General features: G+C 38.9%; 2 protein-coding genes, 1 long non-coding RNA gene and 1 other non-coding gene across 8 annotated transcripts; 1 reads left to right on the top strand and 3 right to left on the bottom strand.

The window, feature by feature from the left end:
• Window positions 1-8,405: 8,405 nt before the first annotated feature.
• LOC131318244 (small nucleolar RNA snoR100) lies at window positions 8,406-8,514 on the bottom strand. Its single transcript, XR_009197575.1, has one exon. It is a non-coding gene; the product is annotated as a small nucleolar RNA snoR100 (small nucleolar RNA).
• Window positions 8,515-22,610: 14,096 nt separating this feature from the next.
• LOC131315898 (uncharacterized) lies at window positions 22,611-32,943 on the bottom strand. 4 transcript variants are annotated; one of them, XR_009196935.1, is made up of 5 exons: window positions 32,777-32,943; window positions 31,326-31,531; window positions 30,328-30,459; window positions 22,757-22,995; window positions 22,611-22,655 (listed from the first exon to the last, which is right to left on the bottom strand). It is a non-coding gene; the product is annotated as an uncharacterized LOC131315898 (long non-coding RNA). The 4 variants fall into 4 exon arrangements; XR_009196932.1 differs by lacking the exon at window positions 22,611-22,655 and having other exon boundaries at window positions 22,688-22,995; window positions 31,326-31,469; XR_009196933.1 differs by lacking the exon at window positions 22,611-22,655 and having other exon boundaries at window positions 22,688-22,995.
• Window positions 32,944-36,045: 3,102 nt separating this feature from the next.
• On the top strand, window positions 36,046-39,513 carry LOC131315896 (uncharacterized protein At4g28440-like). Its single transcript, XM_058345126.1, has 2 exons — window positions 36,046-36,531; window positions 39,059-39,513. Exons 1-2 carry the CDS (start codon window positions 36,267-36,269, stop codon window positions 39,247-39,249), a joined length of 456 nt encoding a protein of 151 aa, XP_058201109.1. The 5' UTR covers window positions 36,046-36,266; the 3' UTR covers window positions 39,250-39,513.
• A 2,292-nt stretch (window positions 39,514-41,805) lies between these two features.
• LOC131316602 (protein NUCLEAR FUSION DEFECTIVE 6, mitochondrial-like) lies at window positions 41,806-47,562 on the bottom strand. Of its 2 annotated transcripts, none has more exons than XM_058346026.1 (3): window positions 47,316-47,562; window positions 47,103-47,227; window positions 41,806-42,231 (listed from the first exon to the last, which is right to left on the bottom strand). In XM_058346026.1, exons 1-3 carry the CDS (start codon window positions 47,465-47,467, stop codon window positions 42,224-42,226), a joined length of 285 nt encoding a protein of 94 aa, XP_058202009.1. In that variant the 5' UTR covers window positions 47,468-47,562; the 3' UTR covers window positions 41,806-42,223. The 2 variants fall into 2 exon arrangements, with proteins under 2 accessions (XP_058202009.1, XP_058202008.1); XM_058346025.1 differs by lacking the exon at window positions 41,806-42,231 and adding an exon at window positions 42,248-42,459.
• Window positions 47,563-72,089: the final 24,527 nt, after the last annotated feature.

A 72,089-nucleotide genomic window follows, 5' to 3' on the forward strand; every position in this document is an offset into this window, starting at 1 on the left:
AAGTCCTTTGGGCATGCGTCGTTGAGGTTGGAGTAATCGACGCATACCCGCCATTTGCCATTCGTTTTCTTGACTACGACGGTGTTGGCCAGCCACTTGGGATATTGGACCTCTCTGATTGCTCCTGCGTTTAGGAGTCGGTTGACTTCTTCAATAACGGCCTCGGAATGAACAGGAGAGGATCGTCGTGCCTTCTGTATGACCGGGCGTTTGGCTCGGTCTATGTTTAGCTCGTGGCAAATGAAGGAGGGATCGACCCCGGGCATCTCATATGGGGTCCAAGCGAACACTTCGATGTTCTTGTGAAGAAAATCTACCATGTCGTTCCGATCAGTCTCAGTAAGTGAGGAACTGACAAGGAAGAAACGGGAACCGTCCTCGGTTATTGGAATGGTGGACACGTCTTTTATGGTTTTGTCGTCGGGGGATCTACCGACGTCTTCCAAAACTGGGGCCTCGGGGGCTTCAATGAGATTCACCCGGGAGGTCTGTTTGTTACTTCGAACAGCGTTGACGTAGCACTGCTTGGCCGCAGTCTGGTCTCCGTACAAGTCTTCCTGGTGTCTGTGAGTGCCAATGAAACAGACCACTTGGTGATAGGTGGAGGCAATCGCTTTAAGCTTATGCAGCCAGGTTTGCCCGACAATTGCGTTGTAAGGGCCAGGGACGTCAACAACCACAAATTCCATTTCAAGAGTTACCGAGCCGGTGCGGACAGGAAGAGTGATCATACCGATGGGCCAGACAGGAGCTCCGTTGAAGCCGATAAGGGGAACTTCGGAGGGACGGAGGTCGGTGTCGGGAATCTTCAGATCCTTGAACAGACAGTAGTACATGACTTCGGCCGAGCTGCCCTGGTCTACGAGGACGCGACGGACGTTGAAAGTTTTGATGCGTAGCGTGACCACGAGGGCGTCGTTGTGGGGAAGCTGGATGCGGTCAAGATCCTTCTCGGTAAATGTTATCTTCCATTTGGTACCGTCATCGGTTCTGGGGCGTTTTGGTTCGGGACCGACTAACATGACCTGCTTGGAGGAGGAGGCTTCGTTCAACTCGGCCCGGATGATGCGAGCAGCCTCAGGGTTTAGGGGACTGTGTATGACGTGGATCGTCTGGATTTCTTCCTCGGTGTTTGTTTCGGTCCGTTGTCCCCGAGTCGTCGTCTTCTCGTGATCAATGAAGTTGCCGAGGTGGCCACCCGCAACAAGCTGTTCCAAGTAGGCCTTGAAGGGCTTGCATGCCGTGGTGAAGTGACCCTGCTCATTGTGATAACTGCATCGGACGATGGGATTCTTGATTTTCCCATTTTCGGTTCCTAGCTTTTGATTTGGGAAGGAGAAAAAGGGCTGGTCCTTTACTTGATCGATGATCCAGTAGATGGGAATGGTGAAGACGGTTTTCTCGGTGTTGAAATCGCTTGGCTTCGGTCCCCTCCTCGGCGACTGCTTGATGGTGTTGACCTGTTTCTTCGGTGTTGGGACAGGTGCGGGAGCTGGTGTGGATATCGAGGTGTTTAACGTCTTTGAACTCGTAGGCTTCCCGATGCCTCTCTCTGCCTTTGATTCGATGAGCTGACACCAACCCTCAATTCGAGTCATAAGGTCCTTCATAGAGTTTGGCTTATGGCAAGCGAGGTCGTCGTAGACTTGCTCGTCCTGGGAGGTGAGACCAAGCTTGAATCCTCGGGCAGAGATGACGCCGTCGCAACCCTCTATCTCATTGAATAGTTCCCAGTAACGTCCGGCATACTGCCGAAGCGTTTCGTCGTTCCTCTTGCAGAGGGCTAAAAGGGAATCGATCTCCTTCTCGTGCTTGTTGCTAGTTACGAATCGGGCCATGAAGGCATCGCAGAGGGAATCGAATGAAGAAATTGACCGAGCCGAGAGTTGATTGAACCAGGTGAGGCCCAGGTTGCCGAGGCTTGCAGGAAACACTTTGCACAAGAAGGCGTCGTCCGAGGGTTCATTCCGAAGAAACAGAGACATGACAGTTTTATACTGAACCAGATGAGTGTACGCCTCGGTCTTGCCGTCGTATTTGGCAAACTTAGGTTGGGTGAATCCCTTGGGGGGGGGGGGGGGGGGTGACCGAGTCGATCTCTCTCGTAAAGGGGGAGGTCGTGAGTCGTGTAAGCCGTGTGTCGCGATGAGGTTGGATCGAACGGTCGAGACCGTCTGGACGCTCGGTCGCTGTACGCTTCTTGGGGATGAGTTTGTCCAATCGTTCATATTCCTTTCTCTTTGGATCAATACTAACCGATTTCCTTGGAAAGCGCCCTTGGCGGTGATGTCGGTAGCTGTCCCGAGCCGAAGGCTCGAGGCGCTCGGTGATCGGGCTCCTATTTTGTGCGCCGCCGGGGTGCGAGACAATGGGACTTCTGGCTCCGGAGCCCTTCAGGCGCTCGCGGTATCCTCTGGTCTGGATCTCTACAAGGCCGTCATCTCCCCTGGCTGCCCTTGTGAGGCTAGGGGTAGATTCCCGGCCTGTCCTGCCCACTAGGACCGAGTGGGTGGAGGAGGCAGAGACGCTCCCGCCATCGAGCCTCTTAAAGGCTGATGGTCTCCTTCGAAGTTGCACAGGGGAGCGGGAGCGGGCTCTGTGCGATGTGTCTTTTGAGGCTCATGTGTCCGCCGCTCTTGGTGACTCGAGACGATCCTTGACTGAGGGGCGGGGTCTGTGCCCTAGCAGGTGACCGCCTTCGTGACTGCGAGGGGAGGTGTGTTGGTCCTTTCTTCCGCCGCGACTCCCAGAGCAATGAGATGGGGAGATTTGGAGGAGGTACTTGATCTCCACCAACTCGTCTCGGACGTGTCTGTCGCGGTCCATCACCGTCGTGAGGTCGTCGATTTTCCGCTCAAGATGGCGGATATAGGAGTGGAGCTCGGAGGATGGGCCTGGGTCTGGAATTGACGCTCCGGCGCCAACTCCGACGGATACATGGGCCTTTCCAAGGGCGGTTGCTCCGCCGGAAGCTAGGCTGTGGTCCACGAGGGAACCGAGCCCATGGGCGGTACCACCGTGATGCATGTCGTCGATCTCGACCATGTTCGAGTCAGGAACGCTGAATGGAGCAGAGAAAGGGGAAGAGGTGAAAGTTGAAAGGGTGGCTAGGTCCCCAGCAGAGTCGCCAATTGTAGGGGTTCGATTTGGAGGGATCTTGACCTGAGTGAATATTTCTCTTCCGCTGCTCCGTTCACCCGCCTCTGAACCTGAAACAAGTCACTAGGGCTAGAATAGCCCAGTGACCCTCCGACGATCAAGTTAGATCTCAAAGGAGGATATAGATCTAGGGTTAGGGAAGGATGGCATACCTCTTTAGGTTAGAATCCCTTTGTATTTATAGACCTAGGTTTGTTTGGCCTCTAAGCTAGCGCGTGAAGGATACGCTCGGGTAACCGTCTCGGATGACATCATAGATGACGCACCAGATAAGGCGGTTACGGAGCACATGGCCAGACCTGGCCTAGATGATCCTATCCGCCACATATCGCTCTTGGTCACCTTCTGCTATGTACATTCTTTCAAGAGACTAACGGAATGCTTGCTTCGGTAATAAACCAAAGAGTTAACAGGAGACTTGATACCGAGCGAGTAAACAGAAGGATATACGCTGACCCGCCTATACAATCCTATAGACCGTGCCGATATGATACCTCGGTTGATGGTGGTCCGGTCAGATTACCGAGGCAATGATCGAAGCCCCCACATGTAGAGTTAGTAATGTTTGCGACAACCTACGCCGGCGACATGCACCATTTTTGAAAATTGGGGTCATAACCTTATTTCAAAAGCACCATTAGTTTCCTTAAACGGGTAATACCCCATCCTTACTGCAAACCAAATTAATGCCAAAACAAACAAAAACACAACTCATCTAACCATAGCCACACATGCCAAAGACACAATCCTCATCGGAAAAACAAGCATTCCGACATTTTCAACAGTGGTTTCTGCCATTTCTAACATCAACACAAACTCCGCTACAGCATTTCACCCCGTGCTCACAGACGTGGCCACAGGATCCATAGTGGAACTGATTGGAGGAAAGGTTCACGCAACTACTATGGAAACGACACGAATCGTGCTTCGAGAATCTCTTGCAAGACTTTTGATTCTACTTGCAGACCATGTAATTTTTCCTAGGCTTCTTTCCGCACTTTTTTTTTTATTTATTCTGGAAGAAGGGCATTGTTGGAAGTGTTTGTGATCACGTTGCTGAGATCAAGGGCATAACCTATAGGAGAGCTTGAAGGTAATTTAAAAAGAGCAAGGAATAGTAGGGAAAGATCAATGAAACCCTAAGAAGCATGGAGACGGAGACGGGACACGCACACAGCACGGATATGCAGACATGTGATTTTTCCAAAATCTAGGATGAAAGGGAAGATAGGGAAATAGGAGTAGTCCTACGTTGGTTGGTCGGACATGGGAGAGCATTGGGAAATGTCATCCAGGTCAAGGAGCAAAGCTGGCTCGAGCTACAGAAACTTTTGCTAAAATAATGAAGGAACCAGCACCCTCTACACTCTCTCTTAGGCTTGTGCAGCTACCTTCGGGTGTTGAAAAAGTCATTGATTCCCGATGCCAAGCTACTATTAAGTGTTCACTTCTTTTTTGCTAGGTTTCATTGATTTGTTGTGGATGATGGAAAGCTGTCGGGCTTACCGACCGGGCTAACTATGAATCAGAAATGATATTGGTACCATTCTATAAAAAAAAAACGAGGGGGCCCGCGCGGGAATCAACGGCATCCGAGGTGTGTAAGGTGCTTGATCCGAGCACCATTTTTTCGTGTATATATGTATATTCGAAAAATGGTGCTCGGATCAAGCACCTTACACACCTCGGATGCCGTTGATTCCCGCGCGGGCCCCCTCGTTTTTTTTTATAGAATTTTTGGACGGCTCGGATCGGCCGTCCGGTGGCCGGAGACGGCCCGGCGCGGCCGTCCCTACGATTTCGGTACCGACCCCGTCGGTACCTGTAGCACTACTCTGTATGGCATAGTTACCAAGCTTCAAGGGAACCTGCTTACTAACAGATAGGCACGAAAAGCCCGTTGACACATCAGGCACTGAAAGACTCTTTTTTTCTTGCTTAAAAAGACGCTCTTTACGCAATCACAAAGAAGAAGCATCATCTATCTCTATCTGGTATCGTCAGTTAGTGATGATTGAGATCACCTTTGTTCAATGACACGGACACGTTTGGGGATACATTAAATACATAAATTAATAATTATTTACGTATGTGTACATATAAAATTCATATAATATGTCAAGATGTTATTTTTTCTACATTAAAGATTAAAATTCAAAAAAAAAAATTGAGAATTGCATATCGTGTTTTCTGCATAACACAGATTATAACTTTTCGTATTTCTTAATTTTATCTAGAATATTTCTTAATTTAACCATAGAATATTGCACTTTCTGTCCTTAAGTTATTTAATATTAGGCCTTAATTAATTCGTTCACATTTCAAACATTACAGTTTTTTTTTACCAAGTTTTAAGTTTTAAAAACTATGGCCCAAATTACAGTGATTGAAAAGCGCGAGGCGAAGGTGAGGTGACAAAGCCCATAAAAGACAAGCCACGAAGCAAAGCGAGTGCCTCATTGAAGCGAGGCAGGCGTTGTAAATACACACACACACACAAATAAATGAGCAATATTCACTACAACCTATTGCAAAATATAATTTTTATGGGGTCAAAATATAATTTTAAATAGGGTTAAAATTGTTATTTTTCATCAGATCTACCTATACCTATTTTTGACTCTCTGACCCACCACTCAGCCCTCAATCTCACTCGAAACCTGGTTTTGGATTTGGACCCAATTGATTTTAACTGAAATCGGAAGGACCTAGACAAGTTCGAGCACAACTGAAGTTCGTCAGTGGTTGGAAATCATTTTCCGGTGGACGGCGAGGGTGGAAAAAGGTCGGCGGTGGATGGGTGTTAAGTTTCGAAGGGTTTTGATCGCCGACGAGGGACAACGGTGACTAGGTGTGAGGTTTCGAGGGTTGAAAGTGGTGGGCGGTGGATGGGTGTTTAGACGCCGACGAGGGCTGTATAGGCGCCGATGAGGGTCGACGAAGGCTGGGTGTACGGTTTCGACGCCTAGTCAAGCTTTTAAGGCGCCTCACGACTAGTTGATACGAGTCACGACTAGTCGTTCGCCTCATGCAACCTCGCCTTGCCTCACACCTCTGAGGCGGTATAGGGTCGCCTCACGCCTTGTCACGACTTTTAAATCACAAGCCCAAAATGTGTCCCTGCATTTATCGGATACGTGAACAAAGCGTGTCCGACTTACGAAAAAATAATTAAATATTCAAACACATTTTCACGTGTCGACACTCGACACCTATTGGGAACGTGTCGAGCGTGTCTGTGTCCAACACGTTTGGGATATGGATATGAAAGGCCCAGAGACCTATCCGTCCTTAGATGAAACCCATTGGATTGGAACAATTGAAGAACTCTCTGATACTTGCTACTAGATCTTTACAGGAGAAAGTCTAAAGGAATGAAGTACATTATTAAATGCAAAAGTCTTTTAGTTCATGTGAAAGAATATAAATAAACAGGGGATGCTTATCCAGTTCAGATACATATGTACTGGCAACACACATGATAGAATTAGCAATGCCAAAAGATTTCAACTTTATCCAAGCAAATGCAGAAAAAAGGCAACAAGTTGGAAGCGAACAGCTAACAAATGCATTAAGTCACCTAATGTGGTAAACATATTAAAGAAACTCTACATGGGAAAAAGTGGTTTTTAAGTTGGTAAACAAAACAAAAACTGTTGATTTTGACATTGGTACTACTGTTGCATTATATTAACGCTATCTTAAGTAAAGTCTACTTAAGCATATAGGACACGTCCAGCAAGACTTTGCGTCTCCAGATCGAGGGCTTTCCAACAGCCATCTCACAACTCTTTCAAACAGGAAAACAATAATGGCTACAATTTGGTTATGCAGAACATTATGGATCCTATGAATCAATTATCAAAGCAAAAGGAGGCCACACAGGCCACTTTGCAGCATCCCCTTGAGCTATGCATATTCAGGATGCACTCCCACTATCGCATACTCTTTAAAGGAAGTGGCAACAGTTATTGCCATAGAATTCTGAATTTAACGGAAAGAAGCACATGTTTATAGGCACAAAGGGTCATGTATTTTTGACGCAGGAGCTTAGCCTTGGTAGCCATGCGGATGACGAAGGCTTATCTTAACAAGTTCAAAGTATCTATTTAGTTTCTAGTCAAAGTGTCTGTCAAGTTTCTAGTTAATGACTTTTAGTTTCTGGTCCAAGTATTTATTATGTGTCTTAATTATCTAGTAAGCGTTGTCTTTGTTTTAATAGTGGTCTAGATATTTGGAAGGTCTTGATTAAAATTGTTGACTTTATTAAGTCTTGGAAGTGTAAAATTTGTAATGCCTACAAATAGTTGATTTAATCAAATGAGGAGGAGTTTGAGTTGATTATTAAATATTGTGCAAGTGCATCTTGCTTGGAGTCTTGGAAGTGTAAAATTTGTAATGCCTACAAATAGTTGATTTAATCAAATGAGGAGGAGTTTGAGTTGATTATTAAATATTGTGCAAGTGCATCTTGCTTGGAGTGAGTAATTCCTCCTACAACCAAGCGAGTGGCTCGGTCGCTTCGAATGGCATCCACGATTAGTAGCATCAAGTGACATCCACTACCCCCGGTTGAGTGGCATCCCGGGACTATCCTAACATCGCAGGTCTCGGCCTACGTCAATTTTGCAACTTCCAGGCCTGGAAGCAAAAGAAAATGATTTCTTGCTTTTATCAGCGGCAAAGAAAATGGTATTGATAGAGTGCCAAGGGGAAGACCCATCTAAAATGAAGCAAAAGCATGTAACCTATGAAGCACCAACATTCGGCCCCCTTGTGCATGAATCATGATGGACACACGGGAGTATGCACATGACAGGCCTGGTGGTGTGCCCATTTAATTTTCTTTTGGTTTGGGTGGACACGTGTGTGACATACTGAGAGAAATCTCACATTTACCAAACGTTTTTGGGGATGAAGCTGTAATACTTAAAAACATTATCATGAAATTTGCATAAAAGAAAATGATCTTTTTATGTTATTCTTGCACTATTGAAACTTCAACTTGTGCCTCCGATTGTATTCTTAATGGAATATAGGTCAATTACAAAGAAACAAGTCTTAGTTTTCATTACAACAACAACAACATAACACAACCCATCTAATCCCCAATAATTGAGGGTATAGGCGGGGGATGATTGGAGACAGACCTAACCTTTGGCAATATATACACAAAGTGGCTGCTCTCAGAATACCACTAAAACAGTGGCCCCCCTAAACCTCCAGGAACCGAGGAGCTACAATGACGTTTTGTTGTAAAACCTTGCCCTCAAATCAAAACCAAATGGCATCAGAGAGGACAGATCTAGAGACCCCAAATCAATTTATGTGCACATTACCATACTTTCTTCATTGATAGTTTTCATTAGTTCTATTTAATTGTGGATAAAGTATTATGTTAAGGAAATGAATCCTACATTGCTTGGGAGTGGAATGCGTGATCACTTAATAACATTTGAGATCTCTCCACTCATTGCCAATTGGTTTTGAGATGGATATAAAGTTTTCACATGATATCAGAGCGGGGCCCGTTCCACCCTACATTTTAAAAATTCACAATCCACACTCGACAACTAGCAAAAAAATGCTGCACGATGATAGGATCCAAAAGTGGCCACACGTGACATACCTCAAATGCGGCTGCATGTGAGGGGGGATGTTAAGGAAATGAATCCCACATTACTTGGGAGTGGAATGAGCGATCACTTAATAACATTTCGAACCTCTCCACTTATTACCAATTGGTTTTGAAATAGATATAAAGTTTCCACAGTATACATGCAACACAAGGAGATATAAAAATATATTTGTCTTAAAATTTGCACGTAAAATCAAATAAGCTAGCCCAGAAAGGGGTCTCTGATGGACTTCTAAAGTTTGGCTTCTGTCTAGCAAAGACCCAAATCCTAACTAACCCATCTAGAGGCACCACCAATTGCACTCAGAAGCGTTTAGAAAATATAACGATTTTAAAGCTGGCACAGAAAGAAACACAAGTCGGAGTCGGAAAAAACTCTGTTATCTTGTCCCATCTCAGAAACTCACCTACTAGTAATCATAGTCATGAATTGTTCATCAATCATTAAGAGGAAGCAAATAAACCAATAACAATAAACAAATTATACAAGACCATTCTCTAACTCTAATGATATGACAAATACATTATACAACACACTTTCCAATTACTGATATGCAAAATCACAGGCAATTGCAACGTATTTTCTTATTCTATGATGTCTATGCAATAAACAAATTCTACAAGACCATTCTCTAACTCTAAGGATAAAACAAATACATTATACAACACACTTTCCAATTACTGATACGCAAAATCACATGCAATTTCAACCTATTTTCTTATTCAATGATGTCTATGCAATTGACTCTACCACTATTTGCTAAATTGCAATGACGGAACAAACAACCAAATGACAAATGAAAATAGATAAACTATTCTAATATATCATAGCAATCGATACCTGACCTAGACGACCGGTGATATGCAGACATTCACACCTGCAGGGAACAACGTGAACCACTTTTTGTCTTCGTTTATGATTGTCATTAACTAAATGCCTCTCATTCTCATTTTTGAAGTTTGTCATGAGCTGATCACATTCTTCAGCTAGTACTCTACCACATAAACGATTACTCATTCTATTCTCGAAACATGTGCTTTAAATTCCTGCTACCAAGAACCTTAGAGTAATTGTATGAGTGTAAATTCAACCTCACTGCAGCGAGCACCACACTCAAGGAATCAGTTGTGTTTCCATCATTAAGAGAGCGAGGAAAAAATAAACAACGAGATAGTGCATAGAGTAGTAGAAAACAAAAAGACTAGAAAGGGCTTACAAGAGAAAGGAAGTAGAAAAGACAGATTCCTCCTCAAAGTGTTTGGACTCAACCTTAAACAGGGAGCAACGAAGGTCTGTAGCAGCTAGTACGGACGTCTCTCCAACAATCCTCTCGTGGTCTGGACGAGCACCTTCTCCCAGTGCAGGGAACTTAACTTGAGACGGAAAAGGATATACTTCGAAAGCGGGTACCTTGTCCTTGCGATTTTCCACAAGGCGGAACACACAAGCAAGAAGCGACGGCTTCCCTCCAGCATACGAATGAGCATGGCAGCCGGATTTCAAAAGACAAAACCATCCGTTTTTCGAGTCAAGCACATGTACGTCCACAGAATAGGAAAGGCTTGGGTGATGATTTAACAGTGTGGTGAGACCTTCGACCCCCTTGCTGACAAATCCTTTTTCTGGTATGAGAGCATGAGAGGTTAAAGGATAACCAACAGTAGACCACATACCGTAGTCAGGTATCGAAATAGGTGCTCCACTCCTGAAGGGAAAATTCTCCCATTTATACGTGGACATATTGAAAGTCTCCCATTCGGAGCGGTCTGTATTAAAAGCATACAAGAAATCTTCGTGAGTGGTATAGTAAAAGATCTTAGAGTGAACCACAGTATAGGAGTTGACCAGTCCGGGGCTACCACGATAAGGATACTCCCCATAGTCGTAAAAAGGAGGGTTTGGCAAAGCAGACCACATTTCAGCATTTGGCTCAAAAGACTCGAATAACAGCGTCTTGTTAGTGAAGTGGGTAGAACGAGTCGGGTGGGCGGAGAGGACATAAAACTTGCCATTGACATGGGAAACAAAAGGGTGACGCTTGCCACCGTTCATGCGACGTGCTGGCATAACAGATAGTGGCGGTGGGGATGCGGTATCACATACATAGACAGAGCGGTCAAGGTGTGTATCTTTCTCACTCCTTGTATGGGGAGAAGCAGTTACTCTTTCACCACCGACCATATAAACCCTAGAGCCCACATTGAAAAATCCCATGGACATCGGATATTTATCGCTGGGCAATTCGATGGCAGGAGTTAAATTTTGTATCTGTTGTTTTGTCCAATCGATATCATCATGGCTCGTGCTGCTACCAGAATTACAACCAATATCCCTAACATCTATTAAGTAAATCTCATAGGCAATAGGTTTTTCCAGGTGAGAGATAATCGAGCAAACCTTCTTCGGATCCGAAGACGAATCAGCAGCAGCTGACCGTGACACCAAGCCCGACTGCTCACCCCCGTCGCCAGATTCCCTCTTACGCTTGAAAGCCATTTCCCAATCACCCAGACCAGACTATTCAACCCGAGCGCAGAGAGAGAGAGAGAGAGAGCGCCAGCGAAGATAAGAGCTCTGCGCTGTCAAGGGAAATTAGGGCTAGATAAATGAAGAGGGGATACACTGTAGCATTTACACCGACAAGTCAACAACTAGCAAAAATAGATAGTTTTAAAACCTGGAAATATAGCTAGACACTTCTCATTTTGAAGGTTCAACGATGCAAGTTATTATAGCTATCCTTCTGCAACATAACACCAACCCGTGTAATATACCCCAACAATGCAAGTTTTACCCCCGCCCCGCGTCGGTCCGTCTCATAAAGTATATCGGGTCTGCAAAACGGAGATTAAATAAATTTTTTTTTTTTAAAGAAAAAATTCAAAAGTCAAACAATACTAGATTTTACATATCCTTAATTATGCCCTTGGTTATTAGTTAAATATCTACGTTTTATTTTACATATCCTTAATTATAAGAGTAGAACAAATACTGAACTCGTGTGTAATATACGGCTCAAACAATTACAACACGTAAACTAATACTGAACTTGCGTATAATATACCAACCCGTGTCCAATAAATCCAACTATGCTATAAACAATAACGTAACATATCCATTGATAAACATCATAATCTTAATGAAAAGGAAATAGGTTGCAAATATACAAAAAAATAATGAAAGAACTCACCTAGGTGGTTTTGGTGAAGTAGATTTAGGTGGTATTGAACTTCCCAAGAGAGAGAGAGGAGGGGAGAGAAGAGAAAGTAAAGAAGAAGAATGTGAAAATCAAATGAACAATGTACAGAAAATTCTATTTTCAGTGATTTCCATGATATACGTTTGATAGCCTAGAAATAGGAAAGGAAGATGCTACGGATACTGACCCAAGCACACAAATTGTACGTACCGACCATTCGTGGGATCCACTCCGGACCCGCATGGATGATCAGAGCCGTTCAATAATTTTAAAATAAAAACTGAGTGGATTTGTAAAAAATCAGCTTCATCCGATATGTATAAATGCTCGATTCAATCTTCTCATTTTTCATCCAATCTTTCCATTTTTTTCCAAATTTTCAAAAATGAGAAAATTTGATCAAGCACTTACATATATCAGATGGAGCTAATTTTTCATGGGCTCACTCGTTGTTGTTTTTTTAAATTATTGAACGGGTTGGATCATCCGTGCAGGGCCCGAAGTAAGCTCTGTGTACCATCAGTGGCCATGGTCAGTGTGGTTAGGTCGCTATCCATAGAGTTTTGAATAGAAAAATGAATGTTGGCTTTGATTTCAATGATCTCAGTGGCTTTGATTTCGGTTTTGTACAAAGGTTATATATGATTTTGATTTTCATTTGAATAATGTCTTAATTGGTGGTTTTGAATACAATGTCTTAATGGGAGTAATTTATGGGAAGAGAGAGAGAGAGAGAGAGAGAGAGAGAAAGAGAGAGAGAGAGAGAGAGAGAGAGAGAGAGAGAGAGATTCATTCTTTTGATAACTTTATCACTAATTACGATCGAACGGCTGTAGATGCATATATATTTGTATGCCTAGACATTTTTACAGAAAATCGCTCTGTTTTATAATATAGATATCTACGTTTTATTTTACATATCCTTAATTATAAGAGTAGAACGTTTCTGTCTCTTCCCTCCTCATGAAACCCTATCTCTATCCCTGGTCGGGCTAGGGTTATTAGTTATAAGGCTCGTCCTACCAACACTCTACTGCTTTTCTCTCTGGAGATTTCTGGACTACTTTTTTGGCAAGCTCGACATTCATTCCCCGAGTGTAGATCGGGTTGTTTTATGCATATGGACGAGGGTACGTTTGAGAGCTTTTCTCCCTCTTTGATGGATAACATGCTTTCCCTCTTGTATCATTCATAAATTTTTGGGCAAATGACCCCCTCTGTAATTTTCCTTCATTGTATTGTTGTAATTGGTTCCTCATCATGTTGTCCAATGGTTCTTCGACAAGTTTCTGACGAAGATCTGACAAAGTTTAGACAACTTGGCGGCTTTGAAGACCAAGTTCCGGCGAAATTCCAACTAGTTTTCTCTCCTTTACTGTTAGTTTTTTTTAGATGTTTTGATTTTTCTCTTTGTTAGGCTTATGGGGCCATGTAAATTGTATCAGTGTTTACATCAAATATAATTTGAATTTTGATTGTCCTAAAAAAAAGTGAGGTATATTACATTGAGGCTTTTTGGTGCCTTAGTTGAGGAAAAAGAAGAAGAGCCCTTATCTGATTAATGCAAAAGAAGATCTAAGTATGTTCTATCTTCTTATTTGAGCTCCAATGGCTTGAGTTTGGGTTTTTTGAGTGGCATAGTCAAGGCATGAGAAAAGAGAATAAAATCTTTACACCGCCGGTGTAAAGGATTTGTTTCCTCCAAATTAATTACATCGCGCCACATTGAAAAACAGTGAATAGAACATGGCGACGTGGCGCAATATAATTGATTTGGAGGAAATAAATATTTACACCGGCAGTGTAAAAAATTTATTTTCATGAGAAAAAGAGCCCTTGTTTGATTCATGTAAAAGACGATCGAAATATGTTTTTTCTTCTATTTGAGCTCTGATGGACTGAGTTTGGCTTTTATGTAAATGGTTTGAATGTCACCATAATTAGATCAAACGATTTAGAACAACTTTAGGGTTTCGTTTATCAAAATATGGTATGACTGTTTTTGAACAATTAACCGTAGGATACATCATCGTATTAAGTGATTTCTAAAAAAAAATAAATACGAATTGAGATATGTTTCTCGTGTCTTTGGTTTTAACAACTATGGCATCAAGCAAATTCTTAAGCCATCTATTTTATAAAATGGAACTGGCTTCCCTCATGTATATGAATGTTCAGTTTTTTCACTTGGGATGCACCCGGGTCCTACATTGACAATCGTTTTATAGAATCTTAATGTTTGTTGTACCCATGAAAAAACAGGTTAATTAAATTGACACTGGGGACCATTTGTTAACAGCTCATGACACTGGGGCTGATGGAATTGACAATGAAATGCATTAAGTCACCGGATTATTACTTACTGATTACTTCACTACATTTTTTTTTTATAACATGCTTCTGTGCCAGCTTGTACTTAATTCGACTAATTCTATGATTCTAAAGTTAGCGGCCAAATAGACCTTCAGTGGTCTTGAAAAAGTTAATAGCATTCGAGAGGTTTCGAACCTAAAACTTTGAGAGAGAAAGAGAGAGAACAAATCCATAAGTCTCAAACCTTTGACCACCATGCATGGCCAACGCTTGGGGTTATTTATTTCACTACTTGGGGGCTTGTGATTGAGTCCATGTGTGGGAAAAATAAAATGAGTCAAAATCTGGACGAAACATATTTTGCCACGTATGTGGTCAAAATAAACGATGACAAAAACCGGTGACATATCGCATCCATCCCAAGCTAAATTAATATACGCATCAAAGGATTCGTATCGTCTGTCTATGAAATCAGAAAATATCCAATAATAAAGATCGCATGAAAAGACCCAATTAAACAGAGGTTTTTCGACCGAAAGGGCTCCAATCCAATTCACCTTCAATTTTGTTAAAGACCCATGGGCTAGTCTTCTAATGGCCCAAACCCAAGATCACGGGTTTACTGTAAAGACCCGATGTTTTTAATAAATAATAATTACCACAAAAAATTTTTTTATTTTGCTCGTTAGTTTATTTAATGAGAAAAATTATTTATGTCGTCACACCAATTTCATTTCCGTAATTGATCGTGTGCGCGCATACCCGATGAGTGATTTTACTAATGTGTGCATGTGTTATTCCGTACCAAACCCTCCGCCCAAATTTGTTTCGGCCGAGAGAGGGAAACCAAATCCCTTAAATTTTTCCCCTTTTTCCTCCCAATGAGACAACACAACAATAACCATAGGCTATTATCCCCCATGCAAAAATTCAAAAACCTAATTTTATATCCCGTTCTCCATTTCATTTTCTTGTTCCCAGGCTATACACACCACTCGGCAGAGAGAGAGAGAGAGAGAGAGAGAGAGAGAGAGAGAGAGAGAGAGAGAGAGAGAGAGAGAGAGAGAGAGAGAGAGAGAGAGAGAGAGAGTGTGTGTGTGTGTGTGAGAAGAGAGAAACCATGGAAATTCCTTAACATCAACTCCGTTTGTTTCCCATTCTGATCATCACCACTCAATCAGCACCAAACCAACCCATTTCAGCTTCTATTTTTCTGGCTCCATTGCACCTCAAACACAACTCTGTTTTCTCTCCAAAAAAAAAACTTGATTTTGCTCCAAAACAGCTCGGTGAATGAGCCCCAAAACCAGTTCCATTCCAGCTCCGAAACAACACACCGCCCCATTTTAGCTCCATAACAACCTACAAAATCAGTCCACACCATAGCAACTGAGTCACTACCAAACCGCCGATTCACTCCGTTTCTTTTCTTCAAACTACTGCTTGCTCTTCGGGAGGAGAGGTAGTTAAAACTTATCTCCCTAAGTATATTTGTCTGTAGTTGGAAAATGTAGAGATTTGATTGTTGGGTGTATGTATATTTTATTGTACGGAACAAACTGTGTAGAATTCGCATGGTAGGCTCCTAGAACTTACATTTGGTTGAACTTTAATCAATGATATTAGTACCTTGTTGGAAAGTTTCTCTTAACTGCCTTATCAAATTAAAATGATACTAATGTATGATTAAAAAAAATATTGGTCAGATTATTCAGGTTCCGAAAAAAATTACGCCTCGTAATGCTAATGCTAGCTAATTCCTTGTTTAAGGGCCTTTGAAATCATGCTCAGTTAGGAAATGTTAACTTGACAAGATTGATGAAATGAAAACACGTCCTCTGTTCCTTTTAGTGTGGCCATTACAAACATTGATATCCTCCCTTTTCAATTGCTTAATGTTTCTCTAAGTATGTTATTAGTTAACAAAGTTTCTCTTGGATGAGCTAATGGATGAACAAAACAGAAAAGAAAAAGAAAGGTTTAATCATATTTTTGTGTTTGTTTTTATTATTGTTGATGATAGTCATTACTGTTATTGCTATTAATTTGTCATGATAAATGTCATTGCCTCCGAGAACTTAGAATGGACATTAGGTTCATAGGGGATTGGTGCACGTGTAGAGAAGATCACATAGACGATTTTAAGTTAAAGGAAATTGAAAAAGATAGAAGATGATGTGATTGGTAGTTAGCCAGAGGAATGAGGTTTTAGTGGGATTCTTGGAGGTTATCCAGTGAATCCAGATCTGTTGGAGGTGATCCACAGAGTCCAGTTTGGGAGAAGAGAAATGAAGCCAGGGTATGGCAGTCGATTGTCAATTCGAAACCTTAGGATATGGCATTGCGTGATTGCTCTTTTTGAATAGGAGATAAAAGGGTGATATGTATTATAGTACCAAGTTATGGTTTATATACTCCCAAGGTTACGATTAGTTCCTTGTGGGCCCAGTGGTTACGGTTAGTTCCCTGGGGGAATTCATCCTTGCGAGGCGGCCGATGACTCCGACTAAGTAAATAACTTAGGCCGTTTCATCGGGGCTCCTGGTTGGGGCAAGCAAGGGGAAGCGGTATCACGAATGGCCATAGTCCTAGTGGTTAGCATGGGAGGATGTTTCTCAAAGGTTGAGATTCTAGATTTCACTAAGTTAAAGGCTAGTAATTAAAATTGATCGTTTGCTACTTTAATAGTATTGTACATACCTTTGTTTGTAAGTTATGGGTTTCGGGTGGGTTTTGGCTACTGAGCGTCATAGCTCACGGTAGTATACTATGTTGCCCTGATAACTCAAACGCCAGGTACCAAAGACAGAACAGAAGTGTAACAACTCGTAATTTTTAACAATAATAATAGTATTTAAAAAGCTTTATTCTTAATAATAAAATTCTCTTTATTATTAAATATATACAATTATAATTAATTTATCCTAATTACCTTGTTTTTATTTTATTTCTTTCGTTACAAATTACGTGCATATATGCATAATTCCGAAATTCCTTCCATCTCTCCCTCTCCTACTCGGTCTCTACTTCCTCCCTAACCCTATTTTCCGTCCATCTCAGGCCCTAGAGTTTGAATCCTTTTCAAACTCAATTTTATCAACTTCTTTAAAAAAAATTCTATATATATACCGAATTAATCCGACCCTAGGGCATACCACAAAATTCCCCACGCCCCACCAGTCCAGAGAGGGAGAGAAATCGGAGAAAAATCGAACTCAAATCCATGGAGTTCTAGAGAGAGAAAGAAAGAGAGAGAAAAGTGGGTTTGCATTCCAAAGCCAACCAAAACCCGAATTGATCATTTCAAACACTTCCCTCAACCCCAAGCACCCCCAAGCATCGTTCAATTCGAGCCCAAGGTCCCCCAATCGCCAAAACCGTAGTCATCTTCCCAAAAATTCAAGTTTCGGTTTTAAATCAATTCGATCCGAACCAAGGTACTATAATCCATTCCAAACACTCCTCTAAGTATATTAAGTGTTTTTAAACCTAACCCTGTGCCCTAAATGGACCCATGCATCAAAACCGTGACGAAAAAGCAAAAAAACGAATTCTGGACCGTACCTTGCGGCCGCAACCTGCGGACCGCAAGAACCAGTCGCGAGTTTGCGGCTGGGCTTCCCACCGCAAGGTCAAACGGTCAGACCTTGCGGTTTTCACTGTTTTGGTTCGAAACGACTTTTCGACATCCCGAACATTATTTTTGACCCCCGAACTATTTTTCCTAGACTTTTCACACCTCAAAGATCATAACTTGTTAAGATCATATTTTTTTTATTTAATTATCTATTTATTAAATTATTTATTCGTTATCTATCAAAGTTTACAAACGAAAAATCTTTGCGACCTTCCAAACAACGTTTTAACACCCAAACTAATTTTTCCTAGACTCCTTGCATCTCAAAGATGATATTTTGTTAAATTAATATTTTTTATTTAATTTACTATTTATTATTATTTCTATAGCGTTTCCAATCAAAAATTCTTTACGACCTTATAACTTTATTATAAATGCCCGAATAATTTTATTTAGACTCTCTATATTCTGAAGATGAAATTTTGTAAACAGTAACATATTTTAAATTTATAAATTATTTATTATCTATTTACTTCACTTTCGGCCACTTTATTTAAACGTCTTTATTTAAATTAATCTCGTGACCTTCCGAACCCAACTTTTGACACTCAACTGGTTGCGTAGGACCTTTAGGACTCTTATTTAGGTCATGATAAATATTTCAATATTTTGATCTAATTAATGTATTTAATTAGTTTTGAATTAATCTATTATCTTAGAATTAATTAATAAGAGCCCAGAAAATTTTCCTTTTAATTTCTTTTAAATATCTTACTTTATTATTGACATTGTGACCATACAAGATTAAGGGCAACGGCCCGTTCATAATAAGTTGCGTGATTACATTGTTTATTAACTGTTTTAATCATTATTGATCTGTTGTATATTGCATCGATATTTGATTTGAATGCTAGATCGAACCCTAGAGACATGGGGTGGTGTTGCGAAATAGAACTCATCTAGACGATGCTAGATAATGGATAAATTGGAAAGTTTTATTTTTAGATTGCCTGCAGGCGGAATTTTGAGATGTGATGAGTTGGATGTGATGGTCGAAACTGGCAAAGTAAGCCCAGTGTTAATTGATTGTCTTCTGAAATCTGGCTGTCATGCTCAACCGTATGCCGGAGGGAAGCCATCGCTTCTTGCTTCTGTGTTCCGCCTTGTGGAAAATCGCAAGGACAAGGTCGCCGCTTTTGAAGTGTATCCTTTTCTGTCTCATGACAAGTTCCCAGCACTGGAAAAAGGTGCTTGTCGTCCAGACCCCAATAGGATTGTTGGAGAGACGTCCGTGCTAGCTGCTGCAGACCTTCGTTGCTCCCTGTTTAAGGTTGAGTCCAAATACTTCGAGGAGGAATCTGGCTTTGCTACTTCCTTCCTCTTGTAAAAGCCCCCTTTTCTAGTCTTTTTGTTTTCTACTACACTGTGTGCTATCTCGTTGTTTATTTTGGCCTCGCTCTCTCAATGATTGATGGAAACACAACTTGCTGCACTGAGGTTGAATTTAACTCATACAGTTACTCTAAGGGTATGTTTGGTTCGATGGAATCAACGTTGGAATTCAAAACACATGTTTTGAGGATAGAAGAAGTAATCGTTTATGTTCTAGAGTACTAGCTTAAGAATGTGATCAGCTCATGACAAACTTTGGAAATGAGAATGAGAAAATAAGTTGCAATTGCCTGTGATTTTGCGTATCAGTAATTGGAAAGTGTGTTTGTATAGTGTATTTGTCATATCATTAGAGTTAGAGAATGATCTTGTATAGTTTGTATATTGTTATCGGTCTATTTGCTTCCCGTTAATGATTGATGAACAATTCATGACTATGATTACTTGTGGGTGAGTTTTATGTGGTGGGACAAGATAACAGAGTTTTTTTTTTCCGACTCCGACTTGTGTTTCTTTTCGGGATTTTAATTTTGGCAATTCAAAATTTAGTGCCGGTGCTCCAAAATTGGAGTGCCAAAATCAATTTCTAATGATTCACTGGATGATGCTATGGTGTCTCCGGTCATTTTGGAAACACCGTAATTTTTGGCATAACTTTACCATTACGAGTATAACTAAAACCCATTACAAGCATAACAAAACCCAAACAAGGCATAACTAAGGAATATTCAAAAAACCAATCAAGGCATAATCAAACCCAACTAAGGCATAACAAACAAGTTATGCCTTGATGTGGTTTTGGTTATGCTTTGTTATAATTCTGTTATGCTTGTAATGAATTTTGGTTATACTCATAATGGTTTTGTTATACCAAAAGTTACGGTGTCCCCAAAATGACCGGAGACGCCGAAGTCATTCCCTTATTGGACTTGTAGGTGAGATTCTGTAGTGGGACAAGATATATAACAGAGATTTCCCCACTCCGACTTGTATTTCTTTCCGGAATTTTGATTTTTGATTTTGGCACTTCAAAATTTATTGCTAGCGCTCCAAAATTGGAGTGCCAAAATCAACATCCTTCTTTCCGAACCGGCTTTAGAATATACATTTTTCGTTATATTTTCTTAATGCTTCTCAGTGTATTTGGTTGTGCCTCTAGATGGGTTAGTTAGGATTTGGGTCTTTGCTAGACAGAAGCCGAACTTTAGAAGTCCATCAGAGATCCCTTTCTGGGCTAGCTTATTTGATTTCTAATCGTTTATGCAAACGGGGCGGTTCCGGAGACCCTTAAAAAAAACCTCCCAAGTTCTCGATCGAATTTTGATGATTCGAGCCGCTCAATGTAATCAGAACGTGATTTTAAGGGTGCCCGTGAGAAATCAGCAAAAAAAATGACCAGAAAGGGCTTCATCCGAACAGTTTTTTATTGAACTTTATTGAACGGTTCAATAAAAAACTGCTCAAATCAAGCCCCCGATTAGTTTTTTTGCCAGTTTCTCCTTGGCACCCTTAAAATCACGTTCTAAACACATTGAGCGGCTCGGATCATTAAAATTTGATCGGAAACTATGAGATTAAGATTTGGAGGGTTTTTTTAAGTATCCCCGGAACCGCCCCGTCTTGCAAAACCCAAAAGTGTATGGGTGAGCTTTCATTAGATGAATTAAATTACATATGTTATCTATGCACTAGCGTAGTGCTCGTTCAATGCATGGAAAAAAAAATTTATATTGGTGTTTTTTTTGGCCCCGTGTATCAGACAGACACAACGTTAGTTGATACAAGATAGTATAGTTTAATTCTTTCAAGTCCCGTGTTTGATGTACGCTAGTATTATTCCCCAATTCTTTGCATTGAAAGACATGAATGTGTGGTGAAGATTGAGCTTGGAGCACTGCTCAACGGTGTCCCAGAAGCATAGAATAATTTTTCTTTTATATTGACACCTCTCCCTCTCTCTCTCAACAAAGAAAATCAAAAATTTTAAAAATTAGGATTGGGGTTTGGGTTTGGATACTTTTGAAGGCAAAACACATTTGCAATGAAAACTTTTCTTATTGTCCCGCACATTAAACGGGCACAACGCTAGTAATAACTAATTTGCAATTATGAAAAAATATATGATCACAAAGAAAACAAACCAAAACTAAAATGTGTGATTTTTATAAAAATACACAATTTCCCACTCCTCAAAAATCCCACCGCCGGTCCTCTCTCTATTTCTCTCTCCCAATTAAAGGAGGCGGGCTTTATGTTTTGATGCTTTTTACAGTACGTTTCTAATCAGTTGTTTACATATATCTGCATAGCATTTAAGGATTCTAATTTCAAATTGTGTATGGCCCTGTGCTCTCTAGCAGATTTATAAGATGGTTTTCATCGTGACTACTTGTTTTCCATAAATGAACAGTGTCGCATTTTTGTAGTTGAGAGCTAAACTTTTGTTGATTCGGAGCAACCATTGGTGGCTGAATATGACTTGAAAATGCACCGGTAAAATATTAGTATAAGAAAAAATAAGAAATCTAGAAAATTAGGAATGGGAATACACAAACACATTTGTATAGTGTGTGTATATGCATATATATTTTGATTGATTGATTGATTGATATCAACTCTTGGACTACTTGTTGCGCAGGAAAAAAAAAAAAAACACTCTATCTTCTGAGAGGAAGAATCCGTCCCCATGATCAACTTATAGATATAAACAAGTAGAAAAGTGAGGAAGCGCAGCTTCCACGCCACTCTTTCTGAAGCCTCCGCGCTCCATCCCATCTTAGTAAATGTTGGAATTAATTTATAATTGATAATAATGTTAGATACATCATCAACATAGATTCATGTGCTTGGTATGTGAAGAGTCTATGTGCGTTCGATATATATATTCAAAGTACATGTATTTTGTATCTTTGTGTGTGCGGAGTTTAAGGGTCGAGTCAATTGTTAGTTCAAGAGTTAATTAGTACTTCATGTACTTAGCCTAAAGGTCATTCATGAATGTATTTATTATCTAGGTTTGTGTACTTGACTAGGTACGTGATAAGAGTGTCATATATATGTTAGAAGTGTTCGAGTTAGTTAGTAATATATAATATCTTGGCTAACTTCAAAAAATATATTAAGAGTATATTGTTGAGTGTTTAGGCACGTGTGCTCTTTGGGGGCTCTGTACAACCCGAAGGTTGTACATCTCCATTTATGTTCTTTGTTGTCTCCTACACACACTTATATTCCAACGTATTCCGTTGTGCTTCCCCAAACATAGCAAATTATCATTTGCTCTCGTTTTTTGTTTTTCTACTTGGTACCAGAGATCTTTGTTTTCTACTGTAAACACACCTTGACTAATCCCTTTCAACATGTGGATTTGATCAAACTGAAAAAGCAATGAACACAAACGTAGATACCTAATATAAGGCAGGTGAACAATTGTACCCCATCGGAACTCTAGTTCTATATATGTCCTGATATACTAACCTTCCTAGGTTTAGAAGCCAGGAAACACACAGGCCAATTCCTCCTTGGACAAGAGTTGTTATCTAAACCCAAACCCATTAAACCTATCGGAAGACGAGTTTGGCCCTTCACTTGATAAATTTCTTTTGGATCCATCAACAATCCGCCCCTGCACCTTCCGTTTTGACTCACCAGCAATCAAATGTTGAGTTGCCCGAGACTCTCTAGACTCGCCTCCCTCGTTTTCTGCTTGGAATAACCTACGACACAAACAATTAATTCATTTTAATAGACAGGCTGTCATTTTATCATCAGAGGGCAATGGACGCAATCAGAAAGTGATGGTCCCGAACCCCCCCCCCCCCCAAAAAAAAAAAAAAAGCTAGAATATTGCACTGTTTAGGCATAAACATTGTGACCAAGTCAAAAATGGCGAACATGCATTTATAGAAGAAACACGGAAAACAAGATCCATAGCTGACAAAAAAAATGGTTAAGGCATTGGAACGAACAAGAGAAAATCCAGCAATTACACATCTGAAACTTACAAGATACAGTAACATATGAAACATATAAGCATGTTGCTGACACTATGTGTGTTCTAATTCTAATATGCCATATGATGGAACAAACTTGTTTCTCTGTCTTAAATCGAAAGGCGCAGGTGGCTCCCCAGATTGTTCCTTCCTGCTGCATAATTCACAGCGCTGGCAGACCACAAGTACGAAAGTTGGCTAAAGAACTGAGCAATATTTACACAAATGATATTCCAACACTTGATTGTTCTACTTACAGTCTTACACTGAAGGTTGTAAATAAAAATCGCGTCCTTTCCACAAGAGCAGCGCATTACTTCATATATATATATATACTGGGACAAATACTGGAGCAACACATACGTCCACTAATTACATGGGAGTATGTATAAACAAATGTGCAGACCAAAAAAGCATAACATGAAGTAGCAAACGCTATCCCTATATGTAAAGGAAACAATCAGCAATGGACTAGAAAACTAGCCCTAGGTACGACAAGTATTACACAGCTAAATACTTTCAAAACTACAACTTATATGGCAATTTTAGCTATTCTTTTCTTACTCTAGATATTTATGACTTTAACCACCCTGTAACTTCGAGTTTTGAGATCACAACCAAACCCTACAATGCAATAATTCACCTCAGTGGATAGTCAAAGTTTGACACGGGGAGAATACTTGCAACAGTTTTTTTTGGTCAGCAATACTTGCAACAGTTGGTAGCTGTTCTATAAGCAATTGATTACAAAGACCATTAGAGGATCTCCATTGTAAGCAAAATATGCAGTCACATGGACCCAAACCTAGATCTGGTTTCCTATTGAACCCGAAATTCAGATTCACAATTGCAACTCATAAAGAATTCGGGAATACGTGAAAAGCCATCATGCCCAATGAACAGAACATAACTGTTACAGTTACAACTGCCAAAAATATAACAATGCCAAAATATGAGACTTGGTCTCATTTGTTAACATCTCCAATGGTCAATAGACTCAACACCTCCTGCCAACATATAAGGTTTGGCATTGCCAAATCTTCTACATCATTCAAGAACAAGTATGGTTTGATAATTGGTGTACACTGTACAGAAAAACAGAGCAATGAAGATTTCAGAATTGTGGCAAATCCAATGGTCAGTTTTAGTTGGGCCAAAATATGACTGTTGAACCATCAGAGAACCTTGTTTAATTGACTCCTATATTGAACCATCGGAGAACCTTGTAGACTTCAGTGGAACTATGAGTTATAGAAGCGCAAATTCTCAAGCAGGTAGAGCTGGTATCGGAGGGGTTTTTTGGGATTCTTATGGGCGTTGGATACTTGGATACAATCAGCACGTGGGCGACACAACCAGCCTTGTCGCCGAACTCAAAGCAATTCGTATGGGTCTCCAAATTGCTTGGAATCAGGGTTTTCATGGATTAGATTTTTAAGCAGGCTCACACACAAAAAAGTTGTGTTAATCCAAATGTCCAAGAAACCAAACCTCATGTGGCTTCACAAAACAGTTGGGCTCAATCCATTACAACGTTAATGACCCAATGCATACAGGTATTAAAATGCAAGCACATCTGCAATCACAACCAAATCAAAATTAAAAGATAAATTACTCATTGCCTGGAGGACAACAAGACTAATTTACTCAAAAAACCAAGTTCCTGTCAAAGGCGCAAATTCCCATTTCTCTACCTGCAAAAGCATTCTATCTAACAACAAAAGCACAATTTACAAAGGAAATCTCGGCTAACCCCACACAACAAATTCAGTTTACGCATAAGCTTCATTTAACAAGAGCAGTACTAGAGTAAATGTACCAAAGTTGTCCAGACTGATTAAATCTAGGATGAAGATAAAGAAAAACCAGGTTCTTTTGTTCCACACAAGCCAAGCTTGTTTCAAACACACGAAAGAGAGGCACACAGTGTGAATCCAAACCACATCCACCATCATAATCTGTTACCATGTTTCATGAAACCATTAAGTCGCCCTCAAGGAGACTGATCACAGTAACCACAGGCAAAGTTGAGATGACTAAGTATAGACGAGACCCCTATTACTCTTTCCAGAAGCGACTTAGCTGTTTTTCGAGAAGACAGCATTGCAATTCAAGCACGACGAATGGAAAGGCTGCCGTCAACATCTTGTCTATGTCCTCCTTCTCGAATAACCATCCCTTTATATTCAACAAAATCAAATTAACATTAAGGGTATGTTTGGTTCGATGGAATCAACGTGGGAATGGAACGGTCATTCCATGGAATGCTTATTCCCATGTTTGATTCACCATGAAATGATGGAATGATCATTCTAAATGGAATCACTTTTCACCTTAGTTAAGGAATTGTCATTCCACTAAAAAAAACTAAGGAATTGTCATTCCATTTCTTTGTCAGACCAAAATTATTAGTGCCACTCCAAGATTCACTATTGCCAATCCAAAAACTACTATTGCCAATCCAAAAACTACTATTGCCACTCCAAAAATTACAATTTCCACCCCAAAAACTACTATTGTCACACTATTCTATTGCGGATGAGAATGACTATTCCTAAGCACAACCAAACTTGGGAATGGAAAGGATATTCCAATCTCATTTCCTCCAATTCCATTCCAACCTCAATTCCATTCCATCAAACCAAACATGCCCTAAGTTTATCTATATCAACTAAAGAGACAAGTCACATTGTAATGCTCATGTCAAAATAATTTTCTGGATACTATTTTTATACAAACTAGTACTACACGCGCATGACCAAAAAAAAAGGGATTCCGTGGTACAATCAGTCTTCTAAAACAAGGAATTAATCATTGGCGGGGGCCTATCCGATTAGGTCCGACTAACGATTAATCACCAATTACAAATTAATAAGCACCAATTAATCACTTGAAGGTGGCTGACCACCTGACAACTTTTAGAACATTGGGTACAGTTCACGTGGAGGTAATTGGGGTGATCTTTGGTGCATTTGTGTAAGAATACGAAAACACAGTAAATGACAAAAGAGTGAGCTAAGGAATTGGATGTGCATGCATGCATGGAATTAAGAGGGGAGTGAGGGCTAAGTGTGAGGTAGTGTGCATTTTGAGTGAGTATTCTCCACGTGGTGGTGATATATATTTTGATGTGTGAAAGAGTTAAAAAGGGAGCGGCGGAAGAAAAAGAAAAGTGGGTCTCCATATTCTTTTGCCATTGAGCATGGTTCATGAGGGTGAGTAGGTAAGAGGGGGGTTGGGATATTGGCCCCACTTTTTGATCTATATATGTATATAGTATTGATTTGCAGTGGGGGTTTTTAGTAGGTGTTCAATTGACTAGGGTCTTATTTTGTTAAATATTACTAGTTGACTCAAGTACTTTTTAATTTGTCATGTTGGGGTGTGTGGTTACACACATACGCATAACCCACAAAATACATTCTTAGTTACGAACTTCAAGTGTGTGTGCACCCCCACCAATGTGATTAAGAAAATAACCATTGGAAGAAGTAAATGGAAAAAAAATGGACTGATTGGGCAAACTAGAATTAAGTTCATAAATGAAAAAAAAAAAAAGGACTAAATATTCGAAACATTTTTTAGCCATGGAAGGAAATATAACTTAAATTGCCCGAACTCTTCGAGAGATGCACCACCGCATTGCCCATAAACCTTAGAAGATGCATGCCCCTATTATCATAGGTGTGAACAAATGTGAGCTCTTCGTATACGGCACCCAACGGAGTGTTAGTGGCAATTCTATCACTCCAATGGGGTTGTCCCCCAAACCATGGAAGGCTCAAGCAACCCACTACTCTGAAGAAGTCGTCTTTTTCGGATGAAGATAAAAAAAATCTATATCATCACGAGCACGTTTTAGAAGGTCATTCCTCTCATTTGGTTCCCAAAGACTTGCATGATCACAAAAAAGATCTTGACGACCACTATCATGTAAAATAACCCTAGTTAGTATAAGATGAACATCAACTTCAACAAAGGCAAGTAACTAATTATGACTTTCAGTACAATGCTATTAATTCCCTAGCAACTATAGCATAAAAAATAAACTATTACCAACTACACCTTTTACTAATCAATTCAAGAATCCAACACTTAAAAAGAAGTATTACCAATTATCATCAAATAAGATTTAATATCTCTTTCCCAATTATAGTTAAAAGAGAACAAAACATCTTTGTCCTCAATGGTAATGCCTACATATTTATAATTAAAAAAAGAATACTATTGCGTTGTTGGATGTTTTCTCAATTTAAAAATCTACATCGCGAAATCTATAGACACCACCATTGGATAACTTATCTCCATCCCAAATCATCCTTGAGGCGGCTTACCTCTGCACGTATATTAAACTAATCGTATATTCTATTGATCCGTTCCAAAACGGATTTGTAGTGTTGATTCTCTGTGTTGCAGTTCAAATTTTGGAGCTCAATACCAATGAACTTTGGATCATCGTCAACCATGACGATATCATCTATGATAAACCCATTCAGAGAATTGCCTGCCTCGTGAAGACTCCTTACATATTTGAGAATTGACATGTTCATGCATAACAAAGAAAATATAAATCAAGCATTGTACAGTAAAAGGAAATCGTCTCATTTAACATAAGTAAAATGCTAACCAAATTAGATTTCGTACGTGGGGATGAACATAAAGGCATTGACCAATATATGGAACCGCTCTTGAATTAAAATCTTTGTTTGCCTTAGACCATCGATTTACTCTTCCAAAGGCATTGAATAGTTCTCGTACATGACAAAATTGCGTCCACCGTCTCCACCAAACAATATCAAGAGGTTGGGATGAGTAAATTGCGTCCACCGTCTCCACCAAACAATATCAAGAGGTTGGGATGAGTGTTCGATAAGGAGGCTTCCATAACAGCATTGAACTATGGAGTATGATCATGCACAGACTTTCAATGCCGTTATGAAAGCCTCCTTATCGAACACGCATCCCAACCTCTTGAGATCGTTTGGTGGAGATGAGTGACGCAATTTCATCATGTACGAGCACTATTCAATGCATTTGGAGGAGTATATCGATGGTCTAAGGCAAACAAGAGATTTTAATTCAAGAACGGTTCCATATAGTGGTCAATGCCTTTATGTTCATCCCCACGTATGAAATCTAATTAGGTTAACGTTTTACTTATGATAAATGAGATGATTTTCTTTTACTATACAATGCTTGATTTATATTTTCTTTTGTTATGCATGATCAGTTCAATTTTCAAGTACGTAAAGAGTCTTCATGAGACACGCAGTTCTCTGAATGAGTTTCTCATAGATGATATCGTCATGGTTAACAATGATCCAAAGTTCATTGGTATTGAGCTCCAGAATTTGAACCGCAACACGTAGAATCAAGACTACAGATCCGTGTTCTGGGATTGATCGATAGAATATATGATCAGTTTAACATACCTGTAGAACTAAGCCACCTCAAGGATAATTTGGGAGATGAAGGTAAGTTCTCTATTCCTGAACTTACTAGAATCTAACTCCTATTTGTTGGATATGCCCACAATGGTGGTGCCTATAGATTTTTTATTGTAGATTCTCAAATTGAGAAAACTTCTAACAACGCAATAATATTCTTTAATTATAAACATGTCAACATTACCATTGAGGACAAAGATATTTTGTTCTCTTTAAATATAACTGAGAAAGAGATATTAATCCTCTTTGAAGATAATTGGTAATACTTCTTTTTAAGTGTTGGATTCCTGAATTAATTGGTGAAAGGTGTAGTTGATAATATTTAATTTTTTATTCTATAGTTGTTGGGGAATTAATATCCAATTGTTAGATTGTGCTAAAAGTCACAATTACTTAGTTAGTTGCTTTCGCTGAAATTGATGTTTATCTTATACTAACTGGGGTTATTTTACGTGACAGTCGACGTCAAGATCATATCCGTGATCATGCAAGTCTTCGGGAACCAAATGAGAGGAATGATCTTCTAAAAAGTGCTCGTGATGATATAGATTTTTTATCTTCAACCAAAAAAGACGACTTCTTCAGAGCAATGGATTGCTTAAGCCTTCCATGGTTTGGGGGACAGTCCCATTGGAGTGATAGAATTGCCACGAATACTCCGTTGCGTGCTGTATACGAAGACCCCACATTTGTTCACACCTATGGTAATCAGCGCATGCATCTTCTAAGGTTTATGGGCAATGCAGTGGTGCATCTCTCGAAGAGTTCAGGCAATGTGAGTTATCTTTCTTTCCATGGCTAAAAAATGTTACGAATATTTAGTCCTTTTTTCCGTTTATGATCTGAATTCTAGTTTGCCCTAATCAGTCCATTTTTTCTATATACTTCTTCTAATGGTTATTTTCTTAATCCATCAGGGGCGCACACACTTGAAGTTCGTGAATTAGAATGTATTTTGTGGATTATGCGTATGTGTGTCACACACCCCCCAACGTGACAAATTAAGAAGTACTTGACACAACTAAGTAATATTTAACAAAATAAGACCTAGTCAATTGAACACCTACTCAAAACCCACTGCAAATCAGTACTATATACATATATAGACCCTAAAATGGATATACATAAATTTGAGAAGTGTACTAAAAGTCGGCCGATTAGTGCTGACTAGTCCTAGCCTAGGTGCTAGTCAGCTGACTAGTCCTAGCCTAGGTGCTAGTCAGCCGACTAGTCGGCTCCTAGACGACTAGTCCTAGCCTAAGTGCTAGTCAGCCGACTAGTCGGCTCCTAGACGCTAGGCACTCCTTTTCCGCCCGACTAGCTCCTAGCGATTTCTAGAACATTGAGAAAATTTGAGCAAGACCCATCATCCAATTATCCATAATCACAACACACCCATCAAGCGATCGTATTTACGTTTAGCCCACACAGAAAATGCAGCAGATTTCAATTCATAAGGAAGACATCAATATTCTGTTGGGAATGGGGTAATACACCGTGCAAATTTCTAGAAGCGTATGATAATTAAATTGGATGTATAGTATTACTTCATAGACATCAACACCAACAGATTCAAAGTCCCAAGGAAGAAGACAATTAGAAGCCGAACCTGAAGGAGAAGTGTGAAGTTATTTTGCACGGTCATTGCCGCTACCGAATAGAGCATGAGGTAAACCTTCTTCCTTTTCTATTGCCATATCTTCCTCTTCAACTCCCAAAAGTACACTTGCTCTATTTCAGCCTATAAAATTACATGCCAACAAAATATGAATGATAATATCTTCCCCAATAGATTTGTAAGGAAGAAGTGAACAATATAATTACTTGGTATCCAACAGATTGATTCTAGGTTTTATCATGTCAAACGATGAGCACAACGGAGAACTTTTGGTTTAAGGTTTTTTCAGGCTAACAGTCCTCGCACAAACAAAAGCCAATATATATTTAAGGCAGCTAACCCAAAAACTCTAGTTTGTGGCGAATTACATCTAGGAGGAGCCCATATCATCCTAGCAATCAAACTGTTTCCATCACTTGTTCAAATGTTCTCGATTCTGAGCATCATTAATTTATTCTGTTTGACAGCCCACTTTCTCCACACCTAGTTAGCGTATACTTCACATCTGAAAATTCCCATAAATCGAAGATGGTGCACCAAAAAATACCACTTTAACCTCAAAATTCAAAAGGGGGGCATTTCAACATTTTCTCTTATCATTTTCTTAACTGCAATTATTACAATTCGTTTATCATCACATTACACTGGATTAGATATGCCTCATGGGGAGCTCTTCTTTTTCCTTACCAACATTTGGGGGGGGGGGGGGTGGGTAAGGGATTTTGTTTCATTTGTTTTGCAAAAAACTGAAGCAATCTACTATTCTTACCTCGAAAGTAACAAACTCAATTCTTTCTTTTTACACAAAAATCAAATCTTTGAAAAGTCTAAAAATTACAACAGAACACACAGTGAACCCTAGATGACCAGCAACAAAAAATCAAACAAATAGAATGATCTTCCTCAGCTAACAAGATCATGAAAAACGACCATAGATACATATATAATCAATAAATACTCTACTCTGGTATGTATATGCAATGAAGTACCTAAAAGTTAGCAACAATCATCTCTTCTAAGGAACAGAAAAGCTCCAATCGACGGCAACATACCGATCCCAATACGCAACTCAACAAGGTAACTCTGTCCATGATCGTTGTTCCTAGCCTCAGCTCCGTCCATGATCGTCATTCCTAGCCGCAACATCAATTGATCAAGTCAGAGCACAACCTTTTACCTTCTTCAAAATGGCTCCCTAAATTCATTAAAATCACTTTTAACTTAACTATGCCAACTCAAGACATAATAAACAACAAAACCAAATATAATAAGTTTAGGATTGGTAAATTCATCAAGTCGTATAGCACTCCCAGTTTATAAAGTAGACAAAAATAAATTACCATCATCAATGTCATTTGACTCATTGTTTTGTGAACCCTTGCTTTATTTAAAGAGAGAGGGAAATCTCCGATCAAATGCAACATAAGTTTTTTCTCAAAGAGAGTCTTGTAAGTACTAAGTAGGAATCATTCACACAATACAAAACAAGGAATTCAGATAACCTAGTGGACCCTAATTACTTTGCATTTGTCTTGATACGTATCCTGGAATGCATATATGCAAACTACTGGTCAAACTAAGAAGTTGGAATTTGAACCAAAGTTCTGAAAGCAATCAAGTTTAAGAACCTGATCCTCTAATTTTTTAGGAATTTGCATAAGGAAAAAGGAAAACAAAGGGGAAAAGGGCAAAAAGAGCTTCCAAAACAATTTTATTTCCTTCCAAAACAATTTTATTTCCTTTCCCGTGAACAGATCCAATATCCAAACGCACAGCCTTAAAGACATCCAATGAAAACCTGATTGATTGCGAAATAAATGAAGCAAAAACCCCTTCCACTCCAGGCATCGTAATTAGGTTTCTCAAATAAAACCCATTAAAAACCCTAAATGCTACAAGTTCAACTAAGAATTTCATAAAGCGAAACCCAAAATTCCTAATCACAGTGGACATGAATCATGGGATAATAATAGTTCATGAAACAGAATCTTGAATACCCATTTGAAGATTAAAATCGAAAAACAGAAAAACAGGGGAAAGCAGATATTTGTGCTGTAAGAATCGTTATCATGTACTAAAGCGTTTCAATCTTGAAGGAATTGATATTTGTCTACTCCAGTAATAAAATCCATGAAAAAAATAAAAACAGGGGCATGAACACCAAGATTCAAGATTATAAATGAAACAAACCCTTTCCAACTCTGCGATGAATGCCCTGTTTGATGGTTTTCTTTCTTCTCAACAAGCATTATGGCAAGAAAAGAAAAGAAAATACGTAACTCTAAAATGAAATATTCGAGAATGTGTTCAAGAATCACTTATTTATCAAACCCACTGGCTAACGAAAGAACCAAACAGGGGTTTGCATCTATGACACTATGACAGTATGTGTCGCGATGTATCTTTATATGATACGTATAGAGAGAGAGAGCATTGTTACTTGGATTGAGGATGCTGCTGTCATCTTCTTCCAATCTCAGATCCACCGCCATCTTCTTCCATGCTTTGGAGACACGGGTGAGATGCGGAGAGTAGAGGTGGGTTTGAGGTTGAGGGCGGTGGGGTGGAAGGGGAGAACGGGGGAGTGGAGATGTGGGTCGATAAGAGGAGTAAGAGGTAAAAACCCATTTTGGATAGACAATCTCCAACGATCAAACCCAAATTTTACCCAAATATATATACATTTTATTCTTAATGGCATAATGGTAAATAAGATAAAACAATCAACTCTAAAACTCGTTCATCATCATCGGAGGCCAGAAGATAACGACGACTCTGAGGGACCCTAGACGGCTTAGAGGTCACAACGCCATTGCCACTTTCTGCATCACCTCTCAGACCGCCGGCCCTCGGCCTGCCGCCACTGCCGACGAGGTTCTCTCTCCCTCCCTCCTCCTCCCTCTTTCTCTTTCTCTCTCTCTAACTAGCCGTTGGAGAAATGAGTCAAGGCAAAAGTTGTTTCAAATTTGGACAAAAAAATAGGTAAAACCCAAAATGGGGAAGGGTTTGGGTCAAAGATTGGAGAGTGATTTTTGTGATTTTTGCCCCATTTTTAAATTTGAGTCTTAAAATGGGTCAAGGCTGGAGATGCTCTAACCGCCCTCACCCATCTTTTTCCCAAATTTAATTTAAATTTTGAATAAAAACCCATTTTGGGTAGGCATATATCCAATAATCAAACCCAAATTTTACCTGGATATATATATTTTTAATTTTTATTGGCAGAATGGTAAATAGAGCCAATCAAAACAGATCACGTCTTCGCCTTTTTCTTCGTCTCCTCACAATCTAAACCACCACTTTCTCTTTCTACATCTTCTTCTTTGTTTGCACCTTCGGCAACGATCGGCGTCCAGCTTCAAGCAACACAAAGCTTCGACGGCACAAATCTCCGACAAACACAACTCCGGCAACTCAAAGATTAGACGACAAATCTAGCGAAGATAGCTTCAACGGTCGGCAACTCAACAACTCTAGCAAAGGTTGACCGGCTCCGACGAAAGACAGAAGCTCCAGCTAGGGCTCTCTCTAACTAGCCATTGCAAAAAATGAGTCAAGGCAAAAGTTGTCCTAAATTTGGGAGGGAAATGGGTAAAACCTATAATGGGAAAGGGTTTGAGTAAAGGATTGGAGAGGGATTTTTGTGATTTTTACCCAATTTTTGAATTTGAGTCTTAAAATGGGTTAAGGCTGATCTCCACCCTTTACTCAAATTTGAGTAAAAATCACTCAAAAAACCACTTCACTCCTTACTCAAACTCGTACCAAATTCTAATTTTACTCAAATTTTTTGCCAAATTTGGTTTGAACCAAATTCTTACTCAAATTTTGAAGACTATTTTCTCCCCTTCAAATTTACGACTATGTCATTAATAAAACATTTACTCAAATTTATACATAGATTTGTATTTACCCATTGGATTGCTTCATATCAAATGAAGCTTTTACTTAGATTTAAATAAAAATTTGAGTAAGGAGCGGAGATGCTCCAAAGGGAGAAAAAAAGAAGGAAATTTACAACATTATATATTAGTATGATACTATCCAACCCTTCATATCTCTCTTATCAACAAACTAACCAACCAATTAACTTATATACTCCTCTCATAAAATAATTTCCCCTCCACTTATATCCACTTCTTTATCCCTCTCTTATTATATACCTAGCTCTTTTTTTCGTCAATTTTTAAAATTTAGACTCCATTTGGAACTTGTGGAAGGCTGTAGACTCTATAAGAAACCTGTGGAAAGATGTAGGCCCCATTCAAAACTTGTGGAGAGGAAGAGAAGATTTTAAAATTTTCCCCTTCCTTTATTTGGTTCTTAAAAAAAAAAGGGGAAGATTTTAAATTTTAACTTTACTTTTCTCTCAATTTCTCTCTCATTTTTCTTATAATTATTTTCTCTTATTTTCTGCTACCCGTTCAGATTGGGAATTTGGAGATATTTTGGGGATTGAGTAGGATTCGGAGTTGAATTTTGAAAAAAAAAATTCGGTAAACGGGTAGGGGTGAATATGTGTCTGTAATTGTCACGTACACATCCCAAATCCCCGTCTTATATCTACCAAAATATTATTAGTATATAAGTATTTTTAGACCTTTTACGCTCTTTTAGCCTAGTTTGTGTTAATGAGTTTTGTGAATCTGTTATGGACAATGTGCTCACAATCTATGAATCCCAAGAGAATTTATTGGTAGAATAAGATTGGATTAAGAGTCTTAATTTTTGGTCCATAATTTTTTACATCCATTTAACCAGTTTTGTTCTAAATAACATAATCATCTTGATTGAAATCTATCTTTCCTTTTTTTTTTTGGTTTGGATTCCCAATTCTCTGTAGGAATTCTTGTTTCCCGTTTGAGATGGAATTGAGACTAAAAAGCGTATGCGATAGAGATTGTGGTGGGAATGGGGATTGGATAGGGGCGGTGGATCAGGATATGTATCCACCCGCCCCATTGCCAACTTAATGATCTTGACTCAATAAAGTAATATATGTGAAATTCGGATATGTATTCAATCTGAATGTCATTTTTTCGCTATGATTTGGTATTTTCTTGTCAGTAGAGTTGCTTGGTTATTATCGAAGTTACTAGTGTTTACGCATTAGGTATGTATTGTGATTTGTAGTTACTGATACAATTTATGATTTTGGTCTTAAACATTGAAGCAGAAGAACATATTTGTGTTGTAAATAAAAGGGCTTAGCGATATTATGCACAACAATTAAGATTGACCCCTAAATTACTGTGTAGAATCGTAGGAAAAATTATTGCATAAGATTAGTCAATAGATATTTATGAGTGTGGATTTCAAATCCTTAATTACTTTTCTCAATTTTTGACCACTACCTACTTTTTTACCATCGCTTAATTGCTTTTTTTGTCATTATTTATTTATTAGATTACAAATAAACCACTCTTTGGTTAACTGGGTTAGGGTTGAATCAATATAAGTTTATGTGAATTCAACTTATCTCTTACATAACTATTCATATGATTAGTGCGCTTACGACTACATTAAAATTACACATCACCAATTACCGATGAAACAAAAGTGTAAAAATTGTTATGTTTAGCATGTACTCTGGCTTTAGGTGGGGCTCTTCGGTAACGGACCTTGAATTTATGGTTCCAGAGTTAGTTTAGGGTGCCGTAAGTTGGACTGAATGCCTATTTGGTCGTACCATATTTTTGTTTTGTGGTCATTCTATGTAAAAGATTGTCGTCTCTTTTGGCGGCACAATACGTCGTCGTGTCAGAAACCACACTCCCCCTACTGAGTGCGCTATCCCATCTTTCCCATCCGATAAATCCCAAAATCCCGTGCTGAGATTTTTAGGGTTAGGGTTTGCACATTGGAAGAAAAAAACCCAGAGCCAAAACACAAACCATAACAGCCGTCCACCCTCATCACCTGCACTTTACATGGCATCGACGGCGAACGGCGGTGGAGGCAGTTCGGTCCCGAAGCGGAAGCCGGTGTTCGTGAAGGTGGATCACTTGAAGCCAGGGACTAACGGCCACACCCTCACCGTTAAAGTAGTCAGTGCCAACGCCGTTTCACAACAGAAGAAGAGCCGTAACAACTCTCAGCTACTTGGAAAGGGCGGTGGTGGTCAAGCTCGCATCGCCGAGTGCCTCGTCGGGGACGAGACCGGCACCATTCTCTTCACCGCCCGTAACGAACAAGGTCCTCTCTCTTTCTCTATCCGTATGCATGCACATGTGTATGTATATACACACATACACACACTGCTAAGTCTTAGTGTTAAGGTCGTCCCTTACTATTTGGCGAATAACCTAGTCAGAAATGAGGGCAAGCAATAAATCGTCAAAACATTTGCACTTGTGTATGGAGCTGAGTTTTGTTGTAAAGTTGCTCATTTCTCTACTAGATGAGTTGTGGTCAGCAAGCTAACTGATGTATATCTATGTATACGCACATTGGCGGTGGCAGGATTTTTGTTTAGTAGGGACCCAAATCACGTGTATTTTCATATTTATAATAAAATATTTATTTTATAAGTACATATTGCTACTTGCGATGTCCGAAGAAAAGATGATACCACGTGTATGTGCGCAGCCACTGCATAAATTTTATACATGCAACCTAAAAAAATGATTGATAACTTGAAATTTTGAGGTTTTTTACCCCACACATGCAAAGTTGAAGACGTGAGAGTATCTTTCCTAATTAACCTAGAAATTAGTGCAATACGCAAGAGTAGTGGGAGTTGTGCAGGGGCCTGAGTCCCCCCTTGCACCCTCTTGGGACCGCCCCTGTGTACGCGTGTTGCTCTGTGGTTTATGGCTGTCTAGTACACTACTATTGATGATCCCATTTCAAGGTTGCTTGATCACAGAGTGTGCAGTTGTGCGTCATTATATTTATATATATGCTTACAAAGTTGGGGTTTGATGTTGATATGTTGTGTATGCAATACTTGTGTGTATATGGTGTTATTTTATCAAAGAGGAGCTTAGGGTTTAATTGTTTATGTATTTGGTTTGTAGACTGTTAGATTCCAATCGACCGTTCAATATAGGTTGATTTTGTCGGTTCATGTTGAAATTATGAAGAAAGTGCTTACGAATAATGATGCAGATTCGGATGAGTTTGAAGCTCTTTGCATGCGTACTGTATTCCTTTGTTTAGTTGACAACACATATGTCAAGTCTTTAAACGCGAATCCAAATACAGCTCAACTGATCATCATGCTTGATTTGCAAAACTACTCAAATGTTTTGCAGCGTTGACGAGAAAGTTAATGCCCCTACGGTCCTACCAGAAAAAAATGAACTGGGCTAGTACTTGAGTAAAGCTTTTCTGGTTTCGTTACTCGATTCCATCAGATATTTACCTGGATTACATGAATGATATGCTATGCTGTAACTTCTGTTAGGACCTCAAGTTTCTAGAAATTACAGACTATCCCCCCTCAGCTTTATGAAACTGTAGTAATCCTACGTTCCCTCGTTCAGTATCTATAAAAACTGCCTCCTTTTTAACTGTCCAATAATGACATGGATGGAAAAAACAATGTCACCAATTTGGAGTGCTCTTAAACTTACTTTTAACAAGAGAAATTTACCTTCGGTGTATGCGTGACATTCTATTTATTGACCCTGTTTTAAATTCGCTTGACCGCCCGTCAGACTCTTGGAACTTTTTAATACAAGTTTTTGCATGTAAACATGAATTCAAGATAGCATATCAGTTGGGGATTTGCAGTTGGAATATTTCTTAGAATTAAATGGGGGGTATATAATCTAAGGTGCTTTCTGGTCAAAATTGGAGCTTACCGGTATTTATATCTGAGATTAGTAGATTATCGGTTCTTATTGAGGCTTAGATCATCCGAAAGTGGTTTTTGAATTATGTTGCCTTTACTTTTATATATTTGGAATCTCATGAAGTGGTAAGTTTTTCAGTATTTCTCTCTTTTAGTTGTCCAAACGGGCAAAAATCTTTAATGGAATTTCCTAATACGGTTCATCTGAGCACGCTTGTTTCGTGTATTTCATCACATTTGTTTTGCTTATCCTCCAAATTATGAGTTGTCCTTTTTCTCTTTTGAAGCATTGATTAGAACTTTAATGGCTCATTTGTTAGTGGGATAAGTTGTGAAGGGATACGAGAGTATACAATAAGACGGGGATATAGTAGGAGGGGAGATTATTGCAGATGGGTGATTAGTTATACAGGATTTGGTTGGGTATCTTTTAGGAAGAGGGATATATGGATGGATTTGAGTAGGTGGAGGTGAATGGCATTTCTGTAATAATAATGGCATTTTTGTAAGTAATAATGCCATTTCTGTGAGTAGAGGCCGGATATAGAAGGGGGATTATTATTGATTTGTGCGTAAGATGTGAAAATTTAATCTCAAGGGGATAAAAGTTGAAACGATTCCCCGGATATCATATTCGGGTTCAAAGGCGTTAACAACTCCCGGATTTGTGCACCCCCGATTGCCATATCAAGGTGGTCTTATATCCCTCTGCCAATGACCCTTAACAAACAGGTTGTGAGGTCTTTTATTCTTGTTTGCTAAATTGATTTCCTACTCAAGAAAATTTGTTAGAGCTATTTACCAAAAAAAATTGAAAAATTTGTTAGAGCTTCCATGGGTGGTGGTTTGCCTTTTCTAGTTTTCTTTGTGGTGCTGATAGTACCTTCTTCTTTTCCACTAAAATATAGCTTCCTCTTTTTGCAGTTGACCTTATGAAACCAGGCACCACTGTTATTCTTCGTAACGCAAAGATTGACATGTTTAAAGGGTCTATGAGGCTTGCTGTTGACAAATGGGGCCGCGTTGAGGTCACTGAGCCAGAAAAGTTCGTAGTTAAAGAGGATAACAACCTGTCTCTTGTCGAGTATGAATTGGTCAGTGTCGTCGAAGAATGATTGGAATTTCTTGGAAGTCGAAGTTTTTGGTATCCAAGTATTTATGAACTTTGGCAAGCTAATGATTTGTTTTACTGCGGGTACATTTTTTGTTACTGGTATATGGTTTAGTATACAAATGCGCTAGATCGAGCATGATCTTAACATGTAGTAGGAAGCCAATGTCAGTTCTCTGGTTGGTATGCAAAAAGAATTGTGCTTGATGTCGGTGAACTTTGATGTGCTAGGCATGCTTATAATATATGTTTAAGCTTGCAGTTCCAATTGTTTGCAGGTGATGGTTTGTTTTATTTTATGGGTTGAATTTTATTTTTTACGGTTGTGAAATGAGTTTTGTTTTGTTTTGCTTCGCTTCATGTAAGGGATGATGAGGTGAGGTTTCATCGGTTTTTTGCGCTGTGATGTGTTGCTCGTTATTGATCTTGTACTTTCTGGCTGCAGTAGATTACTAGATTCTACGAATGTTGACTAGCTGAGTACAAGTAGTTCTATTAGGTAAAGGCCTCTCATTCCTGCAGGAGGATCAGGTTTTGTACAGTTTCTAGTTCAGTCAATATCATAGGTTCATGATCTATACGTATAACACTGTTTTGTGGGCTGATATTGGATGCAGTTCTTTGCCAATGCTTTTCCATCTCTATACCTTTCTTCTTTTTGGACAAATTTGGATTTTCGTTGAGCAAGTTAGAATTGTTTAATGGATTTAAGTTTTATTCGTTCTGGCTTTTCTATTTTTTTTTTGGGTACTTCGGAATTTATTTATTCGTTCTGGCTAGCCATGATTCTTCCCCGGTTTCGTCATCTATGTACCATTTGTCTTGTTGGCAGATATTGCCCAGCTCTTTGCACAGGTTTTAACTGCAACATTTCCAGGATTTGAGTTCCGTGGTTGTCTCTCCGTTTCGTACATAATCGCGATTTAGTAAGACATTGATGTTGTGTTAGTGACAGATTTGATAATATAACAACGGTTTGTCATCCATTCTATCCAAGTCTAAAATTCTCGATCTGCCGGAGGAGTCATCGCTATCAATATTTTTCTACGCAAGACCAAAGCATTTGCTATTGACAAATAATTGGCAAGCATTCATTTTTGTTGGACTCTTCAACCCATGCCCAAATGATTAGCCATCCATGTCACATCCACGGCCGTGGCAAATGGCTTTTAATTTGCTAACATTTTGAACCAATTTGGAGCGACTGGGAGTTGTAAATCCTTGTGGGTAAAAATTCGACATTTCATCTTGCCAAATTATGGAGATGTGGTAGCATGCTAAAATTTGACATTAGGAGCGGCATGGTAGTAGTAGCTTATATCATTGGAGATGTCCCTTTGCTTCTCTTTTCTTTTTCTTCTTTACCATTGGAGAACGCCCATCCAATTGGCAATTGATGTTGCTCCCGTGAAATGATGTTCCAAATATATACTCCCACCATCCCAAAATTTTGTCTGGTCTGCAAAACGAAAATTTCAAATCAATAGAATTTTTTCAAGGAAAAATTCAACACTTTATTTTTACCTTGTTTTGCAAATCAAACAAAATATTTTGCAACAGAGGTAGTACCCAATTCTATGAACGGAAGGAAGATTTGTAAAGCACCACAAAAATGCAAAAAGATCTTGGCACTAATGTATCCGTTTTCTAAGCAACGAAGGTGCCGGCAAAATTTGTAGGGAGCCTGGGTTTTTCACTTTTGATAATAATGAGTAAAGGCTTGTTTAATAACTTAAATTTAGCACTTAAAACTGAATCACTTAAGTACTACCTCCGTCCCAATTTAATTGTCACTTTTCAATTGATTATATCTTGTAATTTATAATGTTTTAGGTGATTTGAAAACATTGTATTATAGAACAAATCGAGATCTATCAAACAAGATCCATATTTGATATAAAATTCATTACCAATTTAAAGATATAACTAGTTTTTTTTTATCCAGTTAGAATAGAACTGAAACAAGAAAATTGGGACGGAGGGAGTAATAAGTGATTCAGTAAGTTTGATAACGACATTATATATTGCTTAACAAATTAAGTGCTACTTAAAAAATGTAGGCTAAAAAGTTGAAAAAAAATAAGTAGCTTTGAGCTACTTAATTTTGGCTGAATTCTTATGTTCTTGCATTTAATCACCATACCACCACCACAACCTCCCACCACCACCACCACTTCATCACCACTCCTCCACCACCACCACCACCACCACCACCACCACCACCACTCCCCTATCACTCCATCACCACCACCACCACCACCATTACCATTACCACACTGCCGCAATTTGTGGTGGGATTCTCGCAATTTCCACCAATCACAGGAGGGGTAATGGTCACTCTCTTTAAAGAAAGGTGAACGAAATTATTCTTATTTTAAAGGGTGTGCTTCTTTGTTTAAGCCCAAGTATAAAACTGAAAAAATATTTAAATAAGCAGAAAACTGACGAACTGGGAAGGAAAAACTTGATTCCAGAAGCTAGGAAAGAGGTTATGAATTATCAAGCCTTTTTAGCTTAAGAGGCTTAAGTTGCAACAAACAAGCAGACACAGTGCAAAAGCAGGGAAAGCTGATCGATGTGTCCTTTTTAACCCACGCGAGCCTGTTCATTGATGATCAGAAATGACTTTCATCCCAATTAGACAGTATGAACTAGGACCAAAACCATCCTTGCACTCTCATCCAACCAACCAACTCAACGCTGCTTCAAGCATGAGTGGCAGCAAAATCAGAATTATTGCAAAGCTACAAAGGAGTTCCATGCAGCATAACTACCAACCATTTATTTTCAGAAAAGAAGCCAAGAGAAAATGTGATCCCTTACATTACGATACCCATTTTCTGTTGATCAGAAATCAGTTGACCGTTGATTTCACAAGAATCAAGCAAATAATGCCTCAAGGAGTCTAACAGAGCCTCAAAATGTCCACTGATGTCCGGGAAAACAATGATCAAATGCAGCATCTCAACAAACAACTATCATCCATCTACAACACAAGAACAGAAGAATAAACTTACGGATGATATTAGAAATGAACAAACTTTAAAATCGGTGGCTACAACAAAAAGTCAGAAAAAGGTGTAAACAAAACAAGTAACAAACTACATTGTCTGCTCTGCTAGCTGTCTTATTAAATTGCAAAGAAAAAGTAATGGAAGCAAGATGACGACACCATGCCCAACCCGAATTCAACCAATGAATGGTAATCACAGCCCTAAACAAAGAAAAACCCAGGTCAGAAAAAGACAAAAGGAAAAAAACTGGAAGCTACTTGTTGGATAGTCCAACTCATCATCCTCAACAAAGAAGATTCAAGACAGGGCTGAACTAGAAGCTGCTTATAACATTTACCAACCAAATTTCACGAGTGTGGAAAAGGTAAAACCCATTATTTCATGCAACAATGAAAGTCACTTAAGCGGACATCTATTGTATTGTCTCTAATTCTATTTTGTTAAACATACTGCCACAGGCGTAATAACAAGTACCAACAATTATGACAATTGAACAAGAAAGGAGGATAAGCAGGAGACAAGTTGCCACCGATACTGGGACCTTAAACTTCCGCCAGAATCCACCTTAATTAAAAATCTCAAAATAACAAGTACCAACAATTATGACACTTTGCAGAATTTAATATCATTTTGACACTGAAGAAAAGAAGTCAAGGATATACAAGTTTTGATCCCTATTATTTGCGGTTCATTGTTTTGCCACATAAATAATAGAGAGCAAAATTATACTTCAAACCTTTCGCAAGGAAATAATTTGGAGCATCAAAACAAATCATAATCCACTGCGTAAAATGGCTACTAGGTTGTGCTCTAGGTCCTCTCAGGTTTCGAAGCAGATAATCCTTATATCATTGGATATATTATAACTTTTCCTTATGTCTCCAGTTTAAATTTAAGGTACCATATTAGTTACTAAGCAGAGATCCATCGTCATTCTATGAATGTAATATCTGCTACGAAACATAATCATCATTATGACCATATGGCACAGGCCCATGAGTACACTGGGATGCATCTTTGGGCTTCAGCCAGAGATGCCAACATTCAGAAAATAACGATGAACAGAGATTAGGCAACTGAGCCGGTCATGAAAAAATCAGACAGTTACAATCATTTTGCATTATTTCCCCTCAATAGAAGGGAACCTTAAAAGATGTCACCAGCAACCAACTAGGGCAAGCCTAGTTGGCCACGCTTGTATAGTCTCAATTGAGAGGTCAAGGGGCCAAATCTTGCTGAAGGCAAGAATTGATTATTATTTCCCCTTTATAGGAGTCTTTCTTTTTGGTAGATTATTTCTTTCCCATATGAGACTATTGGTTGTGGGTTGTCTATTGGGCTTAGTTTAGTGGTAGCGAACTCTCATATGATTCATGATTGATGTAGCATCCCATGATTGGTAATTATTACGATATATATGAATGTAATTCTCCTATAGCTTACATGAAAAGGAACAGATGTCATCAACAGATAAACTTTGTTTCAAAATAAGAAAGGAAAACAGCCACAGAAGTATTACGTGAAAAACTGCCTCTGGGAGTCTTTTATAAGAATTCCATGTAATTCTTATTATTGTGCATGACCAACATTATGAAATTATTGAAGATTGATCACTTGTTTCTCATCTATTCCCACGAACAAAGTTTCTTACTTAGCCTAAGAAAGAGAACTACCCCAATACTGTCCCATCTTTGGTAGCAAACTTGCAACATCATCTAGTCCACTCTAGCCCTACCACAGAAAACAGAATGCAGAAGAATACGCATTCTTTTATTATATGCATACATGTATTCTAGAAGCACCCACATATGCGCGCGCACGGTTATTTTACAGAAAAACTCTAGTTTCAAATCAAACCTTTTAGATCAGAATATTGGATTACACCCAAACAAATGTTCAAATTTTGAACTACTATACTACAACTGATTATAATATACACTAATTAATTTAATGATAACATATTATACATCATACAGTTGGTAACTTTTGTTTGTTAAAAATAGAAACAATATTGGCAAACTCTTGGAAAAATGAAGAGACAAGACAGTCAGCTTGCATGATTGAACAAGTTGGTTTAGATTCCATATTTGAAAATCCAAACAAACTGTTTGCAATCCTGTGGATGAATGAAGTTTTTGTCATCAGAAAGGTTTTTGAGAAAAGCTAGTCACCCCCAAGAGTGAACTGCTTGTTTGTTCTGTAAGCACGTTGTGCCTAACGACACAAAAAAGATTCATAAATTAACGAATGCATATAAAAGAAAGGTCGGTTTCCCATGACTTCAGTTTTATTCTCCTTAAATAATCAATCTTCTTACCTGTGTCAATATTTGAAATGCAATAAGAAGCAAGAACCATTCTCGCCTTTCCCCCCAACTAAAAACCAAGCTAAATGGAGGAACAAGCGTCCATGAGCATTAGAGAAAGAGTCTTGAAGGCATACCGAGGACAAGAAAATTGTCAATTGAATCTAAGTTGAGGTCCCATTAAAGCCTAAGATTTGACAAGACACATTGTGAAAGATACAGTGACAACAAAAAAAGAGAATAGTCCAACAGCCTCATATAGAAGTAGTACACTCTGTTGTATTCAGTTGATTACAATAACATATAGGAAGAAAATGTTTTCCTGAATTGAAAACTACACCAGTTTAGTCCCCAATACTGACGGTATGGGAGGCAAAGATTGGATACAGACTTGAACATAGGCATTAAATGCACATCTGCATGTCCTCAAGTACAGAATGTATTCCTTACTTTCAGAAGAATCAGAACTATGGGTCCCCAAAACAAGAGTTTAATCTCTATTAAGCTATTCAAGGTGAAAATCAAAGCACCTATATTACTAGAATTCAGATAAAAAGAAACTTTGATATGAAATCTTTGTACTCGGGTAAATGGGCTCCTTAATTTTTATCAATGTGTTTGCGGACAATATGCTCAATCCTGTAAAACAGCTATAAATATACTGTTCCCGTTATCCTTGAACAAAGTTTAACATTCTAGTGACAATTTCTGCAACCATCACATAAAAATTTATAGAAAGACCACTCCACCCCCTGCCCCACCCCCAATCTTCTTATCTTTTCTTCCTTCTCTTTTCTTTTCTCCTCGTCCCTCATTCCTAGTCTACCATTATGAGATCTTCGTCCTTAGATTTGTTCCTCTCTTTTTCACTAAGGATAAACCCCTAATCATGCAACAGTTTGATTTCCTAATCTATCGTAGGCCAAGGATCCCGCATTTGAGGTTGTTACATTCTCACGATAAAGGTAGAGGCGGTTATGGCAGTGGCGGCGGTGAAAAGGGAGGCGGCGATAGTGAGCAGGGAAGTCTGCAACGGAAAAGAGTAGGTGGGTCCACATTGGTACATTTCAGATTGAAAAGAAGGAAGTGAGGTGGCATCAATGGGTCACATTGTTGACCAGAAATCCAGCGGAGCTTGGTGCATAGGCAGTTTCAGGCCGCCAACAGGAGACAAGCTGGTATGGAAGCAATGTTGGTGGAAAGGGAGGCAGCATCAACAGACATGGTGGCAACGGTGGTAGCGGCTTCTATAGTAGCAGTGAGGGGCTACAGTAGCAGTGCTATGGTGCCAGTGTAGCAGTTCGGTGCAATGGCATCAAGAGTGGTTTTGAGGCTGTGCTTCATACGTTCGACTGTGTGATTGGCATGTTGTGAGCTACACTCTTTTATGTTGTTGAAATGTTGTTTTATTGGCTTTTTGTTGCTTTCGTATTGTTTTATTAGTTGTTCCTTTCATAAAAAATTGTAAGATTGCGAGGCGGGTTGAGAGTTCGCTAGTAGCAACATCACGAGAGTTCATGTTTTCTCTCTGAATTTCTCTCATGTATTTCTCTTTGTAGGTACCCATTTCATGGTTTGATCATAGAATTCATGAAATTTCCCTTTCCCTGTAAAAAAAAGTTCATTGAAATCTTGAAACATCTGAATATCTACAATGCATTGTATTCTCGTACCCAAACTATCTAACACACAACAAACTTTAAACGAGCCATTTGTTCTCATTGTGAATTGCTCTTTCTATTCTTCGTATGGTTCATTGAGGGAAAAGCAGGCTTTTAGATACTTTTTAATTTTCTCTATGAGACGCCAAATTCCCTTCTTTTGTCTAGAGAAAAGATTTCTAGACACGTTTTGATTGAAATGAGGGATTTGAAATTTGTATGAGGTCGGTGGTCAGTCTGGTTCTGGTCCAAGGATTAGGAAGTAAATTTTCTTTTTTGGTTGTAGTGCTAGCCCAGATGATAGATCTATTTTTTGGCGATAAAAGAATTCATGGCTATCAAATCCTACGTAGAGTTCAACATTCGAGTTTTGTTCATGTGTTTCCTTTAGGTTTGTTTTTCACTATTTCCGACCGTAAGGGCATGTTTGGAAGTTGGGGAAAAGAAAGGAAAGGAAAATAAAGTGTAGAGGAAAATTAAATCTTTGTTTTGTTTTTTTCCTTCTTGTTTCCACTTAAACTAAACAAGAGAAAAATATTTTCCAGGCCTTTCTTTTCTTTTCCATAGGTTCCAAAGTCTGTTGCTATGCAAGACTTTATCCAATCCAAACAATCGTACGGGCAATTTTTTGAGGAGTTAATTCGCTTAATCGTTAGTACTAATAATACAAAATACCAAAAGTCTGACTATGCGCCAAACAACCAAGCCCTATGAGATTAAGATCCTCCCCCCACGCGCCCCCCCCCCCCCCCCCCCCCCCCCCCCCCCACACACACACACACACATATATAATACTTGAAGCAAAATCATTGAACATTGTGTAACCAAACAAAAACACATACACACACATTTCAATTGAAAAAAAAAAAACGATTACCTTCAAAAGTCCAACAGTAGCACCGAGGAGCGACGGAGAGCATCGAAGTCAGGAATGCCGAGGCAGTGGCAGTGTGAAACGGCAGCATCGAGTCGACACTCACGCAGCTCATCTCAACTGGAGACCTGTTCAACGCAAAAAATTATTTCTCCTTATTCCAATTATCAAGTTAAGATCCAGTAAGTGAAGAAGAGTAGTGAGTGGTAGAGCAACCTGAAAATGCGAGAGGAGAGGGGTTTTCGAGTCGGGAAGCAAAAGGGAGATTGCACGGCCGCCTTCGGTTTAGTTCCGGCGGCCAGTCTCGCCCCAGCGCTTCGGGCTGCAGCGGCCGAGCGGAGGACGGACCTTGAGGCGGCGGCGTACATGTCGGTGGTTATGGCAACGGAATTCAATTGAGGGCCCAAAAAATGAATTCCTTTTTGTCTTGTGGGGTTTTGTTGGGGTTTTGGGGAAGGGGAAGAGTTATATTAGAGTAGGGTATAAATACTCTCTCAAAGAATGTCACTGACAGCAAACGCCATCATCTTCCTCGCAAAATGACTAAAATACCCATGTTTGAAGACGTCAAATTAGAATGCAATCGGTTTGGTCGGTTCCGTCCATTTTTATCACCGAAACGGAGTTGCTCGGTTCGGAATGTTTAAAACCGATATTGAACGGTTTTTGCAATGACTCAGTCAGTGTCAGAACTTAACATTCAAAATCGTTAGGTTAGGTCGCTTTCCAATCGGTTTGGTTCGATGGATGTTACCCATTTGGGAGTTTTAAAACCTCAAATCAATAATTCTGCACCTTTCAACCCCGAATAAAAACTCCAATTCACAAGGAAAGTGATTAGCGAAGGTGAAACATTGAGAGCAAAGATGATGAACGGCAACTTGATTTGAACAGAAACTTCGCGGGGGCTGCTAGCCCTTCTGTAACCTCTTCAATCACGAAAGTTTTGCCACATCCAGTCATAGATTTGGTGTTTGAAGCTATCAAGATGATTGTATTATCATGTGAACATATATATATATATATATATATATATATATATATATATATATATATATATATATATATATATATATATATTTTTTTTTTTTTTTTTTAGAGATATGGACAAAAATAGACAATAGCTGGGGGAAGGGAGGGGGAGAAGAGGATTGAAAATTCCGGATAACTAGTCTCTCTACCTTTTTAATCAGTTAGACATATGGCTAGGATTTAAAGTGGCACATTAAAACTTAATTGGTTCAGTTTGGTGTAATTCGTCCGTTCTACCCAAAATTAAAACCAAATAGAAAATCAAGTTTTTTAAATATTCAAAACTGAACCAAAATTGAATGATTAAAAAATTGATAGAATATCCTCCTCCTATATATAAAGGAGGAGTTTTTGGGAGGTTTTTTCAATTTCGGACCAATTTACCCTTTAATTTTGGCCATATTACCAGTGGCCCAACCAAAACTCAGCCCATATCAGGCTGCCACGTGTTTCCCCCTTTACATCCCTCCCTCCCCCGAAATCCACACCAGGACGACAACATGAGAGAGAGAGAGAGAGAATGGGGGATCGGTCCATGGAGAGAGAGAGAGAGAGAGAGAGAGAGAGAGAGAGAGAGAGAGAGAGAGGAGGAGGAGGAGGAGGAACGATCGCCGACCACCACCGAGCCACCCACCGCCAGGGACGACCACCACGGCTCCCGGTACCCGCCCACCACCACCTCCGGTGACCACCGGTGCACCCCTTTGAGAAAAATCGCCTCCCCCAGTCGCAACCACCGGCGCCAAACCCGCCTACCGCCAAGGTCTCTCTTTCTCTCAACGGCTCAACCGCCACATCTCCACCTACCGCCAACGTCCTCTCCACCTTCCACACGAACGGCCATTCGAGACCAGATCGCGTCTCTCCTCTGCTCTCTCTCTCTATCTCTCTCCCTTCGAAACTCTAGACCTCTCATCATTCGGTGTTCCCGCGGGATTTGTGATGATTTTGGTCCATCGATTTCTGCTGGCTTCTTTATTACGCTGCTAGCGGGTACTGGATCTCCGGGTATTGTGGGCTGAAGGTCGATCTCTGCGTGTTTCGTCGTCGTCGGTACGTGCTTCCGGATCTGGTTTAGGTCTTTGTCGCCTTGCTCCGCGCCGACTGCGGTGTGGTTTTATTTTTTGGAGCATTTGTGGTCTTGTGTATTGCGTAGATTATGGTTTCTGTTTGTGGTCGGCCTGCGTGCCTTAGCGTTGTTTGGGCGCGTGTTGGTTGTGGTTTCTGGTTATGCTATAGAGAGAGACATGGGCTGATTTGAAAAATTGATAGAAAAATTAAGGGTTATTAGATCCTCATCAAGTTCATGCTATGTGATAGGATCAAAGTTTGATTGCGATAATAATTTGATAGGTTGCTTTGTAGCCTTATTTTTAGTTCCCCTCAGGAAATCTTCTTGATGCTCTATCTCTGACATTCACGCAGATGCAATATATAACGTAGCTTCACCAAATCTTTAAGTAACCAAGAACACTCATAATAGAAATTCAGAGCTCCACATATAGAATTCAAGTTTGATGTTAATAGTCGTGCTAATTTTGTCTCTAACATTTTTGTTGTATTTCCCTTGTACATATTACAGACAAGGATTTGGACTATGACGATTTGGCTTCGGGACTAAAGGAAGCTCTAAATGACAAATCTGTGTTTCATGCTGATTGTCTTCAGAAGTACACTGGTATTTTTGCTTCCCTTTTAGCCTTTGACTATTCACTATTGATTTAGATGTGTTATTGCATGAATCTATGTTAAGAGAACTCTCTCTCCCGTATGCAACTGACGAAATGAGGATGGTAACTGCGATTGATAAAATTAGTTTCATGTTTTCCCATATTTTTCTATAGCCAAAGATAGTAGGAGATTGGCTTGTGTTAGTCATCTAAGAATGCACATTTGGCCTGTCTCGGCAACAATATGCAATTATTATCTTACAAGGCTGGATTTTGTGTTATGGGGGATAGTTTGGAGAGGAAGAGAACTATATTATCCAACCTGTTTTGTTTTCTCTCCAAAATTTGTCAGATTTCGAGAGAAAACAAAATTGCCCATGAAAATACAAAAGAAGAAAGGTAAACCTCACCTATGTCCTTGTTTCTCATGCTTTACTTTCCAACTCCTTGAAACGTGATAGTGAGAAAATAGTCATTTATTTTCTGTCAGTATTGTTGGTCTCAATTCATGACACCATATAAAATAGTGAGGAGATGGCTTCCTGATTGTATGTTAGGTGATTTATGTTTTGAGTGCACCCTTTTTTGAACAACTATTTTAAAATGTGTGTATTATGCAGGGCATCATGTTGTGTCAATGAGGAAAGCTTTAGAAGGTGCGATACGTCTCAATGTTGATTTAGTTGAGGTGAACTTTGCCATTCTAATATCAACTTAAATAAGCTAGAAGTTGTTAGCACTCTATTTGTTTGGATAAAGCCAAAAATAGCAAAAGCTACAAGTCATCTGGCACAAACTTTTCCAGTTTCCTATTTGAAATATTCTCAGGCATAGTTTCTTTTGGTGGCATGCTATCAAGATTAGACTTCACAGTTGGGCTATGGTTAAGGACTGGGGTACCATGCCTCCAACGCTCTAAAATTATTTCCCACCTTTTACTTGCCTTTCTTTGTGGGCAATGTACAGTTTCCAAGAACTTTTGCGTTTTGAAACGTCAACAACATTGGCATTACGAGATTTTGAGAGGTTTTGTTGCAAATGATTTCACAGTATCCGGAGGAAGCTTGCTTTGCTACCATGGTCAAGTGCATATAGGGGAATAGAGCTCTAAAGTTATCAGAGGACTGCATGCACAACCTAATTTGCTTGTGGACTAAATTGTTCATGATGTTAGGAGTCCTATTTGTTCGGTATACAACCACCTACTGCCCTTTCGTTGTAATGGTTATCTTGCATGATAAGAAAAGTAAAAATGCAATAATTCGTTTTCTCACTTTAATACTTTTAGTTACTTATTATGGTAGCAAGAATTTTTTCAGCGTATGGTTTCCTTAGTTATATTGGTCTCATCTTGTGTAGGTTGAAATACTAAACCACCTGTTTGCAAGCTCACAGACTACCATAAGGAGAAGTGCAAACAACAAATAAAGGAAAAAGACCTTGCTAAAAGCAAGGTAATGGGTTTTTACCCTTGATACAGTCTATGCAATTGATCAAGTGGATTGGCTGATAGAAGCAATATTGTATTTTCAATGTGATGTATCTTCATTTTGGTTTTTAGCTAATCGCCATCAGTATCGCTTTAGCGACTCATTATCAACTTGTTTGTTATGTCTATCTCTTAGTGCGGTCTGAAGTGACTTTACAGGAACGAGATTGCAAAGAAGTTCGTTTTCTGTTAAAACTGTAAGATCTTTATCTGATATTTTGTACTTGATTTTACGTTCCCGTGTTTGTACTTCCTGAAGCTCCTAATACAGAGAGCTAATATTAATATCATGGATGCCATCGATTTATTTTTTAAAAGCAAGAGAGCAATAAAATTCTCTATAACACTTTCCAACGTCATTGATTAAGCTTTGTGTAAATACTGTACGGGAAATTGTAGTAGATTGTAGATGCCCCTTTCACCTAATATATCATGGGATACAGGATAGTCCAATGGAACCATCCCATGAGTTGATAGGTTGTCCGAATAATTATTTTACCTACCCAAGGAGTTAAACAATTTAACTCATCCCAGGATTTGTGGCTAATTGATTAGGCATTTGAAAATTTTGAACAATCGAGTTATCAAACTCAGGTTCCAAAGTTCTGAATTAAATTATATCCAAAAATAGTGAGTGAAGTTAAAGAATGTTTAATAGATAGTACAAACATATTATATCGTTTTGTCTGCATGGAATGTAGGTATCGCAATTAGATACTTCTGCTATTTTCAGGAACAAAAAAACCTCCAAGTGAAAGCAGATACGGTTAAGAGGTTGATGGACTCTGGTTATCGAGTCAAGGTACTCTCTATAGTTCTATAATTCTACCCTATTTCTTAAGACAACCCGCTGATTACTGTTGCAATGTTAATGTAGTAGGAGTTATTTTACAGCATAGTTTAGCGCTGATATTACTTTTTGGTAATGAGTAAATGAATCTACCCGGAAGTTTTTACCGTGCAACCTTTTATTGAAATTCACCTAATATTGAAACAGAGCTATAGTTATTGAGCTTTGTACCCACGCTTTTATTGAAATTCACCTAATATTGAAACAGAGCTATAGATATTGAGCTATAAATTCAATTGTATTTACTCATTTATTTATCTATCATTTCATACCTAATTTGTTGAGGCATGTCCATTGTGAACTTATTCCTTGATTTTTACATACTTCTCCGGATATTCCAAGGGTATACATCTTTGCTGAAAATAGTGGGTAATATGGAATTGGACTTGCTTAGAAGTTTAAGTATGTGAGTCCATGGCTACTCTTGTAAACTTATCGTTATTGTGAAGGACATTAGTCCTGGGTTGGAGGCATTTTTTTAAACTCAAGAATGGTCAGTTAAGGCCGGAGATTAGAGGAATGTTGAATCAAACGATATTATGCCATTAGTTTTGAACATTTCAGTTTTGTTCTGTTTATTTTCTAATAGTTCATTTCATATACATTCAATGTCGAAGCATAATTTACGTTTGACCAAAAAAAATATGTCGAAGCAAATTTTACTTCAAGTTTAGAGAACCTAACAGTAGTTGAGGCTAAAATTAGTCGGAGGAGTTAGCCGGCCATCTTCTTTTATTTTCTTTTTTCCCAATTTGGACCTGTTAAACTTGCAAGTTGAAGAAATTGACAATGTATTTTTACAGTTTTATATGACACATTGAGGTTAATGATCTTTTCCTATTTAATGTTTTGCTAATAGTAAGTTCTATTTCCCATTTCGCATAATTTCTGTTTATTTTTAGTTGTGTAAATTTTATTTGTTTGTCTTTGAACTCCAACATTTCTCTCACACCTCTTCTCTCTCTTTTGAGTTCAGATTTTCAAAGCTAAAACTTTTCAGAATGCAGGAGCAACAACAATTAGAACTGTTTCTCTGTTATGCCCGATTGCTCCACATGTTTGGCACTCTAATTATGTTGAGAATATAGATAGTATGGTGCGTATTCTTTTTTGCAAGATTGACTCTCAACGTTGTAGTTTCGCATGATTAGATGCTTCGTGCCATTTTAAAATGATGATTTTACGTTTTGAATTATGTAAATGCATTTGCTTGCACTTGGTCAATTGTTATATTTCATGTTCGTTTGGACTCCTCACATTGTCTGCTTTCAGAAATTTGCACAGCTGGCTGCTATTATTCATAGAAGAAAATTTTATCTTCTTTCCCATATGAGTAGTGAATTGTTTACATTTTTCACATGTGATGCCCATATTCATGTTTAGTTTTCATTTAGTGACACAAAGATAAATATGAAAAGAAATTTGCTTTAGTTTAATTCCTCTCCATTGTGTTTTGGTAAATATGGCATTACACAAATGCCAACTAATCAAAACTTATTCCCTGCAATTTGGCTGGATATACTTGCATAAATGGCAATCATAATGATTTCATTTGGTATTCACCTTTTTGGCCCTAACGGAGGTTTCAATGAACTACATAGATTCATAGGACACAATTCCTTTTAAGCTTTTGCAGATCCAAACCTGTTTTATTTGTTGCTCCAGGAAATTTTCGTTCCTAATGCGGTCTTTGTTTGTTGTTTTGATTTCCAAGGACAGCCACAGGAGCTTGAATCATGTCTTACCAAAAAGGAAAGCTATATCAAGGAATTGGAAACTAATTTAGGTGCACGAAAAGAAATTAATAGTCATCAGCACAGTGAATTGAAGGTGCTCAATGAAAAGAGAAATAACGAGGCAAGAAGAATGAAGTCATTGGAGAGGGAGGGTAACCGTGTACGTTCTGAAATTTTCCTATTCAAGCCCAAGGTTTGTTTACCATAGCTAAACCTACTTGGCATCCTGCTGGTTTCTGTGTCAATTTAGTTATTTGTCGCATTTGTGTGGTGCGTATGTGGGTGTGGTACATCTCTTTTCAATATTGGTTTTGCAGGTTAGACTCCGCTTGGGACTTTGGGATGCATAAGTTCAATCTAGATTGATTTATTTTGGCATTCTACTGGTGTGTGGAGGTAACCATTTCACCCAATTATTTAGCTCTCTACATTCTTGTATGGCAATACAAATGAAGAATCATTTGTCTGCTTTGTTTTCGTTAAATATTTTGGGTGCATTTTTGGGTTTGTGTCAAATCGATTCCATTTTTTATACTGTGTTATGTGGGGGTTTCTTCAGTCTTGTTAATGGTGACCTCTTTAGAGCATGTTTTGGCGATGGTTTGCTACATTTTTTAATTTTTTAATTTCCTGCCTATGTAAAAAGAAGTTGTTTTGGGTTGCCATTTTTCAATTTGGGACACATTTGCCCCTCAATTAGGGAGCTAATGGTTTTGATGAGGAGGCTAATTCTGTCTATTTGGCTCATGCGGAAAACGTGGACCAAATCAAGCCACCTCTCCCCCTCCCCTTTTCTTCCTCCGGTTTAGAGAGAGAGAGAGAGAAAGAGAGAGAGAAGGATCGCCCCATCGAAACTCAGAATCCTGATGCGATCCTAGCGCGGCAACCCGACCCAAGCCCAGCTCAAGTCCATTGTATTTTTCCGTTATTTTGACCTCATGTCCAAACACCTCAGGCCCAAGCCCTTCGACTGCCAGCTGAGGACGCATTCAAGGTGTTGGACAAGGGTGTTTATTTAACATGTTTCTACATTGCATTTAAATTTGTGGCTTGGTCTCCCAACTTGGTTGTCCCAATTAGCAGTTTGTCGCACACTTTGTTACATTGATTAAGTTCATTTGTTTGTCAGACATTTGCTGTCTATTCTAGGAATATCACATCTTTATGCGCCACATTGCCATTTTTTGATGAATTCAGATAAATTGGGCTCCATGCTTTAAGGCTTTGCATCTAGACGATGTTGCTGACGAAAAAGCCACTGGAAAAAATATTGGCTGAAATGCATTTTGCAAAATATACGGGAAAATGTAAAATTTCCAAACCACGAGCTCTTTGGATTTCATTTTCTAATATTCGATTGTTTAGTTGTATTTATTCTTTTGGCCACTTTTGTTAGATTTACTCTTTGCTCTTAGTAATACACCTCTGGATTGATTGTTTGAATTATTTTGTTACAGGAAATGTTCAAAATTCTTTAAAGCTTGGCAATGTAGCTGATAAGCACCCAATAATACATATTCTTGGTGCTTAAGTCCTCTAGTATGTTGTGTTTGTACATATATGTTGTCATTTTTATGCGATATTGCACGTAAGGTGTGTTTTTGTGTATTTCAGGCAATTTGTATAAATAAGATGCGTTTGAACGCCAAGGAATGCTCCGGATGCAACCAAGTACTCAAGGCTATGTGCCACCCCATTGTGGTGCTCGAAAGATGGTTTGGAGGTTGCTCGGGTCGCCCAAGAGTCAAGGGAATTGAAGAAGAAGTGAGGATTTTACTAAAGCTACTCATCTTTCGACGTGCTGAGGGTAGAATTGTCATAACTTTTGATGTACAAATTACTTTTGATACAAACCACTTGGGTTAGAAAGTAGGCTCGACGAGCTTTCCAACGGTTCAAAGAACGCCTAAATCCGAGTTCGGGAGTGTCCGGAGCGAGCCTGCGAAGTTGCCCAAAAAATCTGTCAATCATGTACCGGTACTGGGGATTGCCCAGTACCGGTTCATGCTGTCCAGAGTTGGTGTTTTTCAGCATTATTGAAGGCCTTGTACCGGTACTGGGAAAATCCCAGTACCGGTTCATACTGGAGAAATATCCACGTTTTTGCTACTTTTTCAACCTTCCATTTATGGAAAGTTTCCACTTATGGAATGTTTTTGGGATATTTTGGGGACTTTTTAGTCCTTTGTAACTTAACTTTAGGGCCCTATAAATAGGCTTATATGCCATATATGGAAGGGATGGCCATTTTAGTTAGATTTAGGCCTAAGTCTTTCTTTTTTCCTAGAGAACTCCATTGTTGTTCTTCAAGCTTTTCTAGTAATTTCCTTCAAGAACTCAAGTAAGTAATTGTCATATGTTATTTTCTCGCTTGTTAATGTTGTAGCTACTTGTTAGATCTTTACTAATATCAAGTTTATTTCCGTTTTTATCGGTTAATCATGTTTTCTTTCTTAAGCATGTTTTCTAGTCTTTTTAATATGTTTGAGTAGTCTTTTGGCTAAGTCTTGGGCTAATTTTTCCCAATGACTTAGGTCGTTATTTGGTTCTCGAAACTTCGGGCTTAAAATCATGATTTTCGAAATTAAGTTAACCTAGCCATTTCGGTCTAAGCGAGGGGTGTTAACTCCTTGGTATGAAGTTTAGTCAAGCGGTCTTGGCAAGCGACGTACCGAGGGCTCGTGGCCTCCTACGTGTTAGATACATTAGCAAAAATAGGTTTGTTTAGTTCCGTTTAATCACATCTTTTGATAAACGTAGTCATTAAAGTTAAATCTCCGGGCGTGAGCACGCGGTCGTGACTCTCGCTTGAGTTATAATCGAGAACCGGTAGCGGCCTTTGTCAAGGGATGGACGATCCCTAGACTTGCCTATTTTAAGTTAATTAAGCTCATTTCTAGTCTTTTCTTTAGTTTTCACTTTTAAAGCAAAATCAAGTTGGCCGTCTTGAACGCCGCATTCTACCATATAAACCTACAATCCAAACTAGCTATATTTCGATTCTCTGTGGGTACGATCCCGGACTTCCGGATATTATGCTATCGATGACCTAGCCCTACGCTTGGGGTTTTCTCAACCTTATATTTGAAGGCGAGGTTCGGAGGCTAAGCATTTTTGGCGCCGATGCCGGGGAATTCTTAATATAGCTTATTTGGAGATTCGACAAACCACTGTAAGTATTCCGTTTATTTTTTTTTTCTCTGTGTGTAATTTGAACTCGATTTAGCGGATACCTCTAACCGAGCCACCAATTCGACTTGAGGTGTAACGAAGCTAGATTGAGCATCAATTGCCTTTTCACTGCATTTTATCTATATAACCGTGGCGGTGGCATAACCCCACAGAACTGTTTTGAGAAAAGAGGTGGCAGCATAGCCCCTCTAGCCTGTTTACTTTTTGTCTTATTTATCTACTAGAATGGCGGCAACAAATTGGGAAATACCCCATAAGACTTTGCGGGATTACCTTTGTCCTAATCAAATCATCACACCTCACAAGACTTTGCGGGATTACCTTTGTCCCAATCAAATTTTCACGCCTTCTTGCATAGCCCCTCATGACGCCAATGTTTTTAAAAGTCATATGACCATTACCAATTGGTTTGATCTCAAGAACCAAATTCAAACTTTTGCCGAGAGAGTGTCTGAGTCCTTTTATGCATGTTGGGGAAGATACAAAGATTTGCTCATTGCGGTCCGAAATCATGGCTTTGAAAACTTCCAAATTGCTAACTATTTTTATGATGGACTTTCTCCAAAAAGTCAACGGTTCTTAGACATGATGTGCGATGGAAAACTTTTTGAAAAAGAACCCGCTCAAGCTTTAGATTTCTTTGATCGTTTGGCTACAATTTTGCAATCTAAGGTTTTTGTTAAACATTGTCAAGAGTCCAATTCAAATGCTATGGAAGAGGACATTGACCCGCTTATCTCTGTTGAGGATGTTAATTTAGATTGTGACAGCTCCTCAGAGTCTGAATGGATTGATGTGCCAGATGTTGAGCCTGATGTCCAGTGTTCTCCCCATGTGGATCCCTCTCTGTGTGACGATCCAGGGGAGAAATTTCTCGTTGTTGAGAAAACAAATGTGGAGGTAGACTTTTTGTATGCTCTACTGAATGAGCAGAATGGAAAGAATGTGTCTAGACCTGAGCGATTGTCTCCTTCCTTTTAGGAGATACCTTTCATTGAAATTTTGAACCATCCAATACTCTCGGCTCTAGATGATGCCACCATTCATACCGAGTCTCCACCAGTGCAAGAGCTTTTAAAAGTCGAATTGATTGATTTTGTTGGTGTTGATGAATTTGATTTGGTTTACCATCCTTATATTGTAGATTTTGTCAACTCTTTGAAAATCAATCTATTGTGGAATGCGCACTTGGTTGAAATTAAATTTCTCAAAGGACTTCGGCACTTGCTTTACTCGAAGTATCTATTTTTGTGGCATGGTCGGATTCAATTTTTGAAGCAGAGTGTGGAGTGGAGTGCTATGTTCATTTTATTAGCTCTTGTTGGCATGCTAAATGTTCGGAGCCCGCGTTTGGTTGAACGTACATAAACTCTTTCTTTCTCTATCTCTTTTCTTTTCCTTTTTTGATGGTCTAGTATAGCCACCCGTGTCTTCTCTCTCCGGTGAGACTCGGGAAGAAAAGTATGACTCGTGAGATTGCGTGAAAATCGGGAGGTGGTCTTTGTTGTTTTTCTTTGTGTATATGTTTGTTGATGCCCGAATAACACGAGCCGGGCGGTACTAATGTCATTTGCTTCTTAATAGGTAGTTGGTTCTTAAGTCTTTTGCAGGGTAAGCATGCTACCACACCAGCCTTGGTGGTTTAGGTCTGAAAGCTAGGGTGAGTGAGGCATTCAAGAGCCCTAAGCATGGGTGCGATTATGTGTCGCAGTTGTAAGACCAAGAAAGCCCCGGCAATGACCTTGTGTGACTAGCTATGGTTCCGATGAACGAGCCGAAAGAGTGAGCCTTGAAAGCGGTTCCAATGATGAAGGGAAGCAATGACAAGAAAGCCTCAAACTTGGTCGAGGTATAAGGGGGTTGACATTCCCCCCGGAGGTACAATTTTTGTTCTCCCCTTTCTAATACTTTTGTCTTCATGCTATGAGGACATAGCATCGTTTAAGTTGGGGGGAGGGTTATATTTGTGCCATATATATGTTATGAGACTTGTCTTATTTTTCTGCTTTTGATAAATTTTCAAAATTTTTGTGCAATCTTCCCTTGTTGGAAGTGATTTCGTATATTAGATACTTTAATTATGCTCAATTGTGTCAATATGGAAGAGTCGTGTATCCCGTCGAATTTGCTTATGTGTTTGAATCCATGTCACATGCATATACATGAATATTGATGAACAAGTTGAGCCTAAAAGTAAAGTCAAGTGTTGTGCATCGTTAGAGTAGAGATTCGTTTCTTAAGCATCCCATGCTTTTTGTTCTCATTTCTGCATTTGCGTAAATAATATCTTTTGTTCATACTCGAGTAGTGTATATATCTTTTATGCATCTTATTGGAGTTGTTAGCGTACTTAGGAAATGATTCAAGGCATTTTTGTTTGATTAAACCACATAAGAGTAACATTGTCCTTGTTTTGAACCGTAGTCCGAGTCCCTTCCGTTGTTTAAACCTAGGTAACCGAATGTTTGGAGGGTTGTGTGTCAATAGTTTTCAAAGATTCAAGGAGGTTTGGGGGTGGTGCATGTGAATGTGATAGAAGTGGCTGGAATGTAAAAAGGCGAAGAATTGGTACATGATTCACTATCTCTCCTTTCCCACTACAAAAGCTAAGACCCCAAATTTTCATTTCCCTTTCCAAAGTCCTCAAAATTGGCCTCTCAGTCTCTCTTACTTCAAATTTCATTTCAAATGACCATATTCCTCAAAGAAAAAATCAAAGAAATGCTATGAAAGAGCAAATCATATTCAAAAGAGGGTTGAATACTATGATTAGAGGATTGGTGTGACCTCTGGGCTAGCTTACATTCCGGAGGAGGAAGAGTCCGATGAGGAGGAGGAGCTCGATGCTCAATACCGTGAGGAGCCGGATGAGGATGATGACTATGTGTGGTGGAGTCGGTGGTAGTAGGTTTTTCTTTATTTATTTTTTTTGTAACTTTGTTTGGTGTTTGGCCGATATGAGGCCATGCCTTGGTAGTTTAGGGTCGGTAGTGGCTAAGGGTAGATGAACCATGCAAGTATATGGCCACTACATTTTTGTAGTCCCTTTCTCTTTGTATCCAAGGTCGTTATAAGCTAATAAAGTCCTCCGTTGATCTTTAGTACACTGGTTAACTCCGTTTGATGCATGGTCGATATCTATTATTACTTAAGTTGTAATTGTCCTAGTCGTTCCACACTTGTCAATAATTAGCTTTCCTTTTGTTCTAAGCGCCCTTTTGATAGCATGCGTAGCTTTTTGTTACTGGCTATCGCATTTACTCGATAGCGCTTGTCATGGGATGTGTCTTGTATCTCATTGTGTGAAAAGTCGAATAAGAGCGTATCCTTGTGAGTTTTCGAGTCGAAACTCGTTGTGGTGCACACATGCTTGACTACTCTAATATGGCATAATTTGTTCATCCTAGTTCATGGCATGTTTGTGCATGGATTGCACGTGATCGGATTTGAAGGAATGTTTTTGGACCCTTGCCTAATTGAAATAGTTGAGCATAGTTTTTGTGTCTTGAATTTCAGGGAGATTGCTTAGCTTAGTTTAATACATTTTGATTTAGTTTGCTAGGGACTAGCAAATTTCAAGTTGGGGGGTGTGATAAGCACCCAATAATGCATATTCTTGGTGCTTAAGTCCTCTAGCATGTTGTGTTTGTACATATATGTTGTCATTTTTATGCGATATTGCACGTAAGGTGTGTTTTTGTGTATTTCAGGCAATTTGTTTAAATAAGGTGCGTTTGAACGCCAAGGAATGCTCCGGATGCAACCAAGTACTCAAGGCTATGTGCCACCCCATTGTGGTGCTCGAAAGATGGTTTGGAGGTTGCTCGGGTCGCCCAAGAGTCAAGGGAATTGAAGAAGAAGTGAGGATTTTACTAAAGCTACTCATCTTCCGACGTGCTGAGGGTAGAATTGTCATAACTTTTGATGTACAAATTACTTTTGATACAAACCACTTGGGTTAGAAAGTAGGCTCGACGAGCTTTCCAACGGTTCAAAGAACGCCTAAATCCGAGTTCGGGAGTGTCCGGAGCGAGCCTGCGAAGTTGCCCAAAAAATCTGTCAATCATGTACCGGTACTGGGGATTGCCCAGTACCGGTTCATGCTGTCCAGAGTTGGTGTTTTTCAGCATTATTGAAGGCCTTGTACCGGTACTGGGAAAATCCCAGTACCGGTTCATACTGGAGAAATATCCACGTTTTTGCTACTTTTTCAACCTTCCATTTATGGAAAGTTTCCACTTATGGAATGTTTTTGGGATATTTTGGGGACTTTTTAGTCCTTTGTAACTTAACTTTAGGGCCCTATAAATAGGCTTATATGCCATATATGGAAGGGATGGCCATTTTAGTTAGATTTAGGCCTAAGTCTTTCTTTTTTCCTAGAGAACTCCATTGTTGTTCTTCAAGCTTTTCTAGTAATTTCCTTCAAGAACTCAAGTAAGTAATTGTCATATGTTATTTTCTCGCTTGTTAATGTTGTAGCTACTTGTTAGATCTTTACTAATATCAAGTTTATTTCCGTTTTTATCGGTTAATCATGTTTTCTTTCTTAAGCATGTTTTCTAGTCTTTTTAATATGTTTGAGTAGTCTTTTGGCTAAGTCTTGGGCTAATCTTTCCCAATGACTTAGGTCGTTATTTGGTTCTCGAAACTTCGGGCTTAAAATCATGATTTTCGAAATTAAGTTAACCTAGCCATTTCGGTCTAAGCGAGGGGTGTTAACTCCTTGGTATGAAGTTTAGTCAAGCGGTCTTGGCAAGCGACGTACCGAGGGCTCGTGGCCTCCTACGTGTTAGATACATTAGCAAAAATAGGTTTGTTTAGTTCCGTTTAATCACATCTTTTGATAAACGTAGTCATTAAAGTTAAATCTCCGGGCGTGAGCACGCGGTCGTGACTCTCGCTTGAGTTATAATCGAGAACCGGTAGCGGCCTTTGTCAAGGGATGGACGATCCCTAGACTTGCCTATTTTAAGTTAATTAAGCTCATTTCTAGTCTTTTCTTTAGTTTTCACTTTTAAAGCAAAATCAAGTTGGCCATCTTGAACGCCGCATTCTACCATATAAACCTACAATCCAAACTAGCTATATTTCGATTCTCTGTGGGTACGATCCCGGACTTCCGGATATTATGCTATCGACGACCTAGCCCTACGCTTGGGGTTTTCTCAACCTTATATTTGAAGGCGAGGTTCGGAGGCTAAGCAGTAGCTCACACAACAGTCGCGGAAGAATGATTCAAAGGAGAACTCCCAATATGTGTAAATTTGTTTTTACTTAGACATTTAAGTTTTTGAAACTATCGTGAAACATGAATGTGCATGTGGATGGTGTTTTGCGTTTGGTGTGTTGCTTTTCCTCTTTAACGGACATGACATTTGTACCTTGCACATAGACTTTCTGGCAGCTGTGCACCTACAACATCTGCAAATAACCCTTTTGCTACTTTAAAACCATCTACCTATAACTACTGCAAACTTTTCTGTGCTTATGCTACTGCAACAGCTGCCAATAGATTGCACAGTATGTAATTTCTATATGCAAGGAAGAACTAATGCCTTAGCTGTTTTGATCAATACATGTGATGTGCCTTCGTAGCTATTACCCGCTACTTCTTACAGTTTCAATTATGCAGCTAAAACCCAAAAAAATTATTGCCCTCAAACATAACTTCTTCCTTTCGACGGGCATGGCATTCGTGCCTTGCACGAACGAAGAACCTAGTGTTAAAAAATGGACGATCCAGTCGGCTTGATTTTTTGGTTACAACTCTCGATTGTTCAGTTTGTATGCATTATTTAACATTGCTCCCTCTGCCATTGTTGTTGTGTACGAGAGCCTAAAATAAAATTAGGATCATAGATGCTTTGCCAACTTAGAGAATCATGTAGACGTTGCTAAGTTAATGGAAAGAGGGAATGTTGAGGGCCTAAAGAATGAATTTCTTTTTGTCTTGTGAGGAGAAATGAGGAGTTCAATTGTAGTAGGGGGCGGCTATTCGCAGCTCCGTATTTTCTCCTTTAGCCCGTTAAATTTTTTTAATTATACTCGACAATTAGTTACCGAAATTGAGATACATTTTAAGCATACAATTACCGAAATATAATTTTTTTTCAACAGCTATTTACCGAAAATGTATGTTCAGCAGTTGTTTACCGAATGTTGAACATATTTTTGACATGTAGTTACCGAAATATAATTTTGTTTTCAACAGCTATTTACCGAAATGTTATGTATAATTTTCAACAACTATTTACCGAAATGTAGTGGGCTAAGGGAGAAAATACGGGGTTGCGAATAGTAACCCCTTATAGTAAGGATAAATTACACTGACCTCCCTTATAATATGTTGAAATAATTATAGTAAGGATAAATTACACTGACCTCCCTTATAATCTGTTGAAATATCACTGTCCACCGTTGAAATGTCACTGAAACCCCTTACTAGCGGACGACGTTTATCTTCCTAGCAAAATGACTAAAATACTCATTTTTTTAAGACATCAGAGTGAGAATGCAATCGGTTCAGTCTATTTTCGATCATCGAATCGAATTGTTCGGTTTGGAATGTTAAAAATTGACACTGAACGGTTTTTGCAAAGACTTAGTCGGTGTCGGTTTTTAACATTCTGAACATTAGGTTCAACCTTTCTCCAATCGGTTTGGTTTAAAATGTTCCCAATTTGAAGGTGAAATATTGAGAGCAAAGATGGATGAACAACAATTTGATTTGAACATAAACTTCATAGGAACTACTAACCCTTCTTCAACCTCTTCAATTATGAAATTACTGGAAGAACGGAGAAATTTTGCCACATCCAGTCATAGATCTGGTGTTTGAAGCAATCAAGAAGATTGTATCATAATCCTGTGAAAAATATAAAAGTTGTAGAGATATGATCAAATATAGACATGGTCAAAAATAGACAATAGCCGTGGAAAAAAGAGGATTGAAAATAGACAATATATAGCCGGGGAAAAAAGAGGATTGAAAATTCATGATAACTAGGTCTCTCTACCTTTTAAATTAGTTAGATATATAGGGCTAGGATTTAAAGTGGCATATCAGAATTTAGTTGGTTTCGTTCCGTATAATTCTGTCCGTTTCACCCAACGTTGAAACCGAACAAAAAAATCAAGTTTTTTAAAGATTCAAAACTGAATCGAATCATTAAAAAAAATACTGATCAGACATGTTAAAAATTGGACCAGTTTTTCGGTTTGTTTGCATTATTCATTGTTTCTCCTACCATTGTAGTTGTGTACGAGAACCTAAATGAAATTTAGGACCATGAATGGTTCGCGAATTTAGAAAATCACTAAGACGTTGCTAAGTTAATGGAAAGAGGAAATGTTGAGTTGAGGTGTATATGTGGATGTGAGTGTGGGTTACACGTGGGGCCCTTCTTGTGATTTGTGTTATCTCTCGGGCGAAGTCATAAATCATGATTACTAGGGTTAAGATCTCATATAAAATTATGCATGATATATTTTTTATGTAGAAGTAAAAAAAAAAAAATCTTTTGGACTGTAATATACGATGCTGCTTATTCGTTTATAGGAGAAGAAAATTTATCTCATAAGTGTCTTTGATGACTTTTCATATTGTAAAAGTCATACATGTAAGAATCATCTTATATGCTATGAACTATGTATTTTTTTTTGGAGACTCAACGATTTATCCATTATCTGTTTATCACCGGTTAATTGGGCTATTGGTTGTTCAAATTGAACATACTAAAAATAGTTTTCTTTTGTTTTGGTGAAATACTTTGGGACAATTTTGTTAACTTCAACTCTTTTAAAGAGGTTAAATTTATTGATTAAGTTTCAAAGCTATCACACTAATACAAATATCGGAGAATTTAGTAGAATTAAGTGACTCCACTTGAACCTAACTCTCTCCCTCCCCTCATTGTTATTCTTTTTTTGAACGGCAAAGAAATTTCCATTAATTATAAAAATGCCAATATGGAAACAGTACAATAGGAAAAATAAATGCATCGAGAGAACTTCAAAGAATATTGTACCCTCCTAATGCTGCAACTCGTATCACTTAACCCCTTATTGTTACTCATTAGTCATTACGGGGCGGTTGAGTTTTTGGGTTGTGTTTTTGTTGCATTTTACATTTAGAAGAGGCCCAAAACGAATCCATAAGTTCTGAGTCCGTAAACGAGGTGGATAATCGGGTGGAAAAAAATGTTTTAGAGCCTAGTGGTCCAATTTCAATAGATTTGGTCAATGAATGCTGCTGTTGACGTAGCCCAATCAAGAGTCATCTTCCAATTAATGCACCAGCCCGGGGTGATTTGGATTGAAAAGTTCAATAGTAATTTTTTTTTTTTATTTAAATTTTTTTTTTTACATTTGTTAGTTTTGTATCAAATTTTTGTGACTTATTGATTAGTCTCGGTGAGAGGAATCGGAAAAGTAAATTTTTTTTTGTCGAAATTCATATTTTTTTAAAAAAAACGAAGATATGTAAAAAAAAGTTGTCTTATTGACTTATTTTTGTCTTTATTCAAAAAATTATAAGTTTTGATCAAAATTTTTTACTTTTCCGATTCCTCTCGTCGAAACGAATCAATAAGTCACAAAAGTTTGAAGCAAAATAAACAAATGCAAATTTTTTTTGAATAAAGACAAAAAATTAAGTCACTCAACTTTGTAATCCAAACCCACTTAATCAGTCTTTTTACATTTTGGACCAATTTACACCTTAAAAGGCCACTATGTTATATTTTAGCTACTCATTTTTAAAATATCTACTGCATTAGATTCTCTATTCTAACTAGGTCCCTATAAATATAATATTTTCTTTACTTATTTGTACATTATTTATTAGTATTTTCTTTGCCGTTTGTTTGAATCAACAATGCTACTCTTAAGGCACGTGTGTAGAACCCACTATTGATTTCACAAAAATACCAATAAATTTTAAAATAATTTTTATGGGACTTTGTAAAAAATTAGCTCCAACAGATATCTGTAAGTATTTTTTCTAGATTCGTAGTAGCGAAACTGAGCAATTGAGCAATTTCACCAAACGAATTCAGAAAAAATACTTATCGATATCCATTATAGTTGATTTTTAACAGGACCTTGTAAAATATTATTTTAAAATTTGTGGGGCACTTTTTTGTATTTTTGTAAAATCCGAAGTTGGCCCAACACGCGCTTGTGATAGAAATGTGCGGTAGAAATTAGCTAGACTTTTTGTTATTTGGATTGGGACGTGGAACAAGGTATGAGACGAAGACAAAATTCAATCAGAGCCAAAAATAGTAAAATACTGCTAGAGGAGTGAACAGTGCCTCTCTTGAAGAAGCACAAGCTCAATCTGATACCTATAGGTGCTCAATCCAACCATATAACTTTTTATTATCTGAAAATCTGAATGAAAAGTTAGATGGTTGTATGAAGCATCTATAGGAATCAGATTGAGGTTATTTTTTACGGAGACTCTTAAAAAAATATTTTACATTTAATGAACGGCTCGGATGATTTGTGTGAGATCCATGGTGGGCTCCACAACAAAATCCGTGTACAATCTGTGCACAGATCTGTTGTGTGTGTAGCAGGACTCCTAAGGCTCGGTTCCGGAAAGGAAAATAAGTACTTATTTTTTAAGTAGGCAATTTTAAACTCAAAAATCACGTGCTAACGTAAATAATTTTCCTATCAATATGTATCTTATTTAATAGATTTCATTGAGATTTTTAATACGGTGCAAAAAAAAAATTTAAAAAAAAATTTATTTATATTATTTTTGAGTTTAAAAATATGAAATAAATATTTATTTTTTAAGAATGTGTTCTGAAACGGGGCTTAATTCAATTGAGGAACTTTTCATTTGCGTTTACTTTTGCTAGTCCTACATCAAAAACCCAAAGACCCACCAGCCACCAGGCATTTCTTGCGCTATAAATGCTCTCACTTCCCTTTCTTGTGAGTTGACTGGGCTTTCACCGGCATCTAACTTATGTTAGCTGTACTTGGCACATTAAATTAAATATAGTAGTCATGGCTTGGCTTGCGAACTCATTCGAGCCGAGCTCTTAGAGCATCTGTAATGGGGTTTGATATATTTATATATCAAATATTTGTTAAAATGTTTATTAGGATAAAAATGGATTCCACAAGTGTGTATTAAAAGTAGTGGATATTTATATTTTATGGTTGAAGTTTGAATTATAGAGGTGGGACCCACTCATTGTTTGCTAGCATATTTGCCAAACTTGGCATACATGCCAGCACACTACTAGATTTAACACACTCTAGCACATAAGCATTGTGGCACAAAAAATACATTTTTGTTTCTTAAGTCTTAGCACACACGATTAACATACTAGTTAACAAACCCATTACGGATGCTCTTGGTGACTCGAGCTCGGCTTGTTTTCCAAACGAGCTGAGATATCTGGCCCAAGCTTGCTCATTTATAGTTCGAGTCGAGCTTGAATGAACCAGGATATCGTATCAGAGATGCTACCCACACAGAAAAAAATGCACACAGATCAGGTACAGATCACTGTGTGGGGCCCACTAAGGGTCTCACACAAATGATCTAAGCCGTTCATTAAATGTAAAATTTTTTTTACGGGTTCTCGAGAAAAACAAGCTCAATCCGATACCTGAAAGTGCTCGATTCAATCATCTAATTTTTATCCAAATTTTAGGTTAATGAAAAGTTGGATGATTGAATCAAGAAACTATATGTATCGAATTAAGCTTATTTTTTGCGGAGGTCTTTGAAAAAATATTTTACATTTAATGAACGGTTTGGATTGTTTGTGTGAGACCCGTAGAGGGCCCCACACAATGATCTGTGCAAGATATGTGTGCATTTTATCTGTGTCAACAAACATATCATATTATACTCTCTATATCATTTCGCCTACAGAAAATCTACACACATAAAATCTGTGCATAGATTGTGCACAGATTTTATTGTAGGGCTCACCACGGGTCCCACACAAAATCATCCGAGCCGTTCATTTAATTTAAAACATTTTTTCAAGAGTTCCCTTAAAAAATAATCTCAATCTGATACATATAGGTGCTCGATCCAATCATATAACTTTTCATTATCCAGAAATTTGAATGAAAAGTTAGATGGTTGGATGAAGCACCTATAGGTATTAAATTGAGTTTATTTTTTACGGGGACCTTGAAAAAATATTTTACATTGAATGAACGGCTCGGATGATTTGTGTGGAACCTGTGGTGGGCCCCACAATGAAATCTATGCACAGATTGCTGTGTGTGTAGCATAATTGAATCTTTGGATCTACAATTAACTTTCAGAAATGATGATATAAGTACAGCAGAAGCAGTACAAACAACTTGCACAGATTCATTTTGGGCCTGATTCGGATTTCGCAAAGATGATCGGAGCCGTTCCTTTTGTTCAAAATTTGTTTTTAAGGGTCCCCATAAAAAATCATTTCAATCCGATATCATTAAGGACGTTTACGAATCATCCAACTTTGCTTCAGAATTAAGTTGAATGATTCGTAAACACCCTTAACGATATCGGATTGAGATGATTTTTTTAAAGAAACCCTTAAAAATAAGTTTTGAACAAAATGAACGGCTCCGATCATCTTTGCGAGATCTGAATCGGGCCCAAAATGGATCTATGCAAGCTGTTTGTACAGCTTCTGCTGTACGTCTAGCACCACTGATTAACTTTGTACAGAGCCGATAAAAATAGGAAAAAAACTTTGTACAGACTCTACAGAGAGTTCCTCGTGCGTTATAACAGAAAGTATAAGGAGCGAAGTGCAAATTTCAAATTGCTCTTAAATACTGTACAAAGAGAATCACCGCCTCTGGGTCCATAAAAAACCAAAAATGATATGGGTACCGACGGCCGAGGAGGGATTTCGTACCGACCAGCCGCGCCAGGCCGTCTCCGGCCACCGGATCCGAGCCGTCCAAAAATTTTATAAAAAAAAATTGAGGGGCCCGGCCCGGGAATCAACGGCATTCGAAGTGTGTAAGGTATTTGATCCGAACATCCTTTCTCGTGTATATAGCCGTTCAGTTGTCGAAGACGGCCCGACGCGGCCGGTTGGTACGAAATCACTCCCGCCCAGTCGGTACTTATAGCACAACTCAACCCACAACGGTCGAAACCCCCCTTTTCTTCTCTCTCAAGTCTGGACAATCTCCTCAAACCCCTCATCTCCATCTTTCTCCCCTCAACGCAATTACATCTCTCTTTCTCTCCCTCGCTCTCTCGGACCTTCTACGCACAGACAAACCCTATTCTCTCTTCTCCCAGACTCCCACCCTCCCCATTCGAACAATCACTATGGATATACTACACTCCTACTCAGAACATGACATGGACGACGACGACCACCACCTCCAACAACCAGATAAGTCAGTACCAAACCCTAGTTCCACCGCCTCCGACCACTCCTCCCCCGACTCCTCTCCATTCCGCACCCTCCCTTCCAAATCCGCCGCCCCCAAATTCGACGACACCATGCTCGCCCTCACAACCGCCGCCGGCGCCGCCAACCGAGCCTGTCTGTGAATCCGTCGACTCTAGGCGGCATTGTTGTTTCCCAAGCACCGCACGCCACCACCGCCGAACCTAACGAGGAGTATTCGCTTCTACTACCGACGACGAGTTCGGGTCAGACCAAGGTCCCCGTGGTTGAGGTCTACCTCCACCTGCCAGGAAAAGACCCGATTGACAAGTTCAAGTCGGGCCTCGGCGGGTGGTATCAGAACCAGATCGAAATAGGAGGTATCCTCAACAAGTACGGCTTTAATTTCGTCTTCGCCTCTGCTCTCTTACCTTATAATATGATCCGTTTTATACCGTTATCGTCATCGAGCATCGAGTGGTGCGTTTAGATTCAAGTTCGTACAACTCATTATGTACCTACACAGATGTTCCATATTTAGATTTGGACCAAGAAGATTTCGATCTTAGTTATGAGCAAGAAGGCCGAGAACAGATTTTATACTTCATATATTTTCTTGAATGGCGATACTACACTTGATCTTGGCAAAAAAGCCGATAACAGATGCTACACTTGATTTTTTTATTTTTTTTCCCCTGAAGTGCGATACTACACTTAATCTTATCCAGAAGTCCGAGAATAGATGCTCCTTTTTTAAAGAACGGCGATATTACACTTGTAATTAGTCAAAAGGCGGAGAACAGATTGATCTTTTTTTAATCAGTTATACTTCCCTTCACATTAACCAAAAAGCCGAGAACAGAGACTACAAGTTTCATGAAGGGGTATGCATTGGTTGTGAGTGGCATCAGCTGGAACAAAGTAAAGTGGCAACTTGCGGGTGGGACAGCTTGATTAAGCTGGTCAGATTTCTAATCCTTGACTCAGAGTAGCACATTTTTATCCTGTAGTTTTCCGGTATGACTGCTTTATATCACATGATTATGTTGTTTATTTTTGTCTCATTCTGGCTTATTTTGCACTATGGTAATGGTCTCTAGACTCTAGTAAACTTATTTCAATTCCCTTAGGTGCTCTGCTTCCATTTGCCAAGCCTAAATAACTTTGGAAAATCTCTGAAGTGATAAACTTTATTGACTCGTGTCTTGTGGTGGTATAAGGAGTGTCAGTCACGCATGGTAATGGATGGAAAGTCAGAGGGATAAACTCATACATACTTTCGTAGTTTCATGGAAGAGGTATATTCAAGTAACAATGCTTATGATGATTGAGAGAGAGAAAAAGAGTTAACTGGTGGTCTTACTAGATTCCGGATCCCACAGGCAGGGGCGAGTGGTTTTGTTTGTCACTCAATTTTTGTGTAAATGTTCCTCTTGATCGCTTTGCTTTAGTCCAAGTTTAGAGTATAACGTGCTAAAAAGAAGATGGACCCCGGAAGTTTCATAATGGATCCGGCAAGCTAGACCCCATGCAAGGGTATGGTGTGTCTTAGGTGTTTTGAGAAACAAGGGAAAAGATCCTGTGCAAGTGTGCATGGAAGAAGTTTGATGGTGTGTTGGAAAGGGAGAAACCTGTGGGACACAATTCATGGTTAATGTAGTGTGTTTTGGTTGAAAAGAGCCTCATTCCTTTGATGGCTAAGACCATTGTTTTCTTGTTTGACGATGTGAGCAAGGGAGGGTTTTGTTTTCTTGGGTGGTGAGAGAGGTGGACGCTTTTCTTGAGTTTGATAATTTTTTTTTTTGGCTAAGCGAGTTGTTGATAATTCAGCATTTAGATTCTTTTGGTTTTGAATTCCGTTCTTTCAAGTAAGATTACCACAGGTCAATTCTGTTGGAATGCATTCACTTTGGTTTTCATAGCAGAGTTTGTTTGCCGGTATATTGATCTATAGGTCGCAATTAAACTTACTTTGAATCCCCTATTGGTCGGTTTCCATTTACCAATCTTAAATACTTTGGACAATATTGGAGTAGTAAACCTCACTGACTTGAGATCTTGTGGTTGCGTGAGGAGTGTCACTCAATCTCACATAAATATGAATGCGAAATGCATAAATGACGAGTATAATCAAACCTAGTTTAATGCCAACTGAAGTACAGATGAGATTAGAAGATGCTTTCTTTAGAAGTAGGGTACGTATGTGTGAGTTGATATAAAGGATATGAGCTTATGAATTTATTAAATTTAATTGATTTGTATAGCCCTTGACAGAGAAAAATGGAAAATAAAAAAGAAAAAAATATTCATGTAGTTATGGAGACTTCCATTTCTCTGGTAGTTATCTGAGAGGCTAAGGCCATTGTGCGAGGTGTGGAGTGTCTTGAGTGCTCCAAAGACAATGGCAAGGAGCTTGCATTGGGGAGGGTTTTGGGTTGGAGGAGAAAAGTGCAGGACATCAGTTGTGTGTTTGATGGGGTGTATTTGGGGTAAAAGAGCATTCTTTCCTTTAGTGGTGGCGTGGGTTCTTTTTTTTTTACTTCTTATGATGATTAAAATAATTGAGGTTTTTCTTTTTTGGGTGGCAAAAGAGGTGGATACTTCCCTTGTGTCCTGTGTGTTGCAAGAAATGTTG

The sequence above is a fragment of the Rhododendron vialii genome, chromosome 2a (assembly GCF_030253575.1).
Source record: "Rhododendron vialii isolate Sample 1 chromosome 2a, ASM3025357v1".
Taxonomy (NCBI): Eukaryota; Viridiplantae; Streptophyta; class Magnoliopsida; order Ericales; family Ericaceae; genus Rhododendron; species Rhododendron vialii.

Coding starts and splice junctions, on each gene's coding strand:
- LOC131315896 (XM_058345126.1), top strand. CDS start 36,267: ATGGCATCGACGGCGAACGGCGGTGGAGGCAGTTCGGTCCCGAAGCGG. Junction 36,532..39,058: donor CACCGCCCGTAACGAACAAG/GTCCTCTCTCTT, acceptor CTCTTTTTGCAG/TTGACCTTATGAAACCAGGC.
- LOC131316602 (XM_058346026.1), bottom strand. CDS start 47,467: ATGTACGCCGCCGCCTCAAGGTCCGTCCTCCGCTCGGCCGCTGCAGCC. Junction 47,228..47,315: donor CTCTCCTCTCGCATTTTCAG/GTTGCTCTACCA, acceptor TGCGTTGAACAG/GTCTCCAGTTGAGATGAGCT.